Source organism: Meriones unguiculatus, chromosome 11, assembly GCF_030254825.1.
Source record: "Meriones unguiculatus strain TT.TT164.6M chromosome 11, Bangor_MerUng_6.1, whole genome shotgun sequence".
NCBI classification, from domain to species: Eukaryota; Metazoa; Chordata; class Mammalia; order Rodentia; family Muridae; genus Meriones; species Meriones unguiculatus.
The window spans coordinates 29,277,181-29,349,269 of record NC_083359.1 but is presented as its reverse complement, the minus strand read 5'-3'; the positions used below and the strand labels follow the sequence as shown (position 1 = coordinate 29,349,269).

The window sequence follows — 72,089 nt, the reverse complement described above, 5'->3', positions numbered from 1 at the left end:
TGTGTCTTAAAAAAAAAAAAAAACTCTACAAAAGTGGGATTGGAAGTCATTAAGAAATTAGAGGAAGACAATGCACCCACTCCTGATGAGACCTTCTGGATTAGACCTGATGAAGGGAAAGAGGGAGGGAGCTACAGGTGGGGTTCAAAGGGAATAAAATGTAATTAATTTAAAAAATAAAATATATCTCCTAAAAAAAAAAAAAAGAAAGAAAGAAAAGAAATGGATGCAAATTCTTGCTCTTTCTTCTACTTCGTCCCACTCCAGACAGTCTTCCTGTCATTGTTACTAAGTGCCTGCCCTGGGAAACTGACAATCTGGTCATGTATCTAGCTAGGCAATTTTCCACCATCAGCCTTATCATCAGTTTGACCAGAATAACAGGAAAGCCATGGCTGTCTGTGAGTTCTTAGCAAGACTGGTGAATACTAAACCTGGCCTGTGCTCAAAAGATAAATGCTAGTTCCCTTTACTTTCTAACCTGAGTAAAGAATTATAAGTGGGATGAGTAGTACATAACCTCTTTCTTATATATCTTGAGAACGTATTTCCCAGAACAGTTGATAGGCTACGAAATTCAAATAGAAACTTAAGTTAAGGTTAGTAATACCTGTGATGTCACTTGTTAGACATGATGTAATTGAACAAATAATTTAGCTCTTTTCTCTGACGTCCAACAGGTTTTCCTTAGGTTAGATTACATTTTATGCAAATATCTAGTATATGTATAAAACATATAGTATATATTTACATCTAGTATATGTATATACTAGATGTTTTTTAAATGATTCACAGAGTGTTGCTTTATGAAGGTCTTACCCTCTGTCAGATACTGTAAGTTCCAGTGCTTTTCCATGCTGTAATATACAGAATGAAGTAAGCAGTCCTCTGAGATCCTTGCAACAGCCCAATTTACCTGCCCCTGAACTGATATCAGAACAACGCTGGCGTTGGTCTGGGCTAACCCCAGAGTAAAGCATGCTGTCTGAATGCTTCTAAGACTCACCCAGGAGAGATTTTGGCTACTATGATCCTGAATTCAGGGATACCTTGTTCAACAACAACAAAAAAATATTACCACAAGCCTATACCGGAACTCACTAAAGAGGAGAAATATGACCAGGAGCTCAAGAAAACCCAGCTCATCAAAGCTGCCTTGGCCACTGAGACAAACTCTGTGCTTGCAGAATCTGTCATCTCAAGTTGCCTAACGTGATGAGAAAAAGAGGAAACAAAGTAACAGCCCCATGACCCAGACTCTGGAAGCTATGAAAAGGAAACAGTTTGGGGAGGTCTGGTACTGCTGCTGCAGAACAGACCGCCACTGAACACAACCCTTGCAGGATCTTCCACCAGGCCCTGAAAAACTGTGACCCTGCAATCTAGCTAGTGCCCATATCTAATGGAGCCATTTTGACGAGGGTTCTGCGCCTCTAACTGACCAGTTTCGCTGCTTCCTGGCCATGAAGTGGATGAGCATAGAGTACTAACAATAAGCAACAGAAAATGCTGAAGCCAAATTGTCACATTGGAGGGGAGGGCTCGTGATCAAGAAGAAGCAAGACTTGAATAAGATGGCAGAAGCCATGCACTGGCCCATTATCTGTGGTGGAAGCAGGCAAGGAGCAGTGGGCAAAGTCCAGAACACACTGCCACAAGGAACTACTTGAGCTAAAAATTCTATTGAAAAATTCATACCTGCCCCTAGAAGCATTACAGGTGTGGCTGCTGTGTCACTTCTCAGTGGGTGGCAGAGAAGGGAAAGGCTATGTCTACTCCCAGTGTTTTGACCTATAAATATCTGAGTAACTAGTGGCCTAACATTCCCTGAATGAAAAAAAAAAAAAAAATGAGTCTCCAAGGACTACCAGCCTGACACCGTGCAGGCTCCTATGGCTCCCAGTATTGGGAGGGAACCGGAGACTAGAGGAACCCCACCTGGAACTGAGGGCCTCAGGTGGGAGCGAGCCACAGAAAAACAAACCTTGCATGATGCCACTGAGGCCGGCCAGCCAAAGAGCAAGCCTACGATGACTTAGACTGGCGCCATGGTGCCTGGACAAGGAGCTAGTTTGAAATAACCACCAGTCAAGAGCCCTAGAGGCCTGGGGTTGTGGGGCAGACCATGCCCAAGATGACCCCTGACTAGTGTTATAGTGTATGAGGGTGGCATAGCACTTCCGAGACCACTCAGAATGACTCCAGACACTCAGAGACCCCAGGTGCCACTAAGAAGAGGAAGTAAGTGGTAGAGAAATGAAAGAGAGAGAGAAACAGAAGGACATGGGGGCAATGAAGAGAGGCAGAACTGGAGAGTCAATGTGAGTAGCTGGTGGTACCTCCTGGGACCATGCCCTCGGGGCATGGAAGCAGAGAGCTGACCCTGCCCCCCGCCAGCTGCAGTAGTATTCAGGAGAGTGGGCTGCACATTGCAGGGTCTGTAGGTGAGCATGGGAGAGCTGGCCCTACCATTCATCTCCCCTGAGGTGGCATGGCCAAGAGAGAGATGCCCTCCTCCTCCCTTGCCCCTTACCACTTGCAGCAGGAGACCTGGCCCTCCATCTCACCACCTACAGCACTTGGAAGAATGGGCCCTGCCCCTTACCTGGGCAGCAGGGTAAAGCTGGTCCTGGTAAATCTGGCCCAGGGTAAAGCTAGGGTTGCTGATGAGCCAGCTTTGAGGGTGTGAGAGTGAGAGAGCTGGTGGGCTGACCAGCTCAGAAATCTCTCGGGTCCATATCCAGAGCTTTGAATCAGCCCACCCTAACACTTACCTCATCTGTGACCTGCCGGAGTCCATGAAGGGGCCTCTCCTACAAATTTTCAAACTTTGTAAATTTGATTCAAAATTACAGGATATCCATGTCACAGGGCAACAACAGGGTATACGGAAAGAGACCCTGTGATGTTCCAGTATTGATAGAGTCAGAAGCCAGAGGCCTCTGACCAACAAGTCATTGCAATGAACACTTGCAAACAAAGACATGTGAACAAAAGGGTGTACGGTGGGACATACTGTGACACACGACAGCTTCCACAAGGAGATTTTTTTTTTCTTTGTTGAGGGGACGGTTTGCAAGGTTGATGGGCAGGTAGGAGGGTAGGGGAAGATGAGATAGAATGTGACACTCACAAAGAACCAATAAAGACTTTAAAAAAGAAACGTTCGTGGTAGTTAAGGATGGAAAGGGACTTTTGTGATGCCGTCTTGGGCCTTATGAAGCTCTTTCTAGATTCTTTCCACACTTGCTAGAAGTTGGGCAGAGTAAAGCTTGAGTGCTATTGCTCCCCACACTGTAAGGCCGGGCCCACCAGTTGTTGTCCGAAGAGAAGCCGTGTGTGTCATCTCTTATTCCTTCCTTCCATGTTAGAGCTGGTTTCCCTGCTCCACCCTTCCACAAAGAGAGAAACCACACCTCCCTAGAGATGTCTCCCAAGAAACTCAAGCACAGTCTGCTTCCCTGAGCTTGAGGTGTAGCTTTGGATGCTATGAAAGGAAGATGTTTCAGGAAAGACTTACTGGAAAGTCCTCACCCCGACTTCCTGAAGCCCTGTCGAGTGAGGGCTCCCTGAGTCAACATGCTAATCTCTACAGTGGTCACTACAAATAGTAGAAAACACTATTTCTCTCAAGAAAACTAGGGCATTGTGGTTTATCCTCAGAGGTGTGTGGTGTGTGTGTGTGTGTGTGTGTGTGTGTGTGTGTTTGTGTGTGTGTAGGAGAGTGCCTTACCTGATGTGACCACCTCTTAACTACAGAGTAAATTAACTGAGTGATCACCAGGCCTAGAATTAAAAAAAAGAAAAAGAAAAAAAAAAGTGCTGGTACACAATAACCTTTGAGCATACCAGTGACTTTGTCTGAGGCTCATGCTTAGGTAAAAGTGACCTGACAAGCGGAAAGAAAAAAAAAAAAGTCAAAAGAAACACTCCCCACCCTCCTCCACTGCTGGTGGGAATGTAAACTTGTACAACCACTCTGGAAATCAATCTGGTGCTTCCTCAAACAACTAGGAATAGCGCTTCCTCAAGATCCAACCATACCACTCCTAGGCATATACCCAAAAGAGGCTCAAGTACACAATAAGGACATTTGCTCAACCATGTTTGTAGCAGCTTTATTTGTAATAGCCAGAAGCTGGAAACAGCCCAGATGCCCCTCAACTGAAGAATGGATGCAGAAATTGTGGTATATCTACACAATGGAATATTACTCAGCAATGAAAAATAAGGAAATCATGAAATTTGCAGGTAAATGGTAGGACCTGGAAAGGATCATCCTGAGTGAGTTGTCCCAGAAGCAGAAAGACATACATGGTATATACTCACTTATATAGACATATAACATAGGATAAACCTACTAAAATCTGTACATCTAAAGAAACTAATCAAGAGAGAGGACCCTGACTAAAATGATCAAACCCCATCCCAAAAGGCAAAGAGGATGGACATCAGAAGAAGAAGAAAACAGGAAACAAGCTAGAACCCTGCCACAGAGGGCCTCTAAAAGACTCTGCCCTGCAGACTATCAAAGCAGACGCTGAGATTTATGGCCAACTGTTGGGCAGAGTGCATGGAATCTTATGTAAGAATGGGAAATAGTAAGATCTGGAGAGGATAGGAACCCCACAAGGAAAGCAACAGAACCAGAAAATTTGAACACAGGGGTCTTCCCAGAGACTCATACTCCAACCAAGTACCAGGCATGGAAATAACCTAGAACCCCTGCACAGATGTAACCCATGGCAGTTTAGTGTCCAAGTGGGTTACATAGTAATGGGAAGAGGGACTGCCTCTGACATAACCTGATTGGCCTGCTCTTTGATCACCTCCCTCTGAAGGGGGAGCACTCTTACCAGGCCACAGAAGATGACAATGCAGCCACTCCTGATGTGATCTGATAGACTAAGATCGGAAGGAAGGAGAGGAGGACCTCCCTTATCAGTGGACTGGGGGAGGGGGAGGGAAGGGTGGGACCGAGAGGGGAGGAGGGAAGGGCTTATGGAGGGATACAAAGTGATTAAAGTGTAATTAATAAGATAAAATTAAATAATTAAAAACAAGACACAGAAATAAAAAAGAAAAAAGAAACACTCCCCAATACTCACTGTGACAAAAAGTGGTATCTTATACCGCTGACAGAATCTCTGCTTCCTGGGCACAGAGAAGAGAGAAAGTGAAAGGGTGGGTTTTCATCCTATCCAGTACATTTGAAAACTGTCGTGGGAGCAGGTACAAATTTTCACCACTGTTCTTTAAATATTTGAAGACAAATTGCTAGCCATGACTGGACTGCGAAATTAAAGCAGGGAAGTATGATGAATTCGTTACAAAGCTCAAGAGCCAAACCAAAGCAGAAACTCTTTTCTCAAATTCATTGAGATGAGCAGTTGATAAATAAATTATAAACAACCAGGGTGGGAGGACTTTTTAAAGTTTTCTTTCTATGCATATGAGTGTTTGCCTACATATGTGTGTGTGCATCTCTTGCTCGTCTGGTGATGGAAGGGCCAGGGAACAGAAGAGTGGGCCACCTCTCTTGGAGGTAGAGTTACAGACAGGACGGAACCTGGACCCTTTCCTAGAGCAGCCAAGCATTCTCAAATGCCAAACCATCTCTCCAGCCACCAAAGTAGGATACTTTTACATTTTTATAAACCTTTGTTAATTTTGAATTTTAATGCAGACCAGATGTCTTCTCTCTGTCATAAGTACAAAAATAAATTTTCTCATAAATTTTTCTTCATAAATGGTCACTGTTCATAAGTCCATCACCTTAGTTTTCCTACATTTGTTTCTTAAACTTTGTGTAAAGACTTAAATACACTTATGAAACACTGTAGGTCTAAAGCCCTTCTTACTTTAAAGCACAAATTCCATGTTTTACAATCATCTTGCTCAATATAATAATTCAATAGCCAACTTTATATTCTCAACAATTTCTAGGTATCAACATCAGTTCTGATTTTTACTAGACACCTTCATTAGTTCACATAGTATTTAATTAATGAACATAAGTGAAAAAAAATGTCTTCCCAGTTTAGAAATATACAAGTGTCTTATTTTGTACAAAATTCAAATGTTGGAACTAGATATACGGAAGAATAATTAAAAAAGGAGAGCTTGATGAAAGCTCTCAATCATCATCATCATCATCATAATCATCATCCCAGTGCACATTCAGGGGAAATAGAAACTCTCAGTTAAATTGACATGCTGGTTTATAGAAAGCATTAAAGGTCCACCATAACGAAAAGTACTATTTCATCTACCCAAGCCTATCACTAGCAACTCTGGTGTAAAACTACCTATGCCTCACTTAACTTTATAAATATATTCAGTGAATATGTAATATGCCTCTCTTAGCTTTATAAACGTATTCAGTGAATATATAAATGAGACATGGATGTGTGCAGGATATGGGTAGGTGAACATGGACAGATGGATGAAGTAAAAGGAAAGTCAAGACAGGAAGTAGGCGCTTAGAGATTCTACTCTGGCCACCATCAAATGTATGTCCTCTGGATCAGAAAACTGGACAGTGGTAACAGCTGGGATGATTTTGAAACTTCTCTGTGTATATACTGGAATTGAGCAATTAAGTAAATGGATAACAGATGGCAGAAGCCAGGTTTCACACTGCTGGGATGGCTGTTTTCAAACATGGAGAAGCAACTAGAGTGATCATGTGGTAATGGCCTGGAGTTGGAAGCATCAGTAATAACTTAGGCTTAGTTTGCCATAGATAGATGTGGCTACATGGACCAACATTTATGGACGGGATATTATGTGGTAACTGTGCACATATGTGTTTTCCTTTCTCTGTCTGCTGGGAAGGTCTAGAACAAATGACACCATGTGGCAATAAGCAAGTCAAAAGTTGAACCTTTATTCCTATTATTCTCCAATAACAAGAAGTAGATACTAGAGAAATGCTGATCCTAGGGCTGGGGTTGGGAATATACAAGATGATTCTTGGGTATCCTACAGTGCAAGAAAGCAAACCAACAGAGATAATCACAGTGGATGTGACAGAAAGAGAAAGAGTTAACAGGAAGAACTCCAAACTGACAAAGGGGAAACCATTTGAACAACAAAGTGAAGCTAAATAAAACAGAAAGCAGACAAATTTGATGTGTTCCAAATAATATATTTGTGATTTCAAATATCTTATGTAGACTCTCCACTCATAATGGTTGTTTCCTCTCTTCAAAATGCAGAGTTTAATTACTCCCTTCCATGGTGCAGTGCAAAAGAGAGAGAAAACAACCTCACAGTGAAGAAACTATCAAAGATGATTTAAGTCAGATGATCAAAGTTTGTATCAACACAGATACTCTTGTTGATGGAAGGTGTCCTTGATTTGATGTGATGAGGACAAGTTTCTCTACTTCTTCCTCACAGGAGCCTCATAATCACAGAGAAAATATCAGGAAGATACCAATCAAAAGACAATCTGCTAAGTACCTTATCAGTCCTTCTCAAACGTGTCAAGGTCACCAAGAGCAGGCAAAGCCTGAGCAATATTGCACAGCAGTTACACGTTACACAAGACAAGGAATCCCAGAGGGCATACTGAGATAGAAAGAAAAGGATCTGACATAAAACTAAGGGCAGAAGTCTGCAACCTCTGCTTATTCTCTGTGGGTCTGAAACTGTTCTAAATTTTAAAAGCTCCACCAGGGGCGCTCGTTCTTGGCCAAGCACAAATCTATAACCTTCATATAGTTTTAAAAAGAAGCTTTAAATAAAAGTTTACTCTGCTTACTCTCATGGATTCATCTTCTCTTTTTTCCTTTCCAGCTATTTGGACCTCTCTCCAACTTCAACGGCTGTTGAAGTACCAGGTTAAATAGTTTGTCTCTTCCCTTTTTATTTTTGGTGTGCCATTACACTTGTAATTATTGCTTAATATTTGATGTGCCATGATATGATACCGCAGGGACAAGTCTGTCTCGTTACAGGAACTCTTAGTATTTGCTGCAGTACTTTTATCTAGCATGCACTGGTAAAGTACTCCTGAGTGGCACAATATTCATTATGTCTCTTTGGAGATATTTTTTATACTGTTTTACATACAAAGATACATATTTCCTTAATTCCTACTCTCCAGTCCTAATAAAATTCTTGAAGTAATTCAATTCTTCTTTTGGAGCCCCACTGTCCCATAAATGGAGTAAAAGAAAAACGTTTTAATTATTTTTTCTCTGTCTACATCATACTCAGTGACAGAAGACTTTATGCAAAAATATTTATAATTTGGTTTATTAAAAAGAAAAAAACATAAAAAAATGACTGTCAGTCACCTTTGAAAGACCTGGCCAAACACCTCAGTAAATGTTCCCATTAATCAAGCCACAGGGAGTATTAAATATTTAGGACTGTGGTGCCAACTACTTTGTCAGAACAGCTCCATTTAAATTCTCTCCCCTGTTACCAATTGTAGCTGATGATTTAATTAGGTGGATGGAGTTACTTACAATGATCATTAATAAGCTGTGTTAATGTCATGAAAATTCCTATTCTCCAGAGTTGAAGAACCACACAAAATGAAACCCACCTAGTGAGAAAGGTAGCCTGTTTCTCACAAAATTCATTCTGCTTTTTCTCACTCAAGTAATTAGTCCTGTTTTGTTTGGTGTGTTCATGCTAATTACAGAAACAATCTTGTTTTGCTTTGTATAACAGATTACTCCATTTGATTGCATTCTCAGAGAGTTGGTGGTGTGAGGCCTTTACACAGCACCAAAAGAGCTTTGCTGTGGTCCTTTTCCGAAGTAATGTAGCAAGCTGCTCTTAATATTACTGTCAAATGAAGACAGTGTCATAAATTAATAAGTAAAAATAAAACTAGGGTTTTAGAGGCTTTAAACAGTTCAATAAAACTAGGGTTCAATAACTTTAAACAGTTAATTTTGGAATTCATGTGTGGATTCTAAAGGGAAACAGTTCCCATTTCTAAACGAACGTAAGAATAGAAGAATCCCTAAGAGGAGTGCCATACAGAACCCTGAGTTTGTACCAAGAGCTGACAGACAGTTCCAAGAGTCTGTGCTACAAAGAGAGAAAAAAACCTATATATCTAGGTGTAATATGACCCACTGTGACCTCCAAGGCTCCATGGGGTACCCACAAGTACAAAAGGGATTCACTTCTAAGTTGAAATTGATCTCAGAAGTCCACTTCTAACTCCAGTTAGCCAAATGACAAACTGGATGATCTTTTCCTCACAGGGACAAGAGGAAAAACGGAAATAAAGATGGTCTTATATATAAGAAGACCTGCTGCTATAAAGGATATCTTTAAAAATCTACACCCACTTAATTCTCTTTAAACCTGACAAGATGTTCCCACAAAGGATTCATTATTTAAAGGAACCTCTGCATTGAGATGGATTAAGACTTTCTTACCCTGGGAGAAAGGAACATTGGACAACTAATTCAATAGAAAGGATTAGTTTATCTCTTGAACCAATTAAGGAGCCACAGACTACGCTGTGAGACTGGTCATTTCTATCTGAAAAGAAGAGGGACAACATCAGGAAGAATCTCATTCTAGTATAACAACAGCCACACACTGTAGAGTCAGCCAAAGAGAGATCCAAGGGAGATTATCATTCACTTTTTTCAACTTTTTTTTTAACTGAATGTCCTATACATACATTTTGCGTTTGCATGTGTGTTCCTGAGAGTAGGACATAGGGCAGCATGGGGTAGGAATCACTTTCTTGCCAGCTGATATACCTGAGTGCTGCATTTCTGTTGTCCCAGCCCTAGGAGTGAGAATGCCATCTTCACCGAAGTGAGGAAGCGAAAACTCAGAAAACAGAACCAAGACTTCACCCCTACCCCATAGCAACTGCAGACTCTACACATCCCTCTGATGACCCAATGCCTTCTGCTGGTTGCGGTTGGGGGACTGATGACATCGTCTCCCGTCTAGAAACTAAGCCCTTACAAGGAATAAAGGCAGAGATAAATATCACTAAAATAAATATTTTATACAATTTATTGTATAAAATTTATACAATAAAGTTACAATCAAGTTTAAGCACTTAATGCTTACATAAAAACATTTCCTTGGAGAATACAGAAGCTGAAATTAAAATATTTAGAGTGTAATACAATCAAGTTTAAGCACTGAAGAATGACCATGAAATGAAATTTAAATTGGGCCTGAGATGGAAGGGGAGGAGGACCTCCCCTATCAGTGGACTTGGAAAGGGGCAGGGAGGGGGAAAGGGAGGAAGGCTGAGATTGGGAAGCAATGAGAAAGGGGGCTATGGCTGAGATACAAAGTAAATAACCTGTGATTAATATAAAAAAATAAAAATTATTTAAAAAATAAAATAAATTGGACCTGAGGCAGATTTGAACATGTGACTTATGAAGGAAGCACCACAAAAGAAAAAGAAAAAAAAAAACAGTATTAAAAAGAAACAGAGACTAGAGAGCTAGATAAATGAATTGATAGATACATAGATAGACTGGTGATAGATAGCCAGATAGATAGATAGATAGATAGTTAGACAGAGAGACCAACAGATAGCTCACAAGTAAAGCATTTGACACATTAGCATGAAGACCTAAGTTCAGATCCTTGGAAGCTACATAAAAGTAGACATAGCAATGGAGGAATGGATAAAGAAATTGTGGTACTTTTACACAATGGAATACTCCTCAGCAATTAAAAATAAGGAAAATATTAATTTTGTAGGCAAATGGTGGGATATAGAAAAAAAATCATCCTGAATGAGATATCCCAAAAGCAGAAAGACACACATGGTATATACTCACTTATATAGACCTATAAGATAGGATAAACATAATAAAATATGTACACGTAAAGAAGATAAACAAGAAAGAGGTCCAGGGGTAAGATGATCAATCCTCATCTAGAAAGACAAAGGGGATAGACATTGGAAGTAGGAGAAAACAAGTAACAGGACAGTAGCCTACCACAGAAGGCACCTGAAAGACTCTACCTAGCAGTGTATCAAAGCAGATGCTGAGACCCATAACCAAACCTTCGGCAGAGTGTAGGGAATCATATGAAGGAAGGGGGAGTTAGTATATCCGAGTGGGACCAACCAGGTCCAAATATATCTGAGCACAGGGATCTTCTATGAGACTGTTTATCCAACCAAGGACCATCCATGGATATAACCTACAACCCTGCTCAGACATAGCCCATGGTAGCTCAGTATCCAAGTAGGTTCCCTAGTAAGGGGGACAGAAATTGTTTCTGACATGAACTCAGGAGCTTCCCCTCCCCCCTGAGGGAGGAGCAGCCTTGCTAGGCCACAGATAAGGACATTGCAACCATCCTGAAGATACCTGATAAGCTAGGGCCAGATGGAAGCAGAGGAGGACAGCGCCTCTCATTGGACTTGGAATAGGGCAGGGAGGAGATGAGGGAGGGAAAGAGGGAGAGGGCTACAGCTGGGATACAAGTGAATGTATAAAATTATTGAAAAATAAAAAATATTTTTAAAAAAGCAGACACAGTAGTGTGTATCCATAATTCCAGCACTCCTAAGGTGATACAAAATGTGGAGACAGAAGAATCTCTGGAATTCTGCAGACTGGCTTGTCTGACCTTGTTTGAAGCAGTTTAGGAGCAAGGATTAACACTCAGGTTTTGCCCCTGACCTCCATACTCACATGATGGCATATACTTACCTGTACCTACATATACATATGTATATATATATATATATATATATATATACACACACACACACACACACACATATACACACAGTAGCCAAGATGTGTATGCAAGCATGTACACATGTACTTGAACCATAAAAAAACCCAGTCCAGACACATTAAATTTTGATTTTATGATTTATTTACCTCTCCAGTATCATTTTTTAATCTAGAGACAGGAATAACAAGAGGAACAAGCAGATCCAATCATGTTAAGGTTTATATAAAAGCATTTCCTTGCAGAGTACAAAAACTAGAATTAAAACATTTAGAATGTGAATTAATAAAGAATACTTAACAGGCTTAAATAACTGAGAAGAATTGAAAGGATGAAGAATGAAGAGAAAGAAGATTGAGAAATCTTCAAAAATATCCAGAAGTGTCATCATGCCTGTAATCCCAGCCCTTTGAAGGCAAAGTAAAGAAGGTTACAAGTTCACGGCAGCCTAGGTTTTGAGGGTCTATTTAAAAAAAAAATGTCAGAAAGCTTTGAAAAACTGGGGGAAAAAATAAAAGTTTTGGAGCCACAAAATACAACATATAAGGCTAATATATTAAGTTAAACAGAATAAAACATGACCGAAAAACGAATTTGAAAAGATTTGACAGGAGGAAAGACAGAAGCCACATTATGCCGTGCAGGTGATCAGCTGATGGTCCGTGGTAAGCTAGAGCCAGACTGTACCAGCTCAGTATGACACGAATTTGCATTAGAGACCTTTTTCATATACATGGTGTCAATATTTACACCTGAGAAATTGGCACACAGATTTACTGTTAACTGTTTACTGCTCCCAGATCCAACAGCACAACACTACATTACTATGACAGACACAAAAATCATTAGATTCCTTACTGATCACTCTGGGTCCACTATCAGATATGGTAAGCCCTCAATATAACAAGCAGGCTGAGAAAAGCCATTCACAATATTTAAGATCACCAAAGATTTAAGCATAATAATATACAAAAAAATAATCACCAAAATGTCCATAGTAAAACTCAGAAATCTATAAGTCAAATTAGCAAGTTCACCAAATTTTCTTTATTATGCTATGTAGTCCTAAATATACAAACATAACCTGCTCAGTGCATATAATGTTCTCGTATTATATGATTTTAGAGATACAGTTTCAAGAGCATTCTAACCAATGCCCGAGTGCCTATTAAGCACTAAGTGTAAGTGACACTTACGACCCTCAGTCATCCCCAAAGCGACACACATAGAGACTGTGATGAAAGCATTGTTTCTCATCCCAAGATTCCAAAGGTGCAAGAGTTACTACCAATGAAGGGATGGGCAAGGAAAATGTAATTCAAGCTCATGAAAACATAAAATGATGCATTCATGTCGGCAGAGAAAATTGACAGTGTGTTTTAGAGAATAATAAAATTTATACGAATTAAAGACTCACAAGAAAAACAAATGCATGTTTGTTATGGGCATATCCTAAATACATGATGAGAAAGACATATTCTGAGAGCAATGAAGAGGATGCCTGTAGTCAGAATGTAATGACTGTGAGGACTGAGCATAATGGAAAAAATACTATCCTAAAAGCAAATTAAAGAATAACAAGGAGATCACCCAAGTTAAATAAGACTGAGCTTTGAGCTCCGGCACTAGACATTCACAGTAGGAAAATCAGAAAGGGCTCTGAGTTCACGTATGGGTGCACATTCACCATCTTAAGGGGAATATAGACGTATGTGTCATGTAACTAAATGTCATTTGACAGTGTCCATATTACCCAGTCCATTTTCCGTGGTGAAACAGTCAAAAGTACATATGATCTAGTTGCACACTAATTCAAGGGCACATGCATCCCCTTCCCCCTTCCCACTCTCACCAAAGAAATCAGCAAAGCACCTCATGGGCATGGAATGATGCTGTCTCCTCTCCACAGCTTGCAGCCTGTCCAAACCAGACTTTATTATGCCATTCTTGTGCAAACTCCCAAATCCCTGAATAAAAATGACCCAAAATCTCGGTTTCTGTGAACAGATAAGCTTAAAATAGAAGGAAAATGAGGTATAGTTTGTCTAGAGATTTTTCCTTGGAAAACATGAACTACTCTAGGCAATTATATGGAGAAATGAAACAGCTACAGATGGCTTCCTAAGACTATTAATACCATAAGACCATTATATGCAATTCTGTCACTAATTGCAAAACTCCCATTGATTGTAATCTACAAAAGTAACAAATCTAACGCACACAATAATTGCTTGTATTTTTAAATCCTAAGAGATTAGACATTTTTTAGACTTTTTCTCTCTGCTCTTAACTAGAGAATTTAAATATTAAGAAATAAATCTGAAAGTTCTACCTTTGGGATGAAAATATAAATTCTGTCAAGAGTTACATAAAAATACATGAATTCCACTTGTACCATTTACCTCATACTAAGGTTCTTCTAAAAGTTATGTTAGAAAACCAAAAGTCATTATAGTTTACTGTACTTGAATCAACATAAAAAAACAAACATAACTCACAGCTCAAGTTATATTAAAATCCTCAAATTTTTATAAATTTTTTTAACTGTGATTATAATTATGTGTATTTGATTATGGGCATGATTGTCTTCACTTGTTTGTTAAGAATAAACTTTGAAATACACAACCTACATAATTTAAATACATTTTGTTATATTTTAACCTTATAATGCAACAAAAAAAACATGAAAGTTTCCATAATGATTTTAAAAAGTCTATTTGTTTGCTTTTAAAGAACAGTTAGAAACAGGATCAAAATAAAAATATTAAAGACTAATGCATAAAACTGAACTATTGTGCTTTTTTCCTTAACATCACATTTAATTTTAATAAAGAAAACAAACTAAACTCCACATACAGCTATAGAAAGTATGGCTGTAGAAGATATTTAATTTTAGCCTTCATGCTTTTCCATATTTTTCAATTATCTTCCTTGGATTTGTACATTTTTACTAGAAGAAAAAAATTAAGCACGGATCTTGAAAAAAACTATGGCACCACTGGCAGTATAATCAACCAGGGATCTGGAGTTTAGATGAAGAACAGAATATAAAACTTTCCCAATAAAACACATTTTGAAAAAAAAAACACATTTGAAATTTTATGAGTAAGAATATATTTTTAAGAAAATAGGTTAAAACCCTGGAGAAGGAAAAAGTAAATTGGGGTTGGATGAGATATAATCTCCCTAGCACAATTCTAAAGTCTTGTGAAAGCTCAACATAATGTTGATTAGAACTGGGGTTGTGGCTCAGTCAGTAAATTTCTTGCTTCACAAGTTTGAGAACGAGAGTCCCGTACTCAGAACCCATGTAAAAACGTTGGCTGCGGTGGCATGCTTCTGTGATCCCAGTTCTGGGCAGGTGGAGACAAACAGATCCCTGAGGCGCCCTGACCAGCCAGCCTAACCTACTTGGTACACTAAAAGCCAATGAGAAAGTTTGCGAAGTGGAAGTTTCTGGTTTCCTTAAAGACTCAGTTCTGGGCAGAGGGCAGGGAATCTTATGAAAGAAGGGGGAGGTAGAAAGACATGGAGGGGCCAGGAATTCCACAAGGAGAGCAACAGAACCAAAAAATCTGGCCACAGGGGTCTTTTCTGAGACTGGTACTCCAACCAAGGACCATGCATGGAGATAATCTAAGACCCCTGCATAGATGTAGCCCATGGCAGCTCAGTGTCATGGGCTCAGAGTCCAAGGGGGTTCCCTAGTAATGGGAACAGGGACTGTCTCTGGCATGAAATCAAAGTCTGGCTCTTTGATCACCTCCCCCTGAAGGGGGAACAGCCTTACCAGGCTACAGAGGAAGACAATGCAGCCAGTCCTGATGAGACCTGATAGAATAGGGTCAGATGGAAGGGGAACATGACCTCCCCTATCAGTGGGCGATGGGCATGGGAGGAAATGAAGAATGGTGGGTGGGATTGGGAGGTGATAAGGGAGGAGGCTACAACTGGGATACAAAGTGAATAGGCTGTAATTAATTAAAAAAAAATAATTTTTTTAAAAAGACTCAGTTTTGTCATGTGATGTTTTGCTTGAAGTTCGCTGTGAGAGGGCATATGATGTTTTCCTGTGGACTCTTTCATGTGAGGGGCATGACTTTGGCCAACTGAGAACATCTGTGGGTGGATTCTGAAGAGAGGAGATATATAGAGGCCCATGCACAGTGAGACATTGCTTTTTGGGTGGACATTACTGCGCTGATCTTTGTGCTTTGACACTTGACTTTGCAAAAAGAACCGTTCCAGAGAACGTCTCTGGGCAATCCAACTTAGTCTTGTGGCTTTTGCTGACTTAGTGTTGCTGCTTGGTGTTGGCCTTTGGACTGACGTGTTGGTATCCTGAAGACTGAAATTCCCTGAAGACTTATCGACCCTAATCAGCAGGAAGTAGACAAAAGGGGTCTACAGCCCCTTTCCCTACTAATCTCCTACCTAAGGTCATGAGGTTGGAAGGGAAGTAAAAGTGTTTAAGAACCCTAAATAAATAAACCTAAACAAAGCAGTTTTGGTGAAAAATACACACTTACAAATTTGTTTCAAAAATAGAATGGATGGTAACTGAGGAGTGACAACTGAATCTTCCTTTAATCTCCACTAGCAAGTGCACACATGTGAATGTGCACATATGTGTATGTATAGCCCTACCCAGAGATGCACCTGCACACACATTAACATGTAGATATAGGCACCCACAAAACAAAATAAAGATGCTGGTTTATTTGAAGTTCAGAGTTCAATGTGCCTGATTGATAAACTTCAACATTTTATTATAACCTCTTAAAAAGTAGAGAGGATGTCTTCATGTAAGTTTTAATTAGCTTTAATATTGTCTCAGGAACTCTCAATGTGTAGAACTGCCATTGCCTGTCAATGAGGAAATTACACAGTATATAGTGGAGTGCTGAGACAGCGGGTTGTCCATATGGAAATATAAGAATTAAGCTGAATTCCTGCTGTACATCAAAAAAAAATCAATTCCATGCCAACATAACCACAGTGAGATATTACTACAGACGTATTCAAATTTTGAAAATTAGTAAGACTGGTGATAATATGAATGAGATTGTGGAAATGGTAGACTTCTATATAGGGCTCAAACAACTGCTTTGGGGATGATTTGGTAGTATTTTTCAAAATGTGATACCTAGATGCTATCCCAAGAAGCCAAGTAAATGAATATATATTTACACAGTTATAATACACAGGTTCATCTCAACATTCCCATAGTAGTCAAAAGCAATGTCTATTTAACAAATAATGTTTTTTTTAACTGGCAAGGATACATGTTGTGGAGTATCTATATAATAAAACATAAAAATATTCAACTGTTAAACACATAAGTAAAGCTCATCACCACTGCGGTGGGTAAAAGAAGACATACACGCAAAGCCATACATATCATGTGGCCCTGATATAATTGTGTCATACCACTGTAGGGCAGACAAAGCTAATCTCTGCTTGTAAAGATCAGGGTCTGGACAGGTCTGGTGAGTTGGTGGCCTGACTATAGAGGCATAAGAGATTACGAAGGTGATAAAAACACTTGCAGCTGGACTGTGGTGGTTACATGTAAACACGTTTGTCAAAACCTGTACTCTACCCTTTCAATGGCTGTTTTACTCTGCATGAAAACCCCTCATTTAAATATATTTTTACACTTAGGCTTGACATTACCTACTTGGATATTTGCACATATGAATAATTTTTATATAGATTAAAAGCTTAAAAATTGAAAACAAAACCTTGAGCATATGCTAATAAAACATGTTTCTTACATACAGAATTTTTCAAAGACACCATACAAACAAACTCATAAGTAAGATGTGGATTAAAATTATAAGCTTATTTCTGTAATGCATCTGAAATAGTTATAATAAAGTTATAAGCACTGAAAAGATACCAGACACATAACACAGGGTCAGTGAGATGGCTCCAATGGTAAAAGCGTTTGCTGTGCAAACCTGATGAGCTGAGTTCTGTCTCTGGAACACAGGTAAAGGTGGAAGGAGAAACAGACTCGTGAAAGATGCACTCTGACCTCCGTGTGCTTTCCAAAGAGCATATACACCCGCATTCGTTACACACACTATGAATGAACAGATAAAAGAATCTTCAAGATAGTATCTCTCTTCTCATTTTTAAATGAAGGAAACATAAAGTTTTCAATGTATCAGTAACGTTTCTAAAACAAAATAGAAATAAGCAGTTAACTTCAGTGTAAATATGATGAGCTAATAAATATGTAAGTCTGTGAAGTGGTTGCTCAACCTCATTTTTTTGTTCAAATGTGATATTCAAATGAAGGACACAACTGGACATTACTTTATATGTAGTGGGTTTATTTAAGGAAAATGGAGTGTTTAACAAAGTCGGGTGCAAAGCATTTAAACTTCCATTGGCTATTGGTGGGGATCTTAACTGGAGCAAGTATTTATGAAACTGCTTCTCCTGTAGAGTTAATATATCCACACTCTGTGACTTAGTCATTCTACCTGAGAATAAAATGATAGAAGTAATAAAAAGGTGGGGAATGATGCAAGCTGACCTTAAGATCATTGGTTCTAGAGTCTTGGCCCATAACAGCATTGTTATTAAACCAAGAACCTATAACCAGACAGGTCATTGGTCATAGAGGAGAACCTACTACTATTGTTTTCCTAATGGACATAGGATTAAAGCCTTAAGGGTTTGTTACAACAGGAACTGCACCCACCAGTATCTGATACAGAAGTCCTTAGTGGGGCCACTAGAACTGGCATGGCTACTGGTACAATGCTGTTGGCTTGGAAGCACAACTGGGAGATGCAATGCACTGACCAACAGCAATAAACCAACACAGATTCCTATCTCTGTGTAACCATGGGGTAAGTGCATTTCTGTGACCTTCCCAAGAGCATTAGCTCTGAGAAACACTGACAAAACAGAACACACAGCTGAATGAACTGAACTCAAGGGAACTCGCTACTTGATTTCAACACACTAGGTACTTGGAGACACATTGTCTATTTTCTATTCTACAGTCTGAAAATATGACACTAACACTTTATCAGCAACAACAAATTAATCAATCATTTCCTAATTGGGAGTCATTCTCGTCGGCATTTCTGGGTTCTCACTACTCTGAACTGCTTTTTATAGAAAACTGAGTAAATTATGCAAGAGATCTAATTACACCTATTTTTAAGAAGACAGGATGAGTAAACTACAGACTTAAACAGCAAGAAATGAACATCTGATTTTAATTTACCTGTTCCCAACATCAGGAAAAAGAAGAAAATTCCAATTACAGGTTACATTCACAATGTCTAGGAGCCTGACAACCTCTAAGCAATTCATTTCGAAAACAATTGTTGTGCGATTCCCAAAGATGTCACCTCTGGGGCTTTCCATGACAGGTTTTAAATCATAAAATTAGACAAAAATTGTTCAGGGTAGAGAGGTTAGGGGTTAGAGTTGCCATTTTCTGTCTTGGTGTCAGCAAGCAATGTCAATATAACCCCATCACCCTCTTATGGCTAACCAAAGAAAATACATGGTTATGGAAGAGGTTTGAATCTTCAGGAAGAATTTTTTTACTCAAAACAAAAAAGTACCCATGTACGAACTTTTCACAACTTGACACAAATAAGCTCATTTCTGTGGGGAGCTATGCAACAGTTATAAACATTAAAATAATAATTAGCGATTGGTAATTTCCACTAAAAAAGGTATGAATGCTATGTGGGATCCCATAAGTGAACAGTAGCTGTGTCATTATTGTTAGTACTATCATTAACAGAGGAAGTTAAGTCACACTGTCAAATCAGTGAAGAAGGAAAGAGCCCAAGAAATTGTATGAGAGTCAATAAATAAGGAGGCAAAACCTGAATTAAAAAACCCCGAGGAACTGTACAGCCAAAGGACATGGTTCCATGGACCTAACCAAGGTACCAGTGGGTCTAAGTCTGGCCTGGAAGCCAAGGTGTGCCTTGTGCTAGGACCTACCTTCTTTGTACTGCTGAAGTGCTTGTATGGGAACAATGGGAACAAGTCAGTACTCTGCCTATCCCAGCTGATGCTCTCCACAAAGGCACTTGGACTGGGAGGTCCAAGGAAAGCAAACTCCCTCCCTTCTGGGATCAGCTGTCTCCTTTATCTACACCAGATACCTTTTTCGTTTTTGCTGTGTTCTAGCTTCAGCCTGTTGGTAACTCACCCCAATGTTCTGAGAGTTTAAAAAAAGGTCAAAAGCTCACACGTGGTAATCACTTCATAAATGGTGGCTATTTTATAAAGTAATTTATCTTCGGTTAAATATAGGAGTCAGGGCTGGGGACAAAGATAAATGGCAGAGCGCTAACCTGGCATTCATAGGCCCTGTGTTCCGTCTTCTGTCAAAATAATGACAATATGGGTTTTGTGCTATGAAAACATTATGAAGGAGATAACTATTTTAAGATCCCCAGTTTGAAGACTTAATCTCTATTTTTAAATGCATGTGATGAAGATTAAAGTATACAAATTAGAGATGACTTTTTAAGAAGTAAAATATGCCTGGTGAAGTTCTGGGTTTGTGGTTTTGATTTATTTGAGGTTTATTTTTATTGCTTTTCTGTTTGCTTTGGTTTTGTTTTATAATTTGGTTTGGGAATTTTGTGGAGTTTCTTGTGGTAGGATTGTTGTTTGGGTTTGGCTTTCTCTTTCTGTTTTGGGTTTTGCTTGTTCTGATGGGTTTTGCCTGATTGAGAAGCAACCACTGCACCTTTCATTGTCTGTGCTTACTTCACAAACAATGCTATTAAGGCAGAACAGTCTATGACTTATAGCACAAAGCCTTTTTGCAAACAACAAACTTGGAGGGAAATTTCTCACTTGTGGCTTTGTGTGCAGACTAGTGGGTGCTACAGGGTTGGGTATTTCATGCTGCCCCCAACATACCTTCCTTCTAGAAGCAACACATTTGAGAGACTTTCCTACAGGGTGTAAATTAAGCATTTAAAAAAAGCTCTCTAAATGTTTCGTAATTCACAAGCTCTATGCAAATCAACAAGTTGTTTGTTTCATTTTAATATAAAGAAGTGGATCATTTATCCTAGCCCTACAGCAATGCATAAGCTCTGTGTAGAAATAAAGGTGATCCATAAAGGTGTGCATTGTTTTCTATGAACTACAGCAGAAGCTGGCTCCATGTAAACTACCTTCCCTGGAACTTTCAAGTACCTTATCCATTACAAACTGATGTGTGCAGAATGAAGCATGCCATGGTGTTGCTGTAACTTCTCTTGATTAACGTTTGGGATGTTTAAGATTTTTAGAATTATGTCTAAGCAGAGAGACAGTCATTGTTATGAACAGTGAGAGGTTAAATTTGGATACCCCAGGTCATTCATGGCTGAAGCTTTGCATTTGTCTCATCTCAAACTTTCCCCATCTACATGAACTATCTTGAGCCTCCTAGCCAGTGGAACTCTTCTGTGACAACTCCTCTAAACTTCCCCTTCTCTAAAACCAAGACATATCAAAGTTATGCATTTTGATCTTGGCCATTTTGATGGGTGTAAGGTGAAATCTCAGGGTCGTTTTGATTTGTATATCCCTGATGGCTAATGAGGTTGAGCATTTGTTTAAGTGTTTCTCTGCCATTCGATATTCCTCTATTGAGAATTCTGTTTAACTCTGTTCCCCATTTTTTAATTGGATTACTTGGTTTGTTGCTTTTCAGCTTCTTTAGTTCTTTATATATACTGGATATTAGCCCTCTGTCAGATAAAATGTTGGTGAAGATTCTTTCCCAATCTGTAGGCATTCGTTTTGTTTTGATGACAGTGTCCTTTGCTTTACAGAAGCGTTTCAGTTTCATGAGGTCCCATAGGAACCTGCCACAAAGGGCCTCTGAAAGCAGAAAGATGCACACAGTATATACTCACTCATATAGACATATAATATAGGATAAACCTACTAAAATCTGTACACCTAAAAAAACTAATCAATAGGGAGGACTCTTGCTAAAATGCTCAATTCCTATCCAGAAAGGCAAAGAGAATGGACATCAGAAGAAGGAGAAAAGAGGGAACAAGTCAGGAGCCTGACACAGAGGACCTCTGAAAGGCTCTGACCTGCAGACTATCAATGCAGATGTTGAGACTTATGGGCAACCTTTGGGCAGAGTGCAGGGAATCTTTTGAAAGAAGTGGGAAACAGTAAGATATGGAGAGGACAGGAACTCCATAAGGAGAGCAACAGAACCAGAAAATTTGAACACAGGGGTCTTTCCAGAGACTCATACTCCAACCAAGTACCAGGCATGGAGATAACCTAGAACCCCTGCACAGATGTAACCCATGGCAGTTCAGTGTCCAAGTGGGTTACACAGTAATGAAAAGAGGGACTGCCTCTGACATAATCTGATTGGCCTGCTCTTTGATCACCTCCCCCTGAGGGGGGAGCAGCCTTACCAGGCCACAGAAGATGACAGTGCAGCCACTCCCAATGAAATTTGATAGACTAAGATCAGAAGGAAGGAGAGGGGGACCTCCCCTATCAGTGGACTTGGGGAGGGGCATACATGAAGAAGGGGGAAGGAAGGTGGGATTAGGAGGGGAGGAGGGTGGGGTGTATGGGGGATACAAAGTGAATAAAGTGCAACTAATGAATGTTTTTTTTAAGTTATGCATTTTGATTATCTTGCTTTATTTTTCAAATGAGATTCCACCTCCCTGAGTATAAACATGCAGCTTTATTTAGGGTTCTTAAATGCCTCTACCTCTCTTCTAACTTCTGAGAGAAAGCACATTGGTAGGGACAAGGAATGTAGACCTTTTCAGCTACTTCCTGCTGATTAGGGTCCTTGGGTTCTTTGAGGCAATACCAAGCTCAGACACTGGATTCCAGAAGTCCCTTCTTCTTCTTCTTCTTCTTCTTCTTTTTTTAAACAGTGTTCTGCCTGCATGTGTGCCTGCATGCCAGAAGGGGGCACCAGATCTCACTATAGGTGGTTGTGAGCCACCATGTGGTTGCTGGGAATTGAACTCAGGACCTTTGGAAGGGCACTCAGTGTTCTTAACCTCTGAGCCATCTCTCCAGCTCTTAAACATGCATCTTTGAAACTCCTACCTTTGTCACCTGCTCTCATATGTTGGAAAATAAATTTAATGCTTTTTTTGTATGAGTATGAAAACTTGTCTGTTAAAACCAACCACGGTAACTCAAACCTGTAATCCTAGCACTTGGGAATCTAAGGCAGGGGATTTCTATAAGTTCAAGGCCACCTTGAGCTATACAGAGTATGACCCTGTGTCAAAATAAATAAATAAATAAATAAATATATAAATAAATCTTATTAATTCACGCTGCCACTTCTGATGCTCAAGGGACATTCCAAAAAAGTGGACAGAGAATACAAGAGCTGGAAGATACCGACATGGCCAGCAAAATCTCATCCTTTAGACAGGACACAATCACAAACTCAGAGCAGCTACAGCTTTTAGCAATTGGTCAGCAAAGGACAGGTCCTTGCAAATGTCAACATGGTTGGAGAGGGGCTCACAGGATTCTTTTTCTTTTTGCTGAACAATTGGCTACTGATAAATTCTGGGAGAAGGGGAGCCATGATTTTTGGTTGGTACCCACAGGTGATTCCACCAAGTTCCAATATATAATTCAAATCCCATGGGCACACATAAGGCACTGGCCAAACCCAGAGGAACACAAACAATACAAACAGACATCAAGGTGGGAAAAAAAATCAGGAACATAGGAGAGTAGTAAATAAATTAGAAAGAGAAGGTAGTGGAAGATGGTAGGAAATGGAACAATCAAGATGTATAACGTACATTATGAAAATATCAAAGAACAAATGTAATTAACAGAAACACCTCCTATTTGTTAAATAAACCAAAGTGCTTCCCTGCATTTGTGACTATCATTTTACGTATACACCCTTGTAGTTATTCACTATCTCAAGATCTTTAAAATTACAACCATATTCACTCCTGAAGCTCCATATTTCCAAGATGCACATTGCTATGCCCTGAAACATAAGAATAAGCTGAAGCCACATAAAAAATAATGAAGGTTTCCTAAATCTCTATTCTCTGCATACCTGTCTAGAGACAGAGCTATAGAAATAGAATTATTCCATCATTATGAGGAAGGTCATGTCCTCACTAAAGCACAGAAGACTAACTGCTAACAAGTTGAAATCAACCTAATGGGGTAGATTGTATGATCCCTTGGATACCTTCAATCCTTAAAACTTACACCATTTTTATCATAAAATACAATTAAACTTAAATTGCTAAAGAGGGATAGAACATGAAAACATATTTCTGGATACTTAAGGTGATAATGATGATGCATTTAGAGGTTGAATCAAGATTATTACATTGATGATACTATAATTAATTCAGTTGCAAGAACTTAAGTGTCAGAACATGCTCAAAGCATTTAGTGGGGGAAAGCAAACCCACTTGATGTGGTCCAATATGAACAACTACTGCACCCTTCCTGTGGAATCATAGCAGCTCAAAAACAAAACAAACGGCTTCTCAAACACTCATATGAGGGTTTTTCTTTCTCCTTAACCTTAATCACTCTTTCAGCTTCCTCACTTGTTCCTCATCTTCATTGTCCCTCATCTATATTCTCATCTACGATGAGACCTCAGGGCTGAATCTTCTCTGAGAGAACACTGAGAAGTGGCCACTGTCGTTTGTTCCTGCGTTTCTCCTTTGCTTTTCACCCACCGCCACTACAAAATATGTTACCCCTGCCTTCTTTGTATTCCTGGAACTCTAGACTAGGGTCATAGAACACTAAATATCATCACAGAAGCTTCTCAGATGGCTGATCTGTATCTCATTCCCTTTTCCACAGTCCAAGCTGTCTCTTGTTAAACTTTCAAGGATGCTGATTTCATACATTCTGTCAAGTACGAAGATGAGAAATAAATAGAGTCGAAAATTTTACTTCCATTGAGTTCTGTAGATATAACTACAAATACATATCCATTTGTATGTATACTACACATATTGACCAGACTGGAAGGATTATCCTCTGTTGTCCAGACATGTCACCTTCCCCCCCCCAGAAAAAGCTTTCTCTTTCTATGTTCATAATTTTGAATAAAACAATTCCCTCCCCTCTGCTCCTACTTAGACTTAATTTTGGAATCTACCCCTCTCCTCTGCTCCCAGGAGAGCTGGATTCAGGTCACTGCTATTTCAGGGAGGCTGTGCCCCAATTCTGCATCTCACAGAGGAGCAAATGTGGGAAAGTAGCAAAAAGAAACTCATATGATCAGAGGGGGCAACAGTCACAGCCAGTTCGATTTCTGGAAGTACAGGACAAAGAACAAGAGGTTTGGTAGAGTCAATAAGGACAAGAATAGGACTCTAATGAGGGGTACTGAGGAAAGTGCTTTGACTGCTGTTCTATTCACCAATAAATATGGAAAAGGAATATAGAAAGAAGTACACTTGTGCTGATGCTTGAGACTCAGTATGAAATAGTGTTCATTCTACTTTTGTTTTAACACCTACAGTATTTGCATTTTACTACTGTCTTTCTCCTTAGAACCTGATACACATGTACCATAAATGACTCTTGACTGACCAGTAACAAACAATAGTATTTATTATATATCTATCAAGTAACAAGTAACGTGTATAAACACATCCTTTAAGTATGTTCAAATTTTAGTGCTGTTTATTTTTTAAAAAATAAAAATAAACAGTCACTGTGTTTACAATATTTTGAATACCGCCCACAATTTATGAATGATTAGGTTAGAAGTAAGCCCAGTTCTATAAAGCAGGGAAGTGTCCATTCTATTCATGCTGTCATGATGAATAATTCTTAAAAGGTTATTTTTTTTACAAAGTGTTTTGAGAGCTCCTCAAAGACTTGGCCCATGTTCTGATCCATGCATCAGATCTCTTTATGGAAAAATAGACTCAGAGTTAAATTTAAGCTATTTTTATTTATTTGAAAGGAATAGAGCAAGGGTTTTATAAATGTATGGAAAAAAAAACAAGGCAGGGCAATATTCAGAGATGGGAGCATCCAAGGTTCCTAACTCACCATGATGCTCAATTTTTCCCAAGGCCAGTCTTGTATTATTATCTCCAAATATCTAAGAAATAAGATTTATCACCAAAACCCAACAACGTTCATTAAATATAGATGACCAGGAAAGAGGAGATCTGAGACTAGAGCAATCCAACTCCTATTTACTCAGGGCAAAATCTTAAAGGAAAACAATATATACAACAATGAGTTTCATTCCTTTGACCTGTGACACAATTTTGGATACATGAATTTTGGAACCCAGATAGTTAAGGGCAATATATTGACTTGTGTTGTTCTAAGCAGCTAGCGTGAATTATTCAAACCCAGGAGACCCTTCATCATCAATACTTCACACAGAAAACAGAGCTAAACCAAAACCTAGTGCATCTCTTCTGCCTAAGGACTCACCATGCACCATATGCACCAACTACATAATGCTATCCCTTATTCCTAGTTTTATTAATAGAAGAGTTGGAATCAAATGAGAATGTTCAAAGCAGTCACAGAAAATTTCCCGGAACAAAGTAGATGTCCAATTGCTCAGTGTCATTAGCCTCAACCTTAGAAACTTCCATGAGAAGAGAAATAATAATCCAGTTTATATATCACTCTGTCTATCCCCTTGAGGCCATAAACTGCTAAAAGAGGTGCCACAGTGGTGGACAGTAAGTGAATTTTTTAAAACATGAAACAAAACATTTTTCTCTGGTATTTCTACTGATACAGGCAAAAGTGAAGTTGTCTTTATTGTCATTCAGTCAAATGCGTCGATTCTCATTCTGCTAGATAACTAAGTACATCTTTAAAATCCTCTGGTGAAGCAATTCTCCATTTTCATATCAAGACGGGTGTAAGGCAGCTGTGGCCTACCTCTTCATTTTCTCTCTTGATGCTTCTCTTTCCTATCTGTACATCAAGTTGATGAGAATCAGTTGTCACCTCTATGGAATGAAAACACCTCTTTCACTCAGGTCTCAAATTTTTATCAGGAGAACTCTGGAAGTGCTCCACTAATATTAGTTAATGAAGATGAAGTTTTCTTCACTATGTGTACTATGAATCCCTCTTTTCCTGACTGTCCAGGTGTTTGATAGACACATACTCTATTGTTCAAGCCTCCCTGTTGAGAAACTCCTACGATGAATGCTAACGCAGCTTTTCCTGCCTTGGGTGGTAAGAAAGCAACCAATTAACAAATGTTTGTAATGTTTTTGGAAGGAGATAATTATCTCCTGTATATATATCACAGGTTATCACATAATAGAGCCTGAAAGTCATAATCAGCTCTGAAATGCATCCATTGAAAAAGTAATGAAAGCCCTCTTAAGAAAAAAAAAAAAAAAAAAAAAAGCTTTCTTTGGGAGGGCTGACCTAAACAGAAGCAAAAGTCCATGTTTTCTTGTGGCTGATCAATCAATATCAGACCTGTTAGCATTTGCCCATACATTTCCAAATGAAGATGTGAGGCAGCTATGTGGCTAGATGTTGTATATTGTGGATCTGGAGGAATATATATACATACATATATATTTTTATATGAGGAAATATAAATAGATTATGATGATAGATAGATAGATAGATAGATCGATAGATCGATAGATAGATAGATAGATAGTTTATATAGATAGACAGATACATAGATAGATAGATAGACAGATAGATAGATGATAGATAGATAGATGATAGATAGATAGATAGATAGATAGATAGATAGATAGATAGATAGTTTATATAGAGAGACAGAAAGATAGACAGATAGATAGATAGATAGATGATAGGTAGATAGATAGATAGATAGATAGATAGATAGATAGATAGATAGACAGATAGATCGATAGATAGATAGTTTATATAGATAGATAGATAGTTTATATAGATAGACAGATAGATAGATAGTTTAGATAGATAGATAGATAGACAGATAGACAGATAGATCGATAGACATATAGTTTATATAGACAGACAGATAGATAGACAGATAGTTTATATAGATAGACAGATAGATAGACAGATAGTTTATATAGATAGACAGACAGATAGATAGATAGATAGATAGACAGATAGATAAATTATATAGATAGACAGATAGATAGATTATATAGATAGATAGATAGATTATATAGATAGACAGATAGTTTATATAGATAGACAGATAGATTATATAGATAGACAGATAGATTATATAGATAGATAGATTATATAGATAGATTATATAGATAGACAGATAGTTTATATAGATAGACAGATAGATTATATAGATAGACAGACAGATTATATAGATAGACAGATTATATAGATAGACAGATAGATTATATAGATAGACAGATAGATAGACAGACAGATTATATAGATAGACAGATATTCCCAATTCAGTATTGAAGCACTGAGACAATTTGAGAGACACTTTTAAGAACTTGAGCCTTTAGGGAGTCATGATCACAATTGTCATGCAAGTCCCAAGCATCACAGTCTAGAAGGCAAGGGGCATTAGTAAACGAAGCGTTGGCTGATCTCAAACCTTTACTTCCAGTTTGACTCAATCACTCCAGTTTTCTGCTTATTGCCTTCATGTGGACATCAAAGTGGCATGTACGCACAAATATGTCCAAAACCAAGTCTCTCATCGTCTTCCAAAAACTGATCTTATGCCCCTGGCATCCAAATACTATCATCTCTAAATAGAAAGTACCTTATTCCAGTTGCATATGCCAAGAGCCTGGATCCACTCTTACTGTGTTCTTTGTCTTACTGTCCTCCAAACCAACAGTAGAACTCTATTTTCTAAACATCCAAAATTAGACGGCATCTCACCACCTTTGCTGCTACTATGCTAGCCCAAATTGCCACCAATTCTTGCTGGAACGTTGAGACATTGAACCCAGTTGAGCTCACTCATTAATCTTTTCTCCATTTTAATGTATTCTCAGAAAACAAACGCATGAAATTGCTGTGGACACTGCCCTAAAACCTCAAGTTTGACTCCTCCAAAAGCCAGACTCTTTGTAAATGCTTGAAAATACCTACCCAGACCATATATACTATCCTCAGTGGCCTCACTGCTTCCTCCGTAGTCATGCCCCTGCTTCACGGTGCTTGCCTTTGATGTTCTAATTGCTGCAGATAGTCACTTTAGCACAGGCCCTCGCTGGCTTCCCATGTACACATTAGCAACTCACCGAGCATTCTCTTTTCAAACCCTACAGCCAACCTGTCTGCTTCTTTATTCCCTCTCTTCAGGTTTCCTTCTTAGCACTCAGCACCATGTGTCCACTGTCTACACCGTACACTTTGAACATAATCTGAAAGAGTGTAGTCAGTGGTATCAGTTTCTTGTCTGTTTTGTTTTTTTAATCTGGTCATTCCCAGTGCTATATCTGACATCCGATAAACAATAAATAAGTACCTCATTACCTGCCAACTAGGGTCCTTGATATCCCTAGTTATCCAAAGAGTTACGTGACTAGAAAAGAGGCGGTGTTCATCCCAAACACTTGAATATGCAACTTCTAGGCATGAAGATATCAAAGAGGAAAACAGAATATTATTTTTCCACTCATTGTTAATATTGACCATCAGTCTTCTAATTACCAAATACTAGGCTGATTTTCACTGGAGAGCCAGGCTTAGGGGAAGAAATCAAACCAAAATGCACATTTCATACCCTGACTCTGTCCCTCAAAATATAAGAGACAGTTTTGTTCAATAGCTAAAACAATATTTTTAATGTGTAAAATTGAAAAGGAAATTAAAAGTGGCAGCTGCTTGATGTTTAAGAGAAAAAAAAGGAAAAGAAAAACCTCTTGTGGAACAATCATGAAGGTCTAGAGCTATAGTAATTCCTGCTAATAAAAAAAATAATTTATGATGTTCTCAGAGCTGAGAAAATGTCAGTGCACCTGAACCTCTGGTTTATAAAACATGCATTTCCAGCTCCTTTTCAAACTGCATTTTCATTTCAGTTTCAAAGTTCTTCGGTCAATGTCAATCATTAGAGAAAGCCTTTACAAGTCAGCCCTAATCTAAATTGCAGGGGAAATGAGCAGACTTAAGACCTTGTCTTGGAAGAGCCTCAAGTGAAACACAGAGACATCCTCTGACCATCAGACAAGGATTTCCAAGTCTTCACACTTTAACTGTTAGCAGAAAAGGCATCCTTTTTGAGTTTCATTTTTACTTCTGTCATAAAATAATCTTACTTAAGGAAAGACAGTTTATTTTAGCTAAGAATTCCAGCTTATAGTCTATCACTGTGGAGAAGTCAAGACAGCAGGAGCTAGGCACATCATATCAATGGCCAACAGCAAATAGAGGCTGAATGCTTACATGCTTACTTGTGCCCAGGCCCCTCTCTACATTTACATAGTCCAAAGCCTAAGCCCAAGGAATGATGCCATCCATAGTGAATGGGTCTTCCCAGGAAGAGTAATTGATAAAATTAAGACCATGGCCCACAAACCAGCCCACAGGCCAACTTTTTCTAGAGGCGCCCTCACAGACACCTTAATTCTAGATTATGTCAAGTTGACATTTAAAATTAACCACTCTGTATCCTTTCTTGTTACACATTATCTATCCCCTGTTTCTAGAAACATCCAAAAACAAGAATATACTGAATTTCCAATGGCCCTATAAGTGACTAGCGTAACACCCAGAAAAGTAAACATGGTGACTGCAAATCTGTTGAAAGGATGAGTGCATTGAACATCTTTCTCCTTGAACTGTGTCAAAGGAGGAAGCAGGATTTCAAGCTTTTGGCAACTAGTGAATTAAATTGAACCGCTAGTGTTGAAGGCATGATTTTTGCAAAGTGAACATTGTCCATATAAAATTCTGTGCCATATAAAAGAGTTCTGTTTAGTGTGAGCCCATCCCTGCTGCCCTCCCCAGCTCCCAATACAATAAATGAAATGTACATTTCTGTTGGCTTCTATTTGCTGGATGACATTTAGTTTTAATTCGAACTGGTCTTCATAAATTCTGGCACTGTGCACAACATCTTAAATGGCTCTATTCTTTATTCAAAATCGTCCCTCTCGCTCCCAGAATTGCAATAAATAGATCTTCTAAAGGGGAAATAAAACTATTTCAACAACAGGCCTATTTCAGCAGTTTTTTAAAAGGTATTTCTTTCATTCCCTTGGCTAGACTTTTCGTTTTATGCTTGGAAAGTTGTGTTATATATACATGTATTTTAGTCCAAATGGATGTGGTATTTTTTTGTTGTCGCTATTGTTGATTTTGGTTTTTCTATTTTCCACTTCAGTATGTTTGCAAAAGCAAAACTATGTATTTCTTTTATTCTTCCATTTGTGAGTCTCTATTATTGAACCTGTCTTCCTCTTAAAAGAAAGAATACTCTGGATACTCGGATTCATATTTTTCCCCAATGGAAAAAAAATCAAACTTATAGAACAAAATATTTATACCATGTGTTAATCTCAAACAATTATTCACTTTTTTACACATTTTTAGGAGTAACTTACGTGCAAGATTTTCCTAATTTTTCTTTATATAAACCCTAATATCATCCAGGGGCATCAGAATTATAGTCTGTCCAGAGACAGTCCTGAACCATCACCATAAAACAGGGGCCATTACTGGAAGGGAGGAGGGTTCTTCAATAGCACACAACTTTGTTCTCAAATGAGCATATTCACTGGCACTAATTCCTTTCTCAGTAACATCCAAACTTCAAATTCAAATTAAAAGTAATTTGAGATAAAGCTAAAGAAATAAAACCATATACAAAATGGATACACAGATGGTTTTATCACAATGTTATTTTATTATAAAAACAAACATATATATATGTATATATATATGTATACATATATACAGAAATGTGTAATGAGATTGGAGAATGAAAACACTGAGAGAAAATAAAACAACAAAATAGGTAGTGTCTCTGAATGAAGTACTTACTGATTATTCTTGCCTCCCATTTTTGGATACTAGTTCTAGCTATGTTATCCAGGCTAGCCTTGAACTCCAGGTCTACCTGACTCAGTTTGCTAAATACTAGGATCACAGGTATGCACCGTTTATATGTCTCAGTGTTCTCTTTGCATATAGTGTTTCCCACAGCATGATTTGCATTAAAATTCATTCCAAATTATTTAAGAAAAATCTTCTCGTAAATGAAAATTTGACTCTTATGATGTATTCTTACTTTTTAATTGTATATCTGCCATAGTTTTAGGATTAGCAAGAACAGAGCACCAACCTACAATAAATATTGTTATACCCAGTTCGCGAGCTCCCAAAAGATCTACAGGAATCGACTCCGTTGCAAAACACATGAGGGTCTTTTTATTGTAAATTACACGCTGCAGCTTGGGCCTACACAGCCCCACCGCCAAAGCGGTGGGAGCTGAGCACACCTTTCCCAGGTTAGTTGGGTGATATATAGATTCTGGTCCATCCCAGCATGCCCAAGGCAGGGGCAATTCCTGCCTGGCAAGCATCTATTGGTCAAGATGCTACATTTTGAATCGATTGGCTATAGGAAGGTTCCCAGACCATTGACCATGACCAGGTATCCCTCCCTAGGGGGAGGGTCCAGTTTCCTAGCAACTGTATCTCTAGTGGGTGGGGAAAGAACGCAGCCAGGTGGCTCTTCCCCTCAGGGCATTACTAACTTTTTACCGCACATACTTTAGGTCTTAATCGCTGCTACTTTATCTTTTGGTCTCTCAATATCACAGTCTGACAAGTGCCCTCCCTAAAGTCAAACTTCTAGAAAACTTGTAGACATGAACAGGAGGAATAAAAAGATTAAGAATATAGCCAGTCCCTGTTGCTAAGGAGCGTGGCTTTTCTTGAACTCACCACCGTTTTTTCTTTCCTCTTAGAAGACTGCAAAGTGGCTTGTCATCTCTGAATGATTACATTCATAATCAACTTTTTTCAGGCAAACCTTTAGTTAAATAAATACCAACTCACAGCATTATAAAAACATTTAAGATCACACGGTTAAGCTTTTATTTATGCTATTTTTATTTATCCTTTACTAAAACGTAAGGTAATTTTCATCACCTACGTCATTAGTTGCTTTTGTTCCTTTTTCTACCACCCTACCCTACATTCCTACTTCAAATTGTCATAAACATGTGAAAGATTTCGCATTCACTCTCGTCATTTAATTTTTACAAACAAGATTCTCATTTGAAATAATTGTGTGATTTTAATTCAAAGAAGATTTTGAGGTCTGAACTAGAGATAGCTCTCCACCATAGTACAAACTCTAAAAGTAAATACAGCTATTAAAATTAATTACACTAAATTGCCTGAGCAAGGTAAACAACAAGCCAGGGCCAAGTGCTAAAATCTTGAAAGAGTCGCTTATCAAACTATCTCATAAAAGGCTCCAAAAATCGATAATCCTCCAGCCTTACTTTTATGATGGCATTAGAAGTAGCATTTAACTTTTTTATATAAAGAGCAATCACATGGAAAGCTGGCCTATGCTAATCCTTTAAACCTATTACTAACAGTTTATGCATTATAATCCTAAGTAAACTAGAGGATATATATACACACAGTTTCTCCCAAGAATAGCTCTTTCAAAAAGGGTCCCCGCTAGGCAGCCACACCATCTAGTCACTAAACATTGCCTGGGGACTGTCCATGCATGACTCATATTAACACGGATGGAACTTTCACATTCCCATCCAAGGTCTCCGCAATAAACGAAGTAACCCAGTACTGGCTGTTCTTTCACATACATTTAGCATAGAGGAGAAGGAGGAGGAGGAGGAGGAGGAGGAAGAGGAGGAGGAGGGAGAAGAGGAGGAGGAGGAAGAGGAGGAGGAGGGAGAAGAGGAGGAAAAGAAGAAGAAAAAGAAAATTAATCTGCTATGTATTACTTAATTGTCAAACATTTTGAGGTTCATGTTTTTCTTTTTTTCACCTAAGTATTTATTACACAGTCTGACCCCAGCCCCCACCCTCTTCTCCTCTCAGTCTCACCCTCATGCCCCCCTGCTGCCTACCCCCATCCCTCCTCCCCTTCTCAGAGAAGGGAAGGCTGCCAAGGGTACCAACCCACCCTGAGGTTCATATTTTTTCTTCTTCTTTCTTTTATTTTTGTTATTTTTTATTAGTTAATTCAATTAACACCTTAGTCATAAGCCCTTACCTCCTCTCCTTCCAGTATCACTCTCATTCCCCAAACCCCTCTCCCTTATTCCTCAGAATAGAGACCCTCCCCCTCCCACTATTCAGACATCCCAGCTCATCTATTCACATGAGGACTGAGTTCCTCTTCCTCCCCTGTGGCCTGGTAGGGAAGTCCCATGGGGGGGAGGGAAGTGATCAAAAAGCAGGCAATATAGTCCATGTGAGAGATATCCCCACCCCTCTAACTAGCAGGCTGACATGAAGCCTAAGAGGTTCATATTTTTAAAGTTGGTTTGTCCTTTGAACTCGGGTATTGATTTTCTCAGGGTTTCAAAAATAGAAGAAAATCTACAACTCTGATGATAGCATTTCCTGACTGATTTCTTTTATTATTTCTTCATTTTATTGGCATAAGTATAAATAAAACAAATAAATTTGATCTTCAGAAAAAGCTGTTACAGAGGCTATTATGTTGTGCTCTAGGAATACCAAGCATGGTATATGCTCACACAACTGAGGGTGACTGCTTTAAGAGACACCTATTAATTCACTTTCCTGGTAATACTGTTACTCACCAAATACCAACACCCAATATGCAAGCAATTAAATCAGAGGCAACTGTCTAAAATCTTGTAACAAATGATTAAATAAACGGTATCCTGTCCATACCAGAAGATGAGTCTTCATTATGCAGTATGGTTGCCATGTCTCAGTTTGTTGTTCAGCAAAGTTTTCTCAGGACAAATTACCAATTAAAAAAAAAAAACAAACAATCAGTTGATCAATATTAATTTTATTCCAACAGATACCCGTGTTATAATAGAGCACAGAAGAACACAAGACAAACAGCTCTTTTGTTATTTTGTTTTCAGTTTTTCGACACCTATGTCTCTATGTAACTTTAGCTGTCCTGAACATAACTTATTTAATGTGTGTGTGCCTGAGTGTATCTCTCTAGGTGCATGACATAACTACAGTACCTATGGGGGTCAGGAAAATGTGTCCCACCTCCTGGAACTGGACTTATAGGGGGCTGTTAGGTGCTGGGAACCTAACATGGGTCTTCAGCAAGAGCAGCAAGTGCTCTTAACTGCTAAACCATCCCCAAAGCCCCACAAGGCAAATGCTTGCCTGCACTAACCTCTGGATGTGAAACTACAAGTGACATTGTATCTTTATTTGTAACATCTCAATGTTTGCATAATGGCAAAGACAAGTGTAAGAGCTAAAGGACTCAGAAAACATGATTTCAATAGACAGGAACTTAAAAAAAAAGACAGGAAGTTTGTGACTGGAGACGATTGAGAGATACAAGTTTGTTCGCCCTACAGTTTCTTAGACACATACATGGAACTTCACTGGTTTGGATTAAAAGTCCAGAATTTAACAATCCGCTCATGAGGTCCAGGATACAGATGGTTAAACCGTGGAAAACCAGGGTGTCTCTGCTGTTCTTTGTCCTGTGCGGCAGACTAGTTCCATTTCCTTACCCACGTGTCCTCCATTAATTGCCTTTGCAATGGATTGCTAATAAGTTTTTGATGTTAAGCAAACATCAATGCTCCCATTAAAGTGAGACCAAACACTGTGACTATTTGTTTAATAACACAGTCTGAATGAAGGACGAAGTTCAATTAGCACTGGAGCTGATACAGCCTTCATTAGGAAGGAGAGGCAATTAAAAAGTGGAAGGCTGCGGGGAGGCGCTGATGTGCACATCATGCGGCAGGCAGAAAAGGACAAGCAACCAAGTTCCCTTTGAAAAAGCTGGAACACGAAGACTTCAGACAGAAAGAAGGATCATTAGCTCGGAATTAAGTACTCTAATAGGGTGATCCTTACCTCCCTAGCTCCCGAAGAAATATGAGGCCAAATCATGTAATCTAAATAAACTGTGGGGTGTCGGGACAATTGGAAGGGACGGGATCGTTCTAGCAGGTAGAGCTTCATTTAGTACAGGGCTGTGTTCAGAGACGCTCTTCTGTGGATAGTGCTGAGCACTGTCTGGGGAGTCAGAGGGCCCACCTGTATCATTAACTGATTGTGTGACCTTGAATCAGCCTCCACCTTCTGAAGGCTTATTTCCCTGTATGCAGAAAATTATAAGGGAAATAAATGAGGTTTTACTAGTTAAAACTCTGCAATTTTATAATCTAAGTATTTACCACGATCATTGCTACTCAAGCGATGCTGAACACGATACAAATCACAAATTGCTTAACAGTATTTGTCTGATTTTCTGAAAGGAGTGTGATAAGGAGTATAGGGGCAGTTCTACAGCATGACCAAAAATCTAGAATTTAATAATCATCTTGCAGCCTCTGTGATTCAGTTAAACCACAGAAAACCAGAGCACCTTTGCCCTTCTTTGTCTTGTGTTGTTATATCCCAGTTCCTATATACATCCTAGAAATTTAAGACAACGTGATGAATATGATTTTTAAAAAAATCCTCTCTTTACAGTAGTGTTTATCACTTGGTGCCAGATATTTGGAGATAATAAATGTGACTAAAATATGAAGAGGAGAATTCTTTCGTCTATTAAATTGTTTAATGACAACTCAGTTGTACTCCAAGGTCATTCTTGACATCACTGCCTTGTGAAGTGGCCCACTGGGATCAGACCAGCTGCCTAGAGTCTGTTTTGCCTGCAGAGCTCCCACGAGGGAGGGAAAGCTAGCCAGCCTTCCAGAATCAGACAGCAGACAGGAGCACAGAGCAATGCTGAAGAGGAGCAGGAAAATATTGCAATAAAAGAAGCAAGAAAGAAGGTGGGAGCAAAAACACAGGATTCGAAGAGGAAGATAGTTTCATTGGAGTGCAAGAGACAGCACTTTCGCCTCTAGAAGTTTATTCTCCAAAAATATTTCTTTAGTATACTTGCCCAACAGCCATTTAATAAACAAACTACAGCAGCATCCGACTAAAGAGCTAAAGGAGAAATGAGGAGTGTAAAGAGGTGAGGGGTGAGCTCAAAGGCTCCGAGTCAGTGTGAAACAGAAGTTCACAGAAACTATGGAAAACTGTGTTTATTCAAATAATAGCAAATGTTTTAATGTGAGTGATATAAGGGGAATATGGAGCAGGAATCAAAAAAACAGAGGTTGGGAAAGCCACAAGACACTGGTTCATGAAGAATCAGAGACTATGGCTTTCGCTTTGGATTATAGGGCAGGGGGGCTCACTGAAAGTCTTTAAGCATGGTTAATCTAATTTAAATGTTTAAATTTAAATAGATTTCTACTAAAAACTAAGTAATATAAACTGCAAGACAAAGGCAATAACTCAGAAAGAATGATGGCTTGGGCAGTGTGACTGTGAGAAAAATGTGCTGAGAAATGGCCAGTATCAGCTTTGATTTAAAAAAAAAAGGGGGAAGGGGGTCCTCTTTCTTGTTTATCTTTTTAGGTGATCAACCCTCACTTAGAAAGACAAATGGGATAGATATTGGACAAAACAAGTAACAGGAAAACAAGTAACAGGACAGGAGCCTACCACCGAGGGCATCTGAAAGTCTCTACCTAGCAGTGTATCAAAGCAGATACTGAGGCTCATAAACAAACCTTCAGCAGAGTACAGGGAATTATATGAAAGAAGGGGGAGTTAGTATGGCCTGGAGAGGACAGAAGCTCCACAAGGACCAAATATATCTGGGCACAGGAGTCTTTTGTGAGACTGTATCTCCAACCAAGGACCATGTATGCATATAACCTGGAACCCCTGCTCAGTTATAGGCTGTGGTAGCTCAGTATCCAAGTGAGTACCCTAGTAAGGGGAACAGGGACTATTTCTGACATGAACTCAATGGCTGGCTCTTTGACCACCCCCGTCCCCCAGGGAGGAGCAGCCCTTATAGGCCACAGAGGAAGACTTTACAGCCAGGCCTGAAGATACCTGATAAACTAGGGTCAGATAAAAGGGGAGGAGGACTTCCCTTATTAGTGGACTTGAAAAGGGGTAGGGAGAAGATAAGGGAGAAAGGGTGAGAATGGGAGGGAATGAGGGAGGGGGATACAGGGGGATACACAGTTAATAAACTGTAACTAGTATTAAAAAAATAAAAATAAAAAAGTCTTTACTATTGGGCCATAGATTAGGTATAGAGTGTTAGCGAAAGAATGACAATAAGAACAATGACAAACAAACAAAACAATGGCAAGGTGTCAAGGCTGAAGTGGAAAATTAAGTTCGTACTTAATTTTTAAGTTCATACGCCAACGATTGACCTTGGGTGGCATACTTCTCCAGGATGACAGGTGAATATTTATGAACAGTAGATAGCCACACAAATGTTGGTAAGCCCATCTACAAAACCAGAAAATCAAGAGAGAACTGCTTGTCTTCTCATCGAAAGGCGCACATGTCATAATTAAATTGGTCACAAGTTATAGAATATTTGATTGTACTACTGTTAATATGCATTATATCTGTGCCTGCATTTTCAGATACAATAAAAATTTAATAACAGTTCTTTGTAAATCTTAGAATTTTACATTTGCAATTATTTGAAGTTTTACATTTTTTAGGATATTTTATTACCTACAAATATTTTGCACATATTTCTGCTGTAATTTTTAAAAGAAGTTGTGTTTTTGTTAAGTAAGTAAAAATGATATGGTGTGTGCAGTGCAGAATTATGGGACTGTGAGTAAGGAGTTAGCTTTTGAAACCAGGATCTGAGATCAAGTCCTGGCTCTACTGTATTCTGGTTGTGTGATCCAGAGAGAAGTGCTCCAAATCTCTGTTGCTTCAGTAGTTCTTTTTTTTTTTTTTAATGAAATACTATTATTTATATAATAAATTTACTGATCAGAACAATAACTGAAGGGTTCTTAAAACTGCCTGGTAAATAGAATAAACAAAAATGAATTATAAATAAAAGTCAACCACAGGCTGAAGAAATAGCTTTTGGCCGTTTAATGTTAAAACTTTTTTTTTTTTCTTTTGAGGTTGGTTCTTAGCATTCGCATCAAAGCCTGCCTCTCCAGTTTCCCTTTTAAGACTCAGGAGATGGATCTCGGGTAAGAATACTGTATCTTTCTTATGAAACATTGCAGCTTGGTTCCCAACATCCGGCCTACAAGAGTATCTGTAGTAAACACCTGGGCCCAGGGAGGCCAACAGAGACAGATGCTCCAACTAAGCACCATGCATGGAGAGGATCTAGACACCCTGTTCAAAGGAAGCCCATTGACTGCTCAGTTTCCAAGTGGGTTCCCTAGTAAGGGGTACAGGGTCTGTCTCTGACATGAACTTAGTGGCCTATTCTTTGATCACCTCCCTCTGGGGAGGGAGGAGGTACAGGCTTGCCAGGCCACAGAGGAAGATGATGCAGCCAGCCTTGATGAGACCTGATAGGCTAGGGTCAGATAGAAGGGGAGGAGATGCTCCCTTATCAAGGGACTAGGGAAAGAGCATAGGGGGAGAAAAGGGAGTGTGGGCAGGACTGGGAGGGGTTGAGGCAGGAGGGCTGCAGCAGGGATACAGAGCGAATAAATTGTGATAAATAAATATATAAATAAAATTAAAATTAAAAAAGAGTATCTGTAGTCTAGTGTACTAGATACACACATGCAAATATACACACACATAAACACATATACACACAAACACACACATGCACAAATACACAATCAAAACAAGGTAAATTTTTAACTCTACTAGAAGATGAAACAGCACAAAGTTTAGAAAGTTTTGGGGGTTTGTTGTTTTATAGCATCATGAAGAAATTTACAAGACTTGTGCATGCATTAAATTTGGTGTATCAAGATAGAAAAAGTTCATCATGGAAGTCATAATTTGGCTGTGTAAAGATCAATAGCATGAAATACTCTTGAGCTGAGAAAAAAAGTTCTTATAAGAACAAAAGATATACATGAACTACATCAAAATGCCAGAAACTTAGGCCTTGGTGGCACTTTAATCCCAGCACTTGGGAAGCAGAGACAGGTGGATCTCCATGAGTTTGAAGCCAGCCTGGTCTACAGAGCAAATTCCAGGACAGCCAGGACTACACAAAGAAATCCTGTCCAAAAAAAAAAAAAAAAAAAAAAAGCCATACTCAGTATTTGAAAAAGACCTCATTTTGTTTAATGTACCCCTGCTCTTACTGTGGCTAATTTTTAAGTCTTCTTAACCATATACAGCAGAATACATGTTAGCCCAAAAACCAAGACAAATCCTTCATGTTACCCATAAGAAGAGTCCAAGATGACTTAAAAGGTCAACTTCCACTTCTAAATGTAGAAGCAAAATAGCTAATTTTATATTCTGGCATGTTGAAATAAAAAAAAAGTAACTTAATGCATCTTCTTTGCTATTTGGTTGGTTGGTAACATGGTTACTTTCATGACCAGATGTCCCATGTTCTAATTCACTAACAGTGAAGACCCTTGAACTCATGACCCTCCTGCCTCCTCCTCTCAGGTGCTGGCATCCTCAGTGTCTGCCACCAGGCCTGAATCTAATCTACCTTTCTCCAATGCTCTCATAGTCCTTGAAATAAACCTTATTTAAAGTCTTCCCAGGGAGCTTCAACATTATGTCATTATCCTCGCTGGATCTACACTTTGAGACTGCTAACAGGTTTTTTAGAGCTCACTAAGATCACGTCTAAGTTGTCTGAAATGGTGCATGCTACAACTGGTGGCAACATCACAAGTGGCTCACGCGCGTGACTCAGCAGCATTACATTTGGCCCCTTACATTCATCACCCTACAGAAGGGTATTTCTCATCTGTTCAGCTCAAACACACAGATGTGTGCCGTAGAGAGTGACCCTCTTCTAAATCAACCTCACTAAGGGGTTCCTTAGCTACTCGTGGTTGACTCCATTTACTTACTTTCGTGGTTTCTGGGATCGAGCTCAGGGTTTTACACGTTTGCCGAGTGCCTACCATCAAGCTACAGCTCTGGTCTTCCTCTCAAGGATACTGTTTAAATATTTCATTCACAGTGGCATGAAATGCTTCACAGCATAAGGTAAAATTTCTAGGAAGAATGATCAAATATGTGTCAAATATTGTAGCTTTTCTTTAAATTACTAGTGCATATGATCTGGGGTTTTTCGGGATTTTTTTTGTTTTTTTGGTTTTGCTTTGTTTTGTTTCTGTTGTTGTTGGGTTTCGGTTTGGTTTTTTGGTTTTTCAAGTCAGGATTTCACTGTGAAGCCTTGGTTGCTCTGGACTCACTTTGTAGACCAGGCTAGCCTTGAATTCACAATGATTCCCCTGCCTCTCCCTCCCTGACTGAAGGGATTAAAGGAGTACACCACCACGCCCAGCTTCATGAGATCTTCTTAAGTACCCAAAACAGGCACTACCTGAGGTCATTTGGACATAAGCACATGCTTAGCACAAACTATGGTGCCATTTTACAGTACACATCTTTTTTTTATTGTTTGTTATTATTAGACTCTGTATCCCAGCTGTATCCCGCTCCCTTATTAGTAACTCTGTATCCCAGCTGTATCCCGCTCCCTTATTCCCTCCCAATCCCACCCTCCCTCGCTCAGCTTCTCCCTGCCCCTTTCCAAGTCCACGGATAGGGGAGGACCTCCTCCCCTTTCGTCTGGCCCTGTTTTATCAGGTATCTTCAGGGCTGGCTGCGAAGTCCTCCTCTGTGCCTATAACTTATTCACTTTACATCCAAATTGTAGCCCCCTCCCTCATCTTCTCCTGGTCCCACCCTCCCTCCCCCTTCCCTCCTGTTCTCCTCAAGGTTCCACACAGCAGCTGGGGTGAGCCGCAGCTCCCGAGAGCAACCTCAGCACACAGAGACACATCCAATGCCCTACAGCATGTTGTGTTGTGAGGCTGCATGAGGTTAAGTGTATTAACCAGATTAAATGTATTTTCAACTCACAACACTTTATTTTACAAGGATCTTATTGCAAGGCAACCGCACTGCAAATGGAAGAACAGCTGTAATATTTTATGATCCTCGGCATCTATGTGTTTTTAATGTATAATTTTATTGGCATAGATTCTCATGCATGGTAATGGGTTTCATAAAGACGTTTCCATACAAGAATACCATGTCCTTTGACCTATTCCCATACAATTCACCCTTCCTTTTATTTCCTGTTCCTCTCCTACTATTATTTTTCATTGCTCCTGATAGTCACACTTCTACCTATCATTGTATGTGTGTGTGTGTGTGTGTGTGTGTGTGTGTGTACCTAAGTAAAATCTAGGATCATTGAATGAGTGAAAGCTGTGATGTTTCTATGTTGACTCTCACTTACTTCACATGCATGATCCCGTATGAAAAAAAGAAGCAACTAGGGAACAGCAGGATCACAGTGGTGACAAATGAACAGGGACCGTACCTCATAACCTTGTATTTCAGTCTTACTGACCATGGAGCCATCAGTCCAGGCTTCCAGAAAAGCAGCCCTTGTGGGAAAAAGGAAACTATCAAAGAAGGGGACGGTTCCAAGGAAAGGTGCATCTCACTATTATAAATGTCAAGATTTCTACAGTGTGGAAAATGGGTCACTTAGGTTTGTTTGTTTGTTTGTTTGTTTAGTGGCATAGCCACTAGTGTGGTATCCATGCTCCTGTGACTACTCTACTGAAACTTACTAGATCATCAAAACCAAAAAGGATAAGAATGTCAAATAGGGACTATTTTAGAAAATGAAAGGGATCATCTGAAGTGTGAAGGGGACAATAGAGGATAATGGGAAGGTGAATTTTATCAAAATACATTATACACGTGTAGGAAAATGTCATTAAGTAAACCTGTTATTATATATAATCAATACATGTTAATAAAAATTCTAATTGTCATTTTTTAATCAAGAATTATCATAAATCCTCCTGGAGAATAAAGGAAGAAGTCTTTTAGTGTCAGAGACACAGATTTTTCCAGACATTTTTCATTACAGAAGCATAAAGAAGTCCAGTAAAATTTTCCCAAAAATGCATATTGTTAAAGCCCAAGAACTCTAAGGTTTGAAATCTTATAGCTAATTTTTCCAGAGCCACCTCTAAAGGGTCGAGCAGAAGTCTGGTAGTTATCTCTCTGACCAGGATTTCTGATGTGGTGGTCTCCCACATCAGTGGACAAAAATGTCCGTTGGAGAGTCAGCTGTGTGGGGATTAACGGGAAGCAACATTCGGCCTTCGAGGCAGAAGAGTATGATTCAGTCATCTTGTCTGTTAAGTCACGCTTTTGTGGAATATGCTGGCTTCCTTAACAAATGTCTTTTGAGGGTTTGTTGACAAGCATGTGCGTGTGTGTGAACTGTGAAGTATTATTTCTGACTCTTTCCTTAAGATCTTGTAAGTGCCTTTTATTCTGTTTCTGTCTGTGTATAATGTATGTGTGTGTGAGTGTGAACATGTGTCTGTAGGTGCATGTTCACATGCAAGTTAGCATATGGAGGCCAGAGGACAATCTCAGAGCTTGCTGTCGTTCCTCAAGTACCTTCAGGTTAAGACAGGCCTGCAGCTCACAAATTAGGCAGTGCTAGCTACCCAGCAAGGTCCAAGCATTGCCCGCCTCTGTCCCCTACCACAGGAACTGTAAACACGGGCCGCCACATCCAGCTATTTGGTGGGTCCTGAGGATCAAATCCAAGTCCCCACCCTTTCAAGGCAAATTTTACAAACTGAGCCTTTGTTCCAGCCCTGACTAGGACTTTTGTTAAGCTTTCTAAGTTTATTAAGAAATGAGCCAGGCATTTAATCTCAGCTCTCAGGTGGCAGAGGCAGGTAGATCTCTGTGAGTTTCATGCCATCCTGGTCTACACAGGAAGTTCCAGGGTATGGAGACCCTGTCTCAAAAAACAAAATATTATAAATACTGATATTTGTCTTTATGCTGTTTGAAATGTAAAGATGGTAAAGAATGGTGAAATTACATTGATTTTATTCTCTTTTGGACTGAATTTTCTAGCTAAATCAGGATAGGCAAATTAGTGTCTCAGAGGCTCTATTTCCTCACCTAGGATGTGGAAATAATATCTATTTCACTGAGTTCATATGAAGAATAGATAAAACAAGACACATAGTAGATGTTTTCAGTAAATATTAACTATTATTTCATTTTTATTATTATTTTAAAAACTTTCTTATGTTTTATGAGACCTTTGCAATCCAATTGTGCTGGGAGAACAATACAACACTTGCCTGATACTAAAGAGTTCTGGCTTAGCTAATTCATTGCAACCACCAGGCAATATGTAATTAACTGTTAGCATGTGTGTCAAACTGAATTGTGAATATGGGGAGAGATGACTTTGCCCAGACTGATCAGAAATACCTTAGCAGAAGCTCCAAGCTTCCACGAATGAAAACACAGTGATGGGGTTGGGGGAGGAAGTGCGGGGGCAGCCAGTGTCAGCAGGCAGCACAGAGTAACTTCAAGTCACAGAAGTTGGGGTTGGGAGGAGTAATGGAGAAGGAATTGACAGCAAAAGAGCACTGGGTGTTCCTCAGTCCAATTGTAAGGCCACAAAAGCCTTTAAACTTTCCTTTAGCTATCTTCGCATTCCAATGTTCCACCATCATTTGGGGTTGGGGGTGTTTCTGTTTCTCTACTCCTCTAAGACTTCTAGAATCTTGAATGCAGGAATGATAAGCAATCACGTCTATTGGAGGAGGATATAGGAAGATAGTCATCTGTAAAGGAACTTTGTGTTCCTTTATTGTGATTTAAATCAAATTCAGGATTTGTGCATGGCAGGCAAGCACTCTACCACTGAGCTACATCTTCAGCCTTTACAAGAGAGACTTTAAGAACTCACTCTAACCCACCTAAGGACTCTGAACTTCCCACTCAAACTTAACTACTGGTGTGCTTTAGTAAGAGTAAATCATTTCTCTCATGAAAGAAGGGCTCATAAGCCTCCGAAAATTCTTATTAGAGGTATAAACTTCAACTCAGAAGCAATTTTTTCCTCTTATGCCTATTAGTGGGTCTAGACGCAATTGAGTTCATTCAGTTTTACATTCACTGATTGAATGGGTTTTTTGTTGTTTTTTTTTTTTTTTTTTTTTTTTTTTTTCCGTATAACCAAGAACAATGTATGGATCAGAATCCTTGTTGTTTCCAAGCGTGGAAAAAATAGACACAGGCTTTGCCCCTCCCTAACTTACAATCTAATGGAATCTTGTATCATTCCATGAGGGTGGTAGCCAAGGAGGCAGTCACAGAATACCTGTGGCATGAGGGGGCCTCATGAAGGGCCTTACTTCTATCCTGATTTTACCTTATAGCTGTCAAATAAACTAGGAGCTCATGAGTCACTGTATTTCCAAGTGAGGACCACCATGAAACTTAAGCATTAGTTCATTTTTCTAATATACGTATAAGTTCTTATGCAAAACAACAGAAGTGACTCTGATGAAAGTCTTTATGATAGGGGCTTGTCCACAGCAATTCCTGATTTTTTATTTTTTGTTCTCCCTAAAATCTACTGTATTAAGGATCATCTACTTGGCCATATTGGTGTTCACTGAAGTTTTATTCCAATGGGCAATTTCTTATTTTAAATGCAGTGTTTCTGGGGCTAGAGGGATGGGCTTAGCACTTGCTGCTTTTTAGAGAACTTCGGTTCAGTTCAGAGCACCCATAGATCGCTCACCACCTGTAACTCCAGCTAAAGGTGATCCCTCCTCTGGCCTCCATGGCCAGCTTCATGCATGTGATATGTGCATGTATACGCCGGCACTTGCACATGCACACACATATAATAAACAAAAGATTTCTTTTCTTAAAAGCCCAGTTCTCAAATTACAGGGCTGAGGAGACTGGAAAGAGATTATTCGGCAGTTAAGATTACATAGTATTCTTTCAGTGGACTGGAGTTCAAGTACAAGCACCCATAGTTGTGAGTTCATGTAACAACAGCTCCTCGGGACCTAACATTCTTGGCCCCCATGAGCACCCACACTCATATGCATACCCACACAGGGCCACACATGTTCACATAATTAAAGAAATAAAATCTTTTTTTCTTTATTAATTACACTTTATTCACTTTGTATCCCCCCTGTGGTTTCCTCCCTCCTCCCGTCCCAATCCCTCCCTTCCTCCACCCTCTGCATGCATGCCCCTCCTCAAGTCCACTGATAGGAGAGGTCTTTTTTTCCTCCCTTTTGATCCTAGTCAATTAGGTCTCATCAGGAGTGGCTGCATTCTCTCCTTCTGTGGCCTGGTAATGCTGCTCCCTCCTCAGGGGGAGGTAATTAAAGAGCAGGCCAATCAGTTCATTTCAGAGACAGTGCCTGTTCCTATTACAATGGAAACCACTTGGATACTGAACTGCCATGGGCTACATCTGTGCAGGGGTCTTAGGTTATCTCCATGCATGGTCCTTGGTTGGAATATCAGTCTCAGGAAAGACCCGTGTGATCAGATTTTTTGGTTCTGTTGCTCTCCTTGTGGAGTTCCTGTCCTCTCCAGATCTTACTTTTTCCCACTTCTTTCATAAGATTCCCTGCATTCTGCCCAAAGGTTGCCCATAGTCTCAGCATCTGCACTGATAGTCTGCAGGCCAGAGCTTTTCAGAGGTCCTCTGTGTCAGGCTCCTGATTTGTTCCCTCTTTTCTCCTTTTGATGTCCGTCCTCTTTGCCTTTCTGGATATGAATTGAGCATTTTAGCAAGAATCCTCCCTCTTGATTAGTTTCTTTAGGTTTACAGATTTTAGTAGGTTTATCCTATATTATGTCTATATGAATGAGTATATACCATGTGCATCTTTCTGCTTCTGGGATAGCTCACTCAGGATGATGTTTTCAAGATCCTACCATTTACCTGCAAATTTCATGATTTCCTTGTTTTTTATTGCTGAGTAATATTCCATTGTGTGGATATACCACAATTTGTGCATCCATTCCTCCACTGAGGGGGATCTGGGCTGTTTCCAGTTTCTGGTTATTACAAATAAGGCTGCTACAAACATGGTTGAGCAAATGTCCTTATTGTGTACTTGAGCCTCTTTTGGGTATATGCCTAGAAGAGGTATAGCTGGATCTTGAGGAAGCACTATTCCTTGTTGTCTGAGAAAGTACCAGACTGCTTTCCAGAGTGGTTGTACAAGTTTACATTCCCACCAGCAGTGGAGGAGGGTTCCCCTTTCTCCACAACCTCTCCAGCATGTGTTGTCTCTTGAGTTTTTGATCTTAGACATTGTGATGGGTGTAAAGTGAAATCTTAGGGTCGTTTTAATTTGCATTTCCCTGATGACTAATGAGGTTGAGCATTTCTTTAATTGTTTCTCTGCCATTCGATATTCCTTTATTAAGAATTCTCTGTTTAGCTCTGTACTCCATTTTTTAATTGGATCAATACATCCCTGATCTCAAACTGTACTATAGAGCAACAATATTCAAAACAGCATGAAACCGATTGGTGGATCAATACAATACAATACAAAACCAATACAATAGATCAATACAAGATCAATACAATCGAATACAAGACCCTGACATAAATCCACACACTTATGGACACCTGATTTTTGACAAAGATGCCAAAACCATTCAATGGAAAAAAAAAATAGCATCTTCAACAAACGGTGCTGGTCTAACTGGATGTCTACATGTAGAAAAATGCAAATAGATCCATATTTATCACCCTGCACAAAACTAAAGTCCAAGTGGATCAAAGACCTCAATATAAAAACACACACACTAAACCACTTAGAAGAAAAAGTGGGAAAGAGTCTTGAACTCATTGGCACAGAACACCAACAGCACAAGCTCTAAGAGCAACAATCAATAAATGGGACCTCATGAAACTGAGAAGCTTCTGTAAAGCAAAGGACACTGTGATCAGAACAAAAGGACAGCCTACAGATTGGGAAAGGATCTTCACCAACCTTATATCTAACAGAGGACTAATATCCAGTGTATATAAACAACTAAAGAAATAAAATATTTTTTAAAAGTGCAATTGTAAACAACTTGGATGGCTCTTCAGAACACAGATTGATGGCCCCGTGCAAACACGTAACTCAGTAAATCTGCAAAACTTAGAACTACCGATGCTAACACACTCCCCGAGGGACTGAGAAGGTGAGCTCAAAGTCTATATTCTTAGAATCACTGTGCAGAACCAAAAGAACAAGGAAGGCACCTAAACCGTCTAAGATCAGTGCGGGAGGTGGGAGGTGCAAAGACGGCTCAGTGGCTAAGTGCTGACTGCTCTTCTAGAGGACAGGAGTTCCCAGAACCCATGGGATAGCTCACCACCATCCTGTAATTCCAGTTCCATCACCTCTGGGCCATTATGGCAACAGGAATGTACATTGTACACAGACATACATACAGCAAAACACTCGTGCACATTTTTTTAATTGTTATAATGGCAGAATGATATTTTTATACAGTTTATTCACTTTCTATCCCAGCTGTATCCCTCCCTCAATCTCTCCCAATCCCTCCCTCCCTCCCTCATCTCTTCCCAAGCCCCTCTCCAAGTCCGATGATAGGGGAAGTCCTCCTCCCCTTCCATCTGACCCTCGCTTATCAGGTCTCATTAGGACAGGCTGCATTATGTTTTTAAAGTTTAAGGCTACAGCATTCTCACGGCTACCTATTTCCAGCTAGAATATATGAACAAGTGTTGGAAGAAAACCTTTGCAAGTAACAAAACAAGGTTGACAGGATATAGTAGTATGTCCCTGTGGCTGAACTACCCCAGAGCTGGGGCAAGAGAATCAAACAAAGCCAGATGTGAAACCCCATCTGAATTGGATGAGTGAGTGGATGGGTGGATGTAAGGACGGACAGATGGATGGATGAAAAGTTATGAGTCTGTAGGACAATTGTCAAAGCCGAAGTCTAGAGTCAGAGGGAACTTCAAGTTCTCATTCCAGAGTTTTCCGTGTGAATAATTTACACAGATCCTACACCACTCCCTTACTGCCCATGATGAGGATCTTGGAATGGTCTGGATCCCCTCAGCAGCCTCTTCAGTAAGACCATTTAATACTGTGGGTTTCTCTTCTATTCTTTCCTAGATTTATAATTTGTACTAGATTTCATCTGGAATAGAGCTTTAGGGATCTACATCCCTTGTATGCAGAATCAAAAATTTTAGAATCAGATGGCTGATAATACCTTGTGTAAATTTTAATCATGACCAAAAAAAAAAAGTTATTTCTCTTGGCACTTCTTTCAATGTTCTGAGTAAAGCATTAGGAACCTGGGTCAACCTCAAAGTCAGAGAGGGAGCAAGCAGCATTCCCCTCATCGCTCAATTTTTAAAATGGTCAATAAGCTTTGCAAATCAGACTGACATTGGGTTAGTGAATTTTTCTTAATCTCCTAGATGATCTGAACTAGAAAGATGGCTCAGGAGCAAGCCAATACTGAATTAATTTCCTTTACATTGTGCACTTCATGTCTCTGGTCACTCTTGATTTTCAATGAATGTAACCTCACTTTAACTAGAGCATCAACTTGCCATCCCAGAACTTGACCTTAAAAAGCCTTAAGCACATGTTCAAACAGGAAGAAAAGCAAGGATGGAAGAGACTAATCAAATCAATGGGTGCTAGTGACTCGGGTCCCCTTGCTGACCTCCAGACTCCCCAATCCGGAAAGGCAAAACTCATTGTTTCTGTCCTATTTGAACTGACACAACAGCCAGCATCAGTGTGGTGATCTGCAGCAACAGCCAGGACAATCCCCCCTTCATTTGAACACACATACACAAAACAAAGAAAATGAGATTTAAAAATGTAAAGTAGATATATTTAGCACCGTCCTTTGGGAGAGAGGCACCTTAGCCACATATTGAATAAAGAGTTGAACTTTCCTTCCTAGGTAGGGCTCAGGATGGCATTGTCCACACCTCACTGTCTTGCCTAGCATCTCCCCTATTAAAGTGATACCTGAGTACCAGGATCCATTGTTCTTTTGGTGATCTGTTTCCTGATCTGGTGTAGTCAACTTTTCCATGAAAGTTTTTCTTAAGCCAAGCATCTTTTTGTTTTTCCACTATAGAAATTTTATTATTTTTTTAATTTATTTTTTTAGGGAAGCCAAGCCTCTTAAACTAGCACTTTGCTGAACACAAAACTCTCATGAAGCATTTACAGAAATCCAGATCTCTGGGCCATTCCCTGGTGTCTCAGAGTCCTAGAAGAAGATGCTGAAAGCACTTTTAACAAGCCAACTAGAGTATTCCATTCATGGGAACAGAAAGCAAGCCTTACATGCTGTGTTTCATTTACTGCATGAAACACTTCTGTTTTGTAGACACTCATGTGCAAGAAAATTTAGTAAGCTGCCTGCACTTACAAAGTGAAATCTAAAATGGTAGCATCGTACTCCTGGTGGACTTCCCTAACACCCAGAATTGGCCAGCACAAATATCAGAGACCATTACACTCAAACCTGCTCAGATTGAGGGAGAAACAGGGGGAAGTCATAGGTTCAGAGAAAAGGAGGGTAAGGAACAAAGTCAGGAGGGAGCTGGTTCTAGCAGGCCTCTCAGTTTTGCCTAGGGTCAGGTCCACTTGTGGGAAGGCCAGCAGAAGTTTATCAGCATAAACAAGGTGATGCAATTTCTATAAATGTGGGGGTGGGGAGGTGGGCAAGGAATGAAGGTTTTACATACAATTAATTGCAAAGACAGTTCTTAATGGCAGCCTCCTCTTGCCTTTCCAAATTAATGAGTCAGAAAAGCACTGCTCTCAGTCGCATCTTTAGAAGCGCCCCTCCTGGGCTCCCATTAAACGGAACACAAGGACCTTCAGCTAAATACTGCAATGTCCTCTGTTTCAGAAAGTCATCTCCAAGCTGTGAAAGCCTGTGCATGGATTATTTTCTGGAATCCCGTTTGGTTTCAGATCAGAAAGGAGGTAGAGAAAAAGATAAAGATTTATTATTTGGGGTAAAGTGTTTTACAACACTGCGTGTAACTCATTTGAAAGGTATGTTGTTCTTTGAAGAAAAATGTCCTTTTTATTGATGACTAAAAACTTAGGCAAGCAAAGAGGTAAAAATCGAAACAAAATAAAGCAAATGAAACCTGAATCTATTGTTTGCAAGTATCGCCCTAGGTGTGGAGCAGAGGTGTGTGTGTGTGTGTGTGTGTGTGTGTATGTGTGTGTTTGTAAAACCTATTATTAGGGAAGAATTAATATTGAACTGCTTTTAAAAAAAATAAAATAAAATCCCATCGCTCAAACTATCCCAAAATTAAACTTCAAGGCCAGGGTAGCTACCTGGGGGTTTGCGTTCTACAAAACCTTGCCTTTTAAATGAACCAACAAGGGCCCACCTGTGCCTGTTACACGTCCCTAGGATAATTAATGCTGGTAATAACACCTAAGTGTTAGCACACAAAGCACCTGGAATGTGGCTTGCTGTACACATTCTAATCACACCCGCCACCGAACTCTCCAAATGACCTTCTTCAAAACAATGACTGTCTTTGAAACCACAGAGAGCCAACTGAGGAGGCAGCAGAATCCCGGCAATTGGCTGTGGCTGAGTGGTTCCTAAAGCCAGAGTGGCACCAAGCGGCTGCAAGTGGAATTAGGCTGCCACTGTGTATTCACAGTCTCGGGCCGACCGCGTCTGATGGTTCAGCCTAGCTGTTCCCAGGCAGCCGAGATGGCAGCCCAGTTCCATCAAGCAGGGTACCACACCCAGGGGTGATGAGTAATGGAGGCATCCTCACATCTTTAATACGACTTTTTTAAAACCCTGTATGTCTGAAACGCTCTAAAATTATAAGAAGGTCTATACTTCAACCAGCACAGAAAGACAAAGGTGGAAAGGGGAAACTCATTCCTACGGTCCACATTTATTTTTTTATTTTCTTTTCATCTATTTATTTATTTATTTATTTATTTATTTATTTTTGCAGTACTTGCATAGAATTTCCTTTTCTTAGCAAGGTTTGTTATTATGTACACACACAAACATATGGTAAGAAACATTCTATGTTAAATAAGAAAGGAAGGTAAAATGGAAAAAAAAAAATAGGAAACCTGTCTGTCGCCAGGTGCGGTTTCTGTGACTTCACGGCCCCCTTGTTTAACTGCTGAGCCAATAGTTCCTGCTGACTCTAGCTCTTCACTGCTACAAACATTTTGCTTATCTCTTACATACACCTATCTCATATATAGTGTCCCCTAGACTGTTCCCCCTTTTACATATTCTGATTTTCCTCGTTTTCTAAAATATTTGTCTTACTTTTCTTCTTTCTACTTCCTCCCCCCCCCCGCCCCGCCCCAATGGCTCAGACTCAAATAACTTGGGTGGCTTCAAAGACCAGTATCAGAAATGGCTTCTCCCTCCTGTGGCTCCCTATAATTATAGACCTATCATTTTCCCACAATGCTTCAGCACCGTTAATCACTTCAAATACAGAGAAAGCTAGGCAAGCTTTCCTGTGAACAGAGAGCCCTGGGTCCCATTTCAATTTGTGATTATATCAATAATCTGGAGACTGTCTTCGGTGAACTAACCCATTTCTAGAGGAACCAGGAGGAAGCTGCTCAAATCTTAGAGGCATACCCTTGCTGACACAGGGAATATCTGTTTGTATGATAGGAAATTCCACATGACATTTGTCAGCTGCTTTGTCCTGTATTTCTAAGTGGCAAAAAAAGGCAATTTTGTCTTCCCTGTCAGGACATTCATAGGGAGACCTGTGAGAGACTCTATCATTAAAAACATGAATTATTTGTGGATCTCTCTCGCACACAGGAGATGCCAGTATGAATCTAAACTGCTTATAGATCAAAACAAAACAACCACAAATTAATCCTGCCGTACTTTTCTAAAATACTCTAGTGTAATTTTCCTGATGCAGCCCCTATACCCTGAGACCACAAGCAAATCTTGTAGCAATTTCACAGATAATCTTACAGCAGATTGGAAAGATTAGAGGAAGCAAAATTTCTAAAGAAATCATTTCATATGAGGGGGAGCTTAACATAAACATTGTCATTTGTATTGATTATTTGTCATGAATGCAGCTTTAATCAGAGGATCCCCAAGTATACAACAATAATTACACAATGTCCAAAGAGGAAAATTCCTCCAGTTTGCCACTGAAGATAACAAAAGAGGAGGCACACACAAGCAGCTGTGGCCAGGCAGTAGAATCGCAAGCCTGCAGGGGACTGCTGAAATGCAGAGTGCCTGTGAAAATAAATGCATTGATTTGTTGAAATAAATGTTTGTTAGGCACACACATACGTGATGTACAACCCTCGGGATGACAAATAAGGCCTCTTCCCTCCTGAGGTTACCCTGGAGTAGGACTGTGGAATTATGCGGTGTGAGAATAATAAATTAACATAATGTCCTATCAAGTAAGGATGAGCACTGTGAAGCGACATAAATCTGATGGAGAACTACATGCTGATGACAAGTTGAACTGTCTAGGGTAGGTGAGTAAAGACCAGAAGGAAGTAAAGAATACACACGTAAGCATATCCACAGAAGCGACATTCACACAGATAGAGCTGAGCTTCTAGGCCATCAGGAAGGGAAGTGTTCAGTTTATCCAACAAACAGCAGGAAGGCTTTGGGGCTGGAAAGTTGTAGGCAAGAGGAGACAGCTTAGCTTACAAATTCCTACCACATGACAGGCCATGTTGGAAACTATAAATTTATGAATTTTTGTCTAAAGGTGATGGGAAAGGGTTGGAGGGAGGTGAGAGAAAGCCAAATGGTCTTATTTACGTGTTTGGATGGTTTTGTTATTGGCTGTTGTTTAGGAGGTTGACTGTAGCAGGGTTAAAACAAGGCAAGCTGTGGGATTAAAATTACACTCCAACAGAAAGGCAATCTCAATTGTGTAACATTTGTGAAGGAATAAGGAAACTTTTCATTATCAAAAGTTCATTATCTGAAATTCCTATGGTGCTCAGTTGTTCTTAAGAAGAAGGAAAAATAATCAAGGGGCAAAACTTGTGTTCAAGTTCTTTAGGGCTAATCACAGCTGTACCTAAGGAAAGGCCATTGCACCATCCCTCAAGCTTCTGTCACATCAATCCAATTGTGTGGTGGGACACCATTTAATCTTTACCAATGGTGATCAAATTTAAATAATGTAAAAGGAAGTAGAAAAGGAAACGGAAAAGTTTTGCCGACTGTAGTGCAGAGAGAAAGCAAATCATTCTTCACCGACTTGATGAATTAGTCATACTGAGGCAGAATTCCCATCATTGCTGATTTTATTTAATTACACCTGTAGCTGCCAAACTCAGCTGTATTGAGTCATAATGTTTTTCCTCCAAAGATGGTTGTTATCCAACTGATCTACCATATTTTAACACCTTGCACTTTAATTTGCTTCTTACTGAAATCACTAGGATTGTGTTGCATTTTCAAGGGCTCCCAGCTGGCCCTATCTGTAGTGATGGTCCAAATGAGGAAGACATTTGCCAATGATGCCCTTTTATCTATTAAACCACAGCATGGAACATGTCACAAACAGCTGAATGAAAATCAAAACCATAAACCCTCAGGCATCTGTGGCATCATGATCCAAATCATGGGAGTATATTAAGTTTTAGAACAGTTTACTTTGTTATGTTTTGTATTCCGATATTTACCTCATATTGTAGGTATATTACTTCACTTGGTTTATTTTTAGAATCTGGCCATGTATATTCATGTTTGTGCCTACCAATGATCATCTATCCTTCAGGAGCATCTTGTGCTGGAGAAAACACAGCTTCATCGATCATTCATCCAGCTAAAAATTATTATTAAGGTATTATGCAAAAGGCACTATGTACTGGAAATATGTAGTACACAAACAAACAACAACAACAAAAACATGACTACAATAAAAAAAAGATTGAATGAAGCCACTGGATCCATTCATTCCATCTGCAAATGCTTATTGAGTGTGAGTGCCTATTATGTGTGAAATGCAATGCAAGATGATGGGGTGTGATAGCAAACAGAATAGACAAGGGCCTTGCTTACGTTACCTCTGGGTTTCTATGAAAGGAGTCACAGATCAACACACATACTCAAAGAGATACTGTATGTATAAGTAACTCATGAGGTTGGTTTTTTTATATAACAGAGGAGCTAGAGATTAAGAAAATATGATGGAAAGAACAGTTAAACTCTGAGGTGAAGAGTGAGGGGCAGGTAAGACCTCGGGGAAAATAAGGGCAGGTTAGCTAAAAGGTTTAGGGCAATGAAAATCGATGATCGGGTGTGCATTTCAGGATTTGACTCCGGAATTAGCCAACAGGGAGAGCTAACAGCAGCAAAGAACTGAGGTACCCTAATAGCTGGAGACACCATCAACTACATGTAGAGGACGGGAGCATTAACTAGTCATGAATCATAAATCTCGAAAGCCTGTTCCCTTACCTCTTAGCATCTAGGAGTATATACAGTCCCTTCCACCTGGACAAAGTGAAAGAACAAGGGCCCTGATAGACACACCACCTTTGGCATTTCACAGTGGCTGGAATTAACTGCCATGGGACAATAGCATCAAATTTAAGTTTGTACCAAATGTTAGCTTCACATCAGTTATGCAAATAGAGATTTAAATATATGTAGATTTATGACAAGATCCTTAAATGTAATGTACTTTTTTAAAATTTCCAAAGGAATTTGAAACATAAAATAAAAATGAGAAAAAGACAAACAATGGCCATCCAAAGGGGTTTTATATAAACACAGTAATGAAGCTTGTTCCAATAGCAATAATAATATAAGCCCACTGATTTCTTTCACATAGCTCATTTTACTGAGCTTTTGCATGTATCAGAAGGCAAAAGCAGCTGGCAATCTGGAGCCACAAAGATTTCATCTCACTTTGCATATGCAGGCCTCACGCTGTGGAATTAACAACATTTAGATTGTTCTGCTGCAACCATCGAGCTGTTGCATTTAGATATGAGGTATATTTTTTAATTTAAATAAAATACATTTAATATTGATTTCTTTTCATCCATTTTCAGCATGCCATCCTAACTACAAAATCTAATGATGAAAACACCCTTTCCAGAATCTAAAAAAACATCTTCTCTTACTGTGGGTTTCATTTATTCTTTGTACAAATTTGCCATTCCAGAATGCCACAGTGCTCTCCAGTCCAATCAATAACTATTGATAATTTTAACATAAAATGTTGTTCTCTAGATACTAACCAAGCATATTATAAAATGTGCTTTTTGAGATTCAATAAAAATATAGAATCAATTCACTAGATACACGCCTAATAAATCAGTAATGTATTGGTGTATTACCAAAGTAACAAGTTTGCTAAGACATAATCCAGTGTGTTAATGAGCATACAGAGCATAATCAAAGGTGCTCAGGAGAGCCTTTCTCTGTCCACTGTGAATTTGAAAGACAGCATCCTAAAAATGTTTTCAATGTCTCTGACACTAGGACCAGAGAAACAGTGTAGCAAGTAAAAGCTCTTTCCATGCAAACCTCCTGACTTGATTCCTAGCTACAGAACCCATGATGGAAAGAGAACCAACTGACAGTTGTTTTCTTCCCTGCACACCCATGCAATGGCACCTCTGTACCAAAGCTCCCACACGCACATTGTAAACACACACACAAAAACTCCAATATTAAATAAAATTTGAAAGAACGATAGTCCTGGAAAGGAGCAAGATTTTTTAGAATTGTCAAAATATCTGTATAATAATTGTTTCTAAAACTCTATATGATCTTATCCTAGAGAAAACAAGAAAACAGATCTCTGATTGCTACCACTGTCCACAGGTTGTTGGATAGTTTCTGCATTTGAAGCCATCATATTCATACAATCACTGAATTGGGAAAGACAATTAGAACAATTTTATTGGAATCATTTCCCTCAGTGGATAGGCAAAAACAATGTTTGAGGCTTTTTTAAAAATTTTTTTCTTCACAATTTATTTATTATATATCCCAGTTGAAGTCCCCTCCCACAAGTCCCCTGGTCCTACCCTTCCTCCCTCTTCCTCCTATCCCTTTCCCCTAGTCCCCTGAAAGGGGGAGTTCTCCACTATTGCCATCTGCCCATAGCTTGTTAAGTCTCATCAGGACTGCTTGGATCCTCTTCCTCTGTGGCCTGGCAAGGCTGCATCACCAGGGGCAAGTGGTCAAAGGGCAGTCAACTGAGTTCATGATAGAAGCAGCCTCTGCTCCCCTAGCTCAGAGATCCTAGCTCAGAGACTGAGTTGCCAATTGGCCACATCTGAGTGGGAGGTCTAGGTCCTCTCCATGAATGGTCCTCCATTGGTGCATCAGTCTCTGTAGGGCCCTCTGGGCTCAGATCTTTCAGTTTTGTTCATCTCCTTGTGGGAATCCTGTTTGCTCCATGTCCCTCTATCCACAAACCCCCTCTTCTTCCATAAGACTCCCTGTGTCTTGCCCAAAGTTTGGCCCTGAGTCTCAGCATCTGCTTCAATCCTCTGTTGGGTGAATCCTTTTAGAGGACCCTCCATAGTAGACTCCCATCTTGTTTTCCTCTCTTCCACCGCTTCTGGTGCCTATCCTGTTTGCCATTCTGAATTTGATTTAAGCATCCTCCCTAAGGTTCTCTTTAGTGTTTAACTTCTTTAAGTCTGTAGATGGCTACTCCATATTATACGGCTAATATCCGCTTATATATGAGTGAATGGTTAGCACTCTGGACTCTGAGGCATTTAGTTTGGTCTAAATACAAGAAATGATGGATGAACAGTAACCCACAGCTATAGTTTCTTTCTGAGTGTTAGGTGAACACAAGTGAAGATTTTTGTGAATGTGCAGAAAAGTCAGATCTTATAGGACAGCGAAAGAAGAAACACTCGCTTTAAAATGAATCTCACAAAAAATTTATAATTTCCTGACAGATCTTCTCCTGTCATCTTCAAAGACTCTTAGGGAAAGTTTTATTTTCATCATTTTTAAGCAAAAAAAAAAAAAGTCCTTAATCATTATCAAAAGAATTTAAATTTGAGATACCCATCTGTTGCAAGTTTTAGAGGCTCCAAACACCCTCACAGAGAGGAACCTTGGTTTTGAACTTCAGTGATTAAACACTGGTCTCCATTGTACAATCTGCTTATACTCCTGTTAGGTAGCACATAGTTTAATGCCAACCTTCAGTCAAGAGCCTCTTGTCCTACAAGACATTCATTATTCAAAAAAAAAAAAACAATCTACATTTTAAAAAATGAAAGAATCTGTGTTCATATAAGTGTTTTGTATTTTTTAAATCTCCAATTCAGAGACTTTGCAATCACCAGAATTGTAATTCTTTTCCTCTCTGAAATAATAAAGAAACCACTTAATTATTATCTCATGGTCATCTTTCTTACTATGTGCAGATTGCAAAGTCCAATAACAACTTAAATAAAAGCATTCCTTCATGACCACAACCCTTCACGCCTGGACTGTAGTTTTCAGAAGATGATTATATGCTTGCTCTCAGAAGGTCACCACACAAGGACAAAGCCACCAACTAGATGCTTGAATTCTTCCCAAGTACTGCGCTAGCACAATGCAGAATGAACGGCTCTGAAGCAAGAGACAGCTTATAAAAGGGACCACTTTTAAATGCCCATTAATGCTTTGAAAGATAATCTTGAAATAAACATGACAATACAATGATATCTAGGCAACAGGATGATTTTTCCAACATGTTAACCAGCTTGTGGTCTGAATTAAAAATAATGATAAAAGTAGGCAAAACTAATATTTTACAGCAGTGTTCACCAAAGTAATTGAGACAGTGCTTAAATGCGAGAAACCTCCAAAAAAATATAGAACCCTACCATATCAATTTGCTATAAACTGTAGCATATGTTGTGTTTTATTTTGAATTCTCTGATAAATGAATGTTTATCCTGGGATCAATGGATCTGGGTGAATGGCAGATTGCAGTAGCAATTGCTTTCTTACCAAGAGAATTATCTTAAATCAGATCATCTTTGTTTGACGAAACCTAAATTGCAGGGGGAATATTTAAACATCTAAGGAGAAAATCCATATATAAGCTAACACATGGCTTCAAGATGCATTTAGCAGAACTAATTGTCTCTATTATTGTTTTATTCTAGGAGCCACAGATAGAATGTATAAGCCAAATAAAAAAAAATACCCTATCATTATACCTTCTTAATCAAGGACTGACTATAGGCCACCAGAGCAGTATATTTACTTACTTCAAGTGAGATTGGGAGGACTTCAGCAAATGAGACAATGACATCTATGGCAAGCCCAGCTAAATAACAAGATTAAGAGTGATATCACATGTGGCAGGCTGTACTATTATTTATAAGGCCAATGAAATGGTGCCAGCCATCTCTCCTGTATACTGTTGGTGGTCACAAGTATGCTCAAGGCTCGAAAATACTGATAACGCTTGCAATCTGTAAGGGAACACACAGCCATGCCCTGAGAAACTGGTGGATATAGCAATCATACTTAAGATCTGTCCCTCAGATGAGACAGCCCGTATTTGAACCCTGTCCTCACTAAACACTGCATAGGACTCCCAGGGGAAAAACATTAAACCTCTTTAAACCTGGTAACCGGAAAACACACTTTAAAGTCCATCAGGTATTCAACTGCTGTCCCCTCACCACTTTCTTGTCTGCCATACCTACTCTTGTGGCTCCATTCCTCAACATCTCTAAGTATAATGGCCCTACAGCCCCACGCCTATAGGTATTGTCCTGGCTACATCTAACTTAAGTTCCTTTCTCCCCTTCCTTTCCCCTCTTTCCCTCACCCTAAGAGGCTGACACTGAAGTGTATGGTCAGAGACAGTCCTTTCTTTTCATTCTTAGACCTTCACCCTTTGTTGACTCTGAGTTTGTCCGCTGTGGAATTCTCTTTGAATCACCTTGAAAGATCAGAGACTTTAAGCAAATAAAAAGCGGAGCCATCCAAAAACAAACTACACTGTGCTTTCTGTGTTCAGCAATAAGTACCGTCTCCACCATGATTTTTAAAGTTTGGTTAACAGACAAGCATTCATCAGCCACTGAGGAGCAAAGAAAGGAAACATGAAAGACCAGGGCTCACTAGGATCCATTCGGAAGCCCGTTCACCAATTAAGTGGCGCCCTGGAGGTTCGCTCAGGTCAGAGGCAGGAATCAGAGGTTGCCTTGCATTTTGAAGAAGCTGGCTTAGAGCCCCAGGCCTGAGATCTTCTTCGTCCTTTAAGAGACTTATTTAAAATAAATAGCCAAGGCTTTGTCTCTTTGCCACAGCCTCGCCTGTTATGAGCTGAGGTCAGGACAAATAGCTCCCGTCCCCTACACACGGCTAAGAGTGAAATGGCTCCTTTGAGGGATCAGTAAATCACACAATCCTCCCAGCGAAGGACAAATGGAGTTTGCAGTGTGCCACCGGCTCAAGCAGGTATCAACAGGGCTTGGACGGGGAGCCCGTGATGTTTCAGCTCTGCCTCAGGTCTTTGCAACTCCCCTTTGAAGAGATCACTCCAACACGCACAAGCTTCGGGCTGCGCCCAGATAGAGAGAGTGGATGCCATCTCACTGCAGATTTACCACCTCTGCCGTCAGGGACGTTTGCTAAGACAAAGACTGACAAATTGCACTCCTTCCATTAATTTTCAAGTAGGTTTTTAAAGCACAGGCCTCTGATGAAGTATTTTGAATAGTGCTATGGATGTCAAGGACACGTTTTAAATATCTCACTCATAATTTTTGAAAATCTTCCTCATTCAAAATTGTCACAGCTTGACAGCTTAGCTCTGTTTTGAGTGTGTTATTTTACAATGCACTACAAACTGATTGAGGATCTGACATATCTGACTCCACCCAAACAAGGATCTTTAAATCTATCTGATTGAAAAGAATGTTTAATGAAAATGCATTTGCAGATGTCCCGTGTAGCATTCTGCTTGGAGGAAAAAAAATGTCAAATTACACAATTAGTACCTTTGCTGAAAATACACCTCTACCGCTGTCCCTTCAAGAACATCCCACACTCTTTTTAAGACAAAATGTGGCAGCTATTAAAAACCAATTTGATTGAATATTCATTTATCTCTTTGTCTAAGGAAAAAAATTGGGATTCTGTTTCACACACACACACACACACACACACACGCACGTACGCACGCACGCACACACCTTTAAACCAAGTTTAATACCATATCCTACTTAGCTACTCTAAATTCAATGACTGATCTTTTCTCATCCAAATGGCTCATAAAAAGAAAAGTATGAGACTGAAATAGGATTTTCCCAGTTCAAACCCAGGCTAGAAAATAACCTTAAGATTAAATACAGAAGAAGAAGAAGGGGGGAGGGGTCAAGGGAGATGAGGAAGAGGATGAGAAAGAAAGGTCAAGAAGGAAGGGGATAAAGAAAAGGAAAAATGGAAAAAGATAAGTGGGAAGAAAGAGAGGAAATCCATAGATAACCACCACACAAAAGAAATTAAACCAATCATGTGACGCTGGAGAAATCTGATAGTTTGTTCTCCACAACCTGAGGTCAAGGGCACCATTGCTGAAGAAAGTACCTACACAGCTCATTGAACATGGAGAAGCTAAGCTTTTGTCTACATAGAGCCTTTTCCCTTTCTTGCAATGTCTTTGATACAGTCAAACAAAGAAGAAACATAAACACCAAACTAGCTACAAACCTTATGATCTGCAATGCTGTCCTGCCCACAAGATATGCTATGCAATGTGGCACAAAGCTCCCGACAGTAACCAAACAATATCTGAATTGACTTAAGGATCAGTCCACTAGACTGAATACATACCTAATGCTGTTTCAGTAAGAATCTGAAACTAGATAATCCCTGACCTATAGTAAAGCCAAATACTCCTGCTCTACTAAAAGAACATAGCAACAAAATGGCTCCTAATGACATTCTGCTATACTCATAGGTCAGTGTTTGCTCATCCATCATAAGAGAAGCTTCCTTCTTTGGCAGAAGGGAACAAATACGGAGACCCATAGCAGACAATAGGAAGAGAATAGGAGACCTTGGAACACCCAGACCTAAAAGAAATTTCTCCAATCAAATCCCTCACCTCAGGGCTCAGTCAACCTTGTGGAAGAGGAGACAGAAAGAATGTAAGAGCCAGAGGGAATGGTGGACACCAAGGAAATAAGGCCCTCAAATCAACAGGATTTTACACGCATATAAACTGACAGCGACCGAAGCAGCAAGCACAGGACCTGCATGGGCCTACATCAGATCTCGTGGCCTTAGAGCCAAAAGAAGCAAATATACACTCCCATTCCCAATCCAGGAGCTATTTCCAATTGATAACCACTTGCAAATGAAAATTTCGTTTTCCTCAAAGGCGTTTCACTGGGGAAACAAACTGCTCTTAAGGGTAGGCTACATACCAGCAGTAGATGGCTAACAAAAATTGAGCTCAGTGGCATCATTGGAGGTTCCTTGTCTCATGATGTCATATCGGGGCCTTTTTTAAAAAAATTTATCTTATTTTTTTATTATTTTATTTGATTTATTCTTTTCTTCTTTTTCTTCTTTTTTTCCCCCTGCAGGTCCCTTATCACTTTGGTGTTCATAGAGGATTCCTGACTGTGCAAATGAGTGGGTGTGTCTAAATCTGTTTTTTCGGCCTTTTCGTGGGCTCTTTTCCTTTTTTCTTTGTTTGTTTGTTTTGTCCTATTCTGCTATGTTAGCTTTTGTTCAGTCTTCTTATATTTTATTTTATATTATTATCCTTTAGAAGCCTGTTTATTTTCTAGCGAGAGACAGAAAGGGGGTAGATCTGATGGGAGGGGAAGCGGAAAGGACCTGGAAGGAGTAGAGAGAGGGAAAGTCATAATCAGGATATATTATAAGAAGAAGAAGAAAAACAAACCTCTGTTTTCTAGAAAAGGAAGTAAAAGAATTCTACATGTAGTAAATATGCTACCCACACCTACCTACCCCAACAAATTAACCTGCAAAAACCCACTGACTGCAGAAGGGAAGCTAAAGAAAAAGTCATGTAGAAAGGTTATATAGGAATAATGTTTTGCCAAAAAGTCATTTTATTCCCTGTGTCTTTTCTTACTTTAAGTGTACATAATTTCTAAAACTAAGTCTAAATGTAGACTTAGTTTCTTCACTAAGAAGAAACAATGAGGATCAGGAGTTTGGCTGGAGATTGTGTATTTTGTAATATCAGAAGCTGTATCCATGACTGTTTAAATGTGAGCTGAACAAGGATGACAGTAATGGACATGCCAGATAAACAATTAACATATTACTGAGACAGTCATATTTAAATATACATGAATATATATACACATATATGCATGCAATAAAAATTAGTGAGTAAAGAGACCACGAACCTGTATACTGGCAGGGAGAGGTAGATGGGAAGGTTTGGAGGGAAAAAGGAGAAGGGGGAATTTGCTAACTATATTATAATCTCAAAATTAAATTAAAAAACATAATAGGTATTTTCAAAAAGAAGAAGAAAGGAAGGAAGAAGAAAAGAGAGAAAGAAAGAAAGAAAGAAAGAAAGAAAGAAAGAAAGAAAGAAAGAAAGAAAGAAAGAAAGAAAGAAGGAAAGAAGGAAAGAAGGAAAGAAAGAAGAACAGGAGCAAGCTACAACATAGTAAGGAAACTTCTGCCAGAAAGAAAGATGAAGTTGAGTTCTATCTAGAGCTAGGAGGAAGGTCAGGATGAAAAGAAAGAACAGTGTGAGACCACCCTGGGACTTTAAAAGTTCTGTGCACTTACATAAGACAGCCCTAACAGTAGACACCGATGTGGGTGATCCCTTCTCAAGGCTCTCTTCAGAGAGGATTTCAGGTTGCATCAAGTTGACAATTATAGCTGAGCATCATAGGAGAGACACTGTACTCCATGCATGACAGAAACAACAGTGCCACGTCATACTCTCTGGGCCAGGCAGATGTACACCCCAGGCTTCCTGTGAATTTTTCCAGAAGCTGCTTCTCCTCTGAGTCTCTCTGGAAACAGCTCCAGTGATATGAATATGATGTCTCCTTCATCTTGTTCTCTAGTGTCCCATTCTATACAGATTTTCACCACTGGAAGTTCTTAATTAAAGCCTGAAATAGTTCTAACTGAAGCTCTTGTGTGACATAGATTTCATGCATTATCTCCTTGGCCAGTAGTGAACACGTAATAAATTCAGTTTTGCAGCACTACTGTCCATCTTTATTAAGACTTCTGTGGCACGCTCTGAAATGAACAAGGCCCCAGAAGCCATGGTGACTCCAGATGTAGTCTCCCCTAGCAGTTCTTCTGCAGGCACCAATGTTTAACCATTTTTAGGTTAAAGGCTAAACAAGGCTAACCGTGTTTAGCCTTGCGTGAAGAATCCTCCAAACCATTTCACTGTTTTCAGGAGCAGAGAGAAACTGGACAAATATACTATAAGGGAAAATATGTTCCTTGTGTTGAAACTTAGTATTACAATGTTCTGTGATTGATTTAATGAAAAATTACAACAACCCATCCAAGGTATGATTGCTGATAGCACCGATCACGCAGAAGTCACCAGATCAGGAAAAGAACTATCTCCTCCACCCTCCTCTCTCACACGCACACACAAATGTGTTTATTGACAGCAAGAGGAATATGAAATGGACATACAGTTTGATAGAAATAACTAGATATTAGTCATAACAAGTTTCTGAGACAAGAACTATAACTGTCATTATTTCATGAATATTTCTCTTTTTATTTTGTTATGATATATCCCTATGTGTGTCTTTTTCTTTCTTATTATTTTACAAATAACACTGATATACTGAACTTGGATCATAGAATTTCAAATTTCAGTAAGTCTATATCATAATATTTAAGTTACAGAAGTTATGGAGAGGGACTGGGGGTATGCATCAGTCTACAAAGCATTATGTAAGCATAAGGACCTGAGTTTGAATCTCCAGAACCCACTTTTAAAGCCGGGTTCAGCAACTCATGCATTTTAATCTCAGTGTTGTAGAATCAGAAACCAAAGAATCCCAGGGTGGGGGTCATCCAGTCTAATCAATAAATGAGTTCCAGATTCACCTAGAGACCCTGCCAAACAAAATAAGCAACAGAAGACACCCGATGTCAAACACTGACTTTCACCTATGCACACATACATGTGTATACGCACTCACACATAAATACATACACACAAGCACATAAAGTAAAAACGGGGCTGGAAGTAAAATAAGTCTCAGCAGGTAAGAGCTCTTCTGTTCTTCCAGAGAACCAGAGTCTGGTTCCCGGTACATCACATACAACAGCTCAAAATCTAAAGTTCCAGGTGATCCTGCAATAGCTCATGGCCTCTATGGACTACTGCCCTCATGTATCCACACGTGCACACAGGCAAACATGTACACGTAAATAACAACTAAGTCTTTAAAAAATCATGAAAGTTTTTTTTTTCAAAACTATCAAGCAAGCATGATTGTCCACACATATAATTTCAGCACTCAGAAAACAGGGGCAGGAAGATTTAAATGCTCTAAGTCAGCCTGAGCCACATAGCAAATTCTAGGCTAGCCAGGTCTATATAGTAAAATCCTGCTTCAAAAAAGAAAAAAAAAAAAATAACGAAGAAAAAAACGTGAAAAGAAGTAAATGTTATCTAAGATCCTTGCTTCCTTGCATCTTTGCATGGAAAAGAGAGTTAGTACATTTTTCATAGAGACAAAAATAGTTGCATAGTACTTGGTAAAGGTATAACTATGCCATTTGTCTTGATGTATTATTTAAGGTGCTTTATGTAGGTGCCAGGTTGGCAGAGACTGTGTGATGGTAAATGTCATCTGTCAGGCTAAAGCAGGGCCCGGATATTTGTTATGTGTGTTAGTCACTTTTTATCACGGTGACAAAATGCTTAAGCAACACAATTTAAGGCAGAATGATTTAATTTGGCTAAGCATTTCAAAGTTCCGATCCGTGGACACTTGATTCCTCTGTGCCTGGGTGGGGAGTGAGGCAGGACATCAGTGTAGAGGGATACAGCCAGGAAAGCTTCTCTTCCCTTAACAGGCAGGAGGCAGGCAGAAAGAGGAGGGAACTAGGAACCACTATGCCTTCAGGGATCCTCAGCAGTGTTCCACTCTACTATGTCGGCAAATCGTGGCTTTGTAGGTAGCCTAATACAATGATTTTGTCAACCCGCTCACAATCCAATTATTTCTCCAAAGCCCCACCTGCGACCTTTGCATTGGGTCACAACCTTCAACACATGATGAGCCTTTTGTGGGAAACTTTCACATCCAAATCATAACATGTTTGTGAATCTGCTTGTTAGAAGAGATTTAATTAATCTCTTTAAATAAAGTTTAAGAAAGTTCTTTAAATAAATGAACTCTGAATGGAATAAATTAGAATTGTTTTCTTACATCAGTTGAAGGTTTCAGTCACACAAAACACTGACCGCCTCCAGGCAAGAGAAATCTCCAGCGGGCTATCTTTGGACTTTATCTGTAACTGTGGCTCTTTCTGATTCCGGTAGACTAATTTTGGAACCAGATTCAAAGAGTTTCCTGAGTCTCCACCCTTCCATCTTCTGCCATTATATCCTGAAGTCACCATACATTCTATAACATTATAGTCAAATTTTCTCAATCTCTCTATGTCTTTGCCTCTTTCTCTCTATGCCTTTCTCTCTGTCTTTCTGTCTCTGTTTCTCTCTGCCTCTCTCTTTCTCTCTCTCACACACACACGCACACACTGAATTATGTTTCTTTGGAAACTTATCTAGTTACAGATTTAGAATAATGTTCTCTAAAGAAAATCTGATGACAAAAATTCACTCTTGTCTGTATTCGGACCCCATTCACAATGTTGACTTCACGGATGGGTTCATCTTTCCTTAAATACGCTGCATTTTGATTTGATGCTTTCTTTACTTTGTTGAAAAGCATCTGTTACATCTTTTTACTTCCTTTTTTTTACAATATGTACTGAAAGGGCAAGGGACAGAAGACAAGACTCTGGGAAAGGAGCCCTTGGAAAGAAAAGAACTCAAAATTAATGCCTCTGACTCAGTCAGCAGTGAGTTGTAACAGGTGTCATTCGGCCTGTAAGCACCACATCCTCCAATGACACATCTATGGATCTTCCCAGAGGGGGGAAAAAAAGACAGCCTTAGGAGAGAGTGTCAACCCATAGCTGACTATTTTAAACTAGAGGAGCTCACACAAGAAGAAAGTTTACTTTGTTTTTTAAATCTTGTTTTCTTCTGTCAGAGGGAATACTTAAAAGAAAATACTTGACAACAATATTAAATTAATTTTGGGAAACAAAGTTAGGAGCTAGAGAGATAGCTCAAAAGTTAGGAGCACCGTTGTTTTTCCAGAGCTCCTGAGTTCAATTCCCAGTAACTACATGGTGGCTCACAACCATCTATGATGAGATCTGGTGCCCTCTTCTGGCCTGTAAGCATATATGCAGGCAGACTACTGTATAAATAATAAGTAAATCTTTTTTTTTTTTTTTTAAGAAAACAAAGTTAGATGTTGTTCACATTATGGTATAAGCCATAATGGCGATTTTGTTTCTTCTGTCTTATTTTCTGTAAAGAATTTTGAATAACTGTAGATTAATGTTCCTTGGCTATAAAAAAAAAAGCATACCGTAAGTATACCATAATAAAAGTCAAGAATACATACATCCTGGATTCTGACAGAATGTGAGAAAAACATCATCACCCAGAGGTGACATAAGTGTCAAGTAGAATTAGAGTGACACACTGACCAAAACTGATGCACGCCCATTGGCCTCTTCTGCGATCACCTGTTAATGTTGAAATCCTTGGAAAAAACAAAATAGAAGGAAGTGTCAGAACTCCGGTGTAGTTTAACTATATTTTTATTGTGGTGAATGAGTAAATAAAATTCATAAGTAGAGTACTTACAAAATCTTCATTTCATATTCTTAAGACAAGGAGGTCATAAAATTCATCTCTTTCTTGATACTAATAGTTGTGTACATTGATAGGTACTGGAAACTGACATTTTGAACACCCTGTCCTTTGAGCAACCAGATTAACAACAGAGTATAGTGGATAGAAACCTATATTCTAAAGGTTTATAATGAACCACTTATTACTAATATGACTTTAGGAAAAATATGCAACCTCTCCACATCACATTTCCTTATGTGTAGAAGGGGGGTAATAGTAGTGATTTCACACAGGATGCTATGAGAATTAATGAAATAATAAGGAATCTATAAAGATGTTAGAATGATGTCTTTCATGTAGCAAGTTCTCCATAATGCTTTCTTAAATACAAACAAGCTAGTGATACACATTAACATATATAGATAGATATGTTTATATATATATAATACAATTAAAATTGAGGTTCTGGTGCTTGTTGACAATTTGTAACTAGGATTTTAACAAAGAAAATGTGGGATGTGGGAGATAAAATTGATACTTAAAAAGACAAATATCAGTATTTCATGAAGAAAGTATCAAAATAAACCAACGCTTTAAAATGTAAACTACCATCATTTTGCAAAACCTTAGAGCATTTGTATAGTGAAACATATATATGATATATATGTCCTATATGTTGATATATATGATATATATATATGAAATGGGGTATGTATGTACCATACACACAAATACATATTCATATTCACTCTTGGAGAACTACGCATTTTATTTGTTTTGTTTTTTTCCTTCTAAGCCTGTTATTTTTATTTTCTTTGTAAAATATACCAAGAAAAAGATAAAATTGGAAGTATTATTTTAATTAGGTTAAATTAAGTCATAGTAAAAAACACAATGAAAATTGAGGGTCTAGTGTTTGTTAAAAATTTGTAACTAGCCTGTAACAAAGGAAATGTAGGATGGTGGACATATGTAAAAAATTATTTAATTAATTAATAATTAACATGCCCAAAGGAAAGGAAAGATGGCCAAGGGGAATAAGGTGGCCCCGGCCCCCGCCGGCATGAAGAAACAGGAGACCAAAAAGGTAGTCAATCCTTTGTTGAAGAAAAAAGCCCCAGAACTTCGACATTGGGCAGGACATCCAGCCCAAAAGAGATCTCACACCCTTTGTCAAGTGGCCCTGCTACATTAGGCTGCAGAGGCAAAGGGCCATCCTCTATAAGCAGCTCAAAGTACCTCCTGCCATTCAGCCCTTGACCCACGGCCTGGACCAACAAAGAGCTACGCAGCTGCTTAAGCCTGTGCACAAGTACACGCCAGACACAAAGCAGGAGGAGCAAAGGCTACTGGCCCGTGCTGAGAAGAAAGCTGATGGGAAAGGAGACGTCCCAACTAAGAGACGACCTGTCCTTCCAGCAGGGGTCAATACAGTCACCACCTTGTGGAGAAGAAGAAGGCTCAGCCGGTGATGATTGCTCACAAAGTAGACTCCATTGGTTTTCCTACCTGCCCTGTGTCAAAACATGGGAGTCCCCTACTGCATCGTCAGGGAAAGGCCAGGCTGAGCAGCTGATCCACAGGAAGACTTACACCACTGTCTCCTTCACACAGGTTAACTTGGAAGACAAGGGTGCTGTGGTAAAGCCGGTGGAGGCTATTAGGACCAATGACAGCTAGGATGAGATCCTGCACTAGGGAGGCCACATCCTGGGTCCTAAATCTGTGGCTCGCATTGCCAAGCTGGAAAAGGCAGAGGCTAAAAAACTCACCACTAAACTGGGTTAAATGTACACTGCTAAGTTTTCTGTTCATAAATATAATTACAAAATTATCAGTGGACTTGGGATAGACATGGGTGAAGAAAAGGGAGGGAGGGTGGGATTGGGAGGGGAGGAGGGAGGGAGCTACAGGGGGATACAAAGTGAATAAACTATAATTAATAAAATTAAAAAAAAAAAGACAAGTGTCAGCATTTCGTAAAGAAGGTAACAAAATAAGCCAGAGCTTAGAAATGGAAATCGCCATCATTTTGCAAAATCTTATAGCATTTGTAAAATGAAGTTTTCAGAATTTTTGGCATCACTTGCAACCAGCTGATATTTAATCAGATCTTCTATCTGTCTTCTCATGTGCCAATGAAAATTGATGAATTGGAATGAGTTTTCCTGATGAATCCTAAAACAGGTAATTAAAAATCAATCTGATCCGCTTAATGGCAGGAGAATGAGCTCAAACATTATTAAAGACTTTCAGGGCCAGGTGTGTTGGTAGACTCCTATAATCTAACTCTCAGGCTGAAGCAGCAGGATCAAGAGTTCAAGGCTAGCCTAGGCTCAGTAGCAGACCATAGAAGAATGAAATAGAGAATGAGTAAAAGAAAATAAATTTTTAAAAACTTTTTTTAAGAGTTGGAAAAAGAAAGAATATATCTATGTTCACTTTTTTTGTTTTTTAATCACTGTGATAGAATCCCTGAGAGATCTGCTCACAGAAGAAATGATACATATTGGCTCACAGTCTCAGAGGGTCTCAGTCCATCAAGGCTGATAGGCATGGCAGCAGAAGCCTTGGTGGCTGAGGCCCATCACGTCTCCGCTGACCTAGAATCGAGGAGAATGGAAGAAACACCAGCCAGGTTATAACTTTCGAGATTCCTCCTCCAATGACTCCTTCTAGGGAGCCCTCACCTCCTAAATATTCCACAGCCCTCCAAAGCATTGCTACAGTTTTGGGAACAGGGCTTGAAAACAGGAGCTTGTTGGGGTGGAGTGGAGGGGAGGGGAGCATTTCAGATGCAAACAGTGAAAGTGCTGTGCCTCTGTAACCAAATACTTAAATTATCTGGAATGTTTCCTTCTTAAATAATTGTATACAAGTTTTCCAGATTCTTATTTCGCGTTGGACATATAAGTACCACATTTATAGTTTTAAACTTTTGTGCTGGCAAAAAAAAAAATATTTGAATTCATATAGTGTGACAATGGACTTGACAATGAAAACTAATTTTTTTATTGATGGGGTTTCTCTGTGTGGCCTTGGCTGGCCTGGATTTGCTCTGTGTGACCAAGCTGGCCTCCAACTCACAGACATCCAACTGCCTCTGCTGGTGACACAGTTTATGCCACCACGCCTGGCTAGTGAAGACTATTTCTGCAACTGCTAATACACACACACACAAAAAAAAATCATTACTCAAAGACACTGTCAGGTACAGTGGGAATATGAAGTGAATAAACTGTAATTAATAAAAATAAAAAAGAAAGAAAGAAAGTAGAGCAATGAAAAAAAAAGACACTGTCATCACCTATTTGAAAGAAAGTGTCTAGTTTTCTAAACAAGCTAGACCAGAACTTAGCTAGGGGAAGTAGACGTAATATAGTGGCCACTTACCAAAAGCATTTAACATGTGGTGAGCCAGAGTATGTAGGAGCAGATCATACTGCAGGCGCAGCGGGGAAGTGTTGGAGTACACAGTCAGGCTTTGCCATCTCCCAGGATTCTTTACATGACTGAAGCCATGGATCACTGAATCCTATCAGCATCACCACTTTCTGCTCTTGGAGGCATATAAATGCTAAGAAAATATCTAAGGTTTTAGGGTTTCCTCTCTAAGAAACTGGGGAGAAGATGGAATAACTTTTCTTCTTGAAGAACCTAGATAGAGACTGAATGCCTTGAATGTTTTGGTCTCACTTATCCTTTTCCACAAAGGTCAGGGTCGACCCTTTTGTAGATAATCTCTGCTCTGAGACACAGACAGCAAAGTTCTCCTGTAACTAAGATAAATGCAATTTTAATGATAAGTGCTCAGAGAGTATTCAGTCTGTTTCTACTGTCTAACTCACAAACTCTCTCTCTCTCTCTCTCTCTCTCTCTCTCTCTCTCTCTCTGTGTGTGTGTGTGTGTGTGTGTGTGTGTGTGTGTGTGTGTGTGTGTGTGTCTCACATGCCGAAGTCTCATATACAGCTCTGGTTGGCCTGGAATTCAAAGAAATCTACCTGCTTCTGCCTTCAGAGTGTAGGAATTGAACACATATGCCATCACACCAGGATTACAAAAAGTTTTTTGTGCCCAGGCAATATCCAACCATCACTTCCTGTCACCACACCCCCATGTTATATGTATGAATCTAGTGAAAGGACAGCTTGGGTAGCTAGGGTAAATAGTATTTTCTCTTCCTTCTCTTCGGCTTATGTGATACAGAGAAAAATAAAAGATTAAAGTGGTACAGAATAGCTTAAGTAAGAAGATTAGACTCTGAAATCAATATCGGTTTGATTTTTCATAAAATCCTTAGCCTCGTTTCCTCCTCTGTCAAATTGGATAACAACAATACCTACTTCTAGGACTGTATTCCAAATACCAAATGAGATCCATTTGCTCACTCATAGCCATTCTTCCTGAGGACCTATTGGGCACATGAATAGCC

The 72,089-nt window shown here is 39.3% G+C and overlaps 1 non-coding gene and 2 pseudogenes across 1 annotated transcript; all 3 read left to right on the top strand.

Annotated features, from left to right (window-relative positions):
- The window catches only part of LOC110558626 (small ribosomal subunit protein uS7m-like), a 3,730-nt pseudogene extending 2,055 nt beyond the window's left edge, over positions 1–1,675 (top strand).
- Positions 1,676–1,697: 22 nt separating this feature from the next.
- Positions 1,698–1,825, top strand: LOC132646607 (small nucleolar RNA SNORA17). Its single transcript, XR_009584869.1, has one exon. It is a non-coding gene; the product is annotated as a small nucleolar RNA SNORA17 (small nucleolar RNA).
- Positions 1,826–53,174: 51,349 nt separating this feature from the next.
- Positions 53,175–69,445, top strand: LOC110558627 (large ribosomal subunit protein eL8-like; annotated as a pseudogene).
- Positions 69,446–72,089: the final 2,644 nt, after the last annotated feature.